This window comes from Phaseolus vulgaris, chromosome 5 (genome assembly GCF_051622355.1).
Source record: "Phaseolus vulgaris cultivar YP4 chromosome 5, ASM5162235v1, whole genome shotgun sequence".
NCBI classification, from domain to species: Eukaryota; Viridiplantae; Streptophyta; class Magnoliopsida; order Fabales; family Fabaceae; genus Phaseolus; species Phaseolus vulgaris.
This window is the reverse complement of record NC_143502.1, coordinates 12,605,158-12,677,246: the sequence shown is the minus strand read 5'-3', so window position 1 is coordinate 12,677,246 and position 72,089 is coordinate 12,605,158. Positions and strand designations below refer to the sequence as shown.

General features: G+C 37.5%; 4 protein-coding genes across 5 annotated transcripts; 2 read left to right on the top strand and 2 right to left on the bottom strand.

The window, feature by feature from the left end:
* The first annotated feature begins 92 nt into the window (after nucleotides 1-92).
* Nucleotides 93-725, top strand: LOC137834111 (uncharacterized). The gene is made up of 2 exons (XM_068642174.2): nucleotides 93-404; nucleotides 498-725. The coding sequence occupies exons 1-2, from the start codon at nucleotides 93-95 to the stop codon at nucleotides 723-725; spliced, it is 540 nt and encodes a 179-aa protein (XP_068498275.2).
* Nucleotides 726-816: 91 nt separating this feature from the next.
* Nucleotides 817-2,002, top strand: LOC150027488 (uncharacterized). Its single transcript, XM_090302867.1, has 2 exons — nucleotides 817-895; nucleotides 1,623-2,002. Exons 1-2 carry the CDS (start codon nucleotides 817-819, stop codon nucleotides 2,000-2,002), a joined length of 459 nt encoding a protein of 152 aa, XP_090158993.1.
* Nucleotides 2,003-8,606: 6,604 nt separating this feature from the next.
* On the bottom strand, nucleotides 8,607-9,597 carry LOC137835273 (uncharacterized). Its single transcript, XM_068643705.2, has one exon. The coding sequence runs from the start codon at nucleotides 9,199-9,201 to the stop codon at nucleotides 8,767-8,769; it is 435 nt and encodes a 144-aa protein (XP_068499806.1). The 5' UTR covers nucleotides 9,202-9,597; the 3' UTR covers nucleotides 8,607-8,766.
* A 37,396-nt stretch (nucleotides 9,598-46,993) lies between these two features.
* On the bottom strand, nucleotides 46,994-55,843 carry LOC137835271 (putative hexosyltransferase MUCI70). Of its 2 annotated transcripts, none has more exons than XM_068643702.2 (9): nucleotides 55,107-55,843; nucleotides 50,688-50,981; nucleotides 50,312-50,525; nucleotides 50,047-50,156; nucleotides 49,761-49,960; nucleotides 48,900-49,003; nucleotides 47,930-48,120; nucleotides 47,620-47,819; nucleotides 46,994-47,422 (listed from the first exon to the last, which is right to left on the bottom strand). In XM_068643702.2, the coding sequence occupies exons 1-9, from the start codon at nucleotides 55,342-55,344 to the stop codon at nucleotides 47,231-47,233; spliced, it is 1,743 nt and encodes a 580-aa protein (XP_068499803.1). In that variant the 5' UTR covers nucleotides 55,345-55,843; the 3' UTR covers nucleotides 46,994-47,230. The 2 variants fall into 2 exon arrangements, with proteins under 2 accessions (XP_068499803.1, XP_090158658.1); XM_090302532.1 differs by having other exon boundaries at nucleotides 55,517-55,796.
* Between the last annotated feature and the right edge of the window lie 16,246 nt (nucleotides 55,844-72,089).

The window sequence follows — 72,089 nt, the reverse complement described above, 5'->3', positions numbered from 1 at the left end:
GGGGTATAAAGGCGAGCCCCGACAAATGTGTTGCCATCATGGGAATGAGGAGCCCTACCAACGTGAAGGAGGCCCAATAGCTAACTGAACGCATGGCAGCCCTGTCTCGTTTCTTGTTAGTCGGTGGAGATGCGGGGTACCCATACTTCCAATGCCTCAAGAAGAACAATCGGTTTGTGTGGACTGAGTGTGAAAAATCCTTCACCAAGTTGAAAGAGTACTTGGCCAGTCTCCCTATTCTTGGTAAGCCGCTTCCAGGTACCCCCATTCGTCTTTATTTTGTGATCACAGATCGAGCGATCAGCTTGGTCATTGTGCAAGATCAAAATAAGGTCCAGAAGCCGATCTACTTTGTGAGTAAGGTGTTGCATGGACCAGAGACATGGTACAAGGCCATTGAGAAGGTTTCCTTAAGTATGGTATTCACAGCTTGGCGACTTCGCCACCATTTTTAGAGCTTCACCGTGATTGTGATGACTAACCTGCCCATTCGCAAGGTCCTCCAAAAGCCCGACATGGCAGGTCGGATGGTCCGCTGGGCAGTTGAATTGTCAGAGTTTGAAATACAGTATGAGCCTCGAGGGCCAATTAAGGGGCATGTGTATGTTGACTTCACGGTAGAGCTTTCATCTAAAGGTCCCCAACCTGATCCCAATGACTTCCAATGGGTCCTTTCGGTGGATGGATCCTCCAATCAACAGGGGAGTGGATTAGGGTCACTTTAGAAGGGCCAAGTGGGTTGTTAATCGAGCAAGCCTTGAGGTTCACTATCAAAGCCAACAACAACCAAGCTGAGTATGAAGCCTTGTAGCAGGGATGTTGCCAACCAAGGAGTTGGGTGCTCGGAATTTGTTTGTGAAGAGTGACTCATTGCTTGTTACTGGGCAAGTCACGGGTAAGTACTAGGCCAAGGATCCACAGTTAGCCTCATATCTCAGGTATGTCATGCTTATGAAAGCAACTTTCTCTATGTTTGAGCTCATTCATGCCCTTAGAGAGAAGAACTCCCGAGTAGACCTGTTGTCCAAACTGGCAAGCTCAGGGAAGGGAGGTTGACAGAGGTCAGTCATTCAGGAGACCTTGAAGTCACTAAAGACCGCTGAAGGGGGACCAGCCGAGATCAGTCACGTAGAGATCTTGGGGGTAGGCCTAGGAAAGGGAAGAAAGCATCGGTCGTTGACTCAGGAGACCTTAAAGGTTGCAGGTCGACACTATAGAGATGTGGATAACCCCTTACCAACGTTACCTAGCTGATTGGATGCTTCCTGCAGAACCTACAGAGGCCAAATAAGTTAAGAGGAATGCGGGGAAGTATACCTTGATAAATGGTAAGTTGTTTTGTCATGGTTATACCCACCCAATCCTCACTTGCGTAAGCAGGGATCAGTGCACCCGTATCATGGAAGAGCTTCACGAAGGCATTTGTGGAAGCCATATCAGAGGAAGGGCTCTTTCGTTGAAGGTCGTCCGAGCTGGGTATTATTGGCCGACTATAAAGAAGGATTGCGTGAAGCATGCACAACGATGTGAGTAGTGTCAGAAGCATGCTGATTGGCATCACGCACCAACTGAGGAGTTGCGGTCAATTTATAGCCTATGGTCTTTCCATACTTGGGGAATAGACATCTTAAGTCCTTTCCCTGTGGCGATACGTCAAATGAAGTGTCTCTTAGTGGCCATCGAATACTTCACCAAGTGGATTGAAGCCGAGCCAGTCACACAAATAACTACTCACAAGGTGCAGCATTTTGTGTGCAAGAATACTGTATGCCGTTTTTGGATTCCTAAACACCTAGTGTTTGACAACGGAGCCCAATTCGCTAGTCAACAATTGTGTAAGTTATGCTTGGAGCTTGGCATAAAGCAGATATTCGCCTCAGTAGAACATCCTCAAACAAATGGCCAGGTTCAGTCAGCCAATAGAGTCTTGCTGAGAGGGTTGAAGAGGAAGTTAGAGAAGGCCAAAGGAATTTGGTCAGAAGAAGTTCCTCGGATTTTGTAGGCTTATCACACCACACCTCAGTCAACAACCAAGGAGACACCTTTTAGTTTGGTATATGGGATAAATGCCATGATACCAGTAGAGATTCAAGAAAACTCTCTTCAATTCCAGACCTTCGTTATTGAAGAGTCTAACGAAGGAAGGAAGGTGAACTTGGATTTGCTAGACGAAGTACAGGAACATACCTGCATTAACTCGGAGGCTCAAAAGAGAAGGGTGGAGTTTAGGAAAAAGTCCAAGAGGAAACCTCGGCAGTTCCAGGTTGTCAGCTTGGTGATGCGAAAGGCCCACCCCTACTAGTTAGAGAACAAGTTATCTCTGAAGTGGACTGGCCCATTTTGTGTAGTCGAGGTGCTTGGGAAGGAGGCGTACAGGCTAGAAACCCTAGAGGGGGGAGCCATTCCTCGAACGTGGAACACAACAAATCTCAAGTTTTATTTCAGCTAAGATATTTTGGTTTAATGCTTTCTTTTGAACAATGTGATGATGAGGATGACACTCTTTTTCCCTTGAAGATGTTTTTTAATGAGGTCATCTAATGATAAGTTTGTTCTTGAAAGATGATGCATTAGTTTTGTTTATTTGTTTAGAGTTAGCACATGGTAGGACGATCTGTCTTGGTAAGATTATCCAAGTAAGCGCTTTGTGTGTAAATTGATTACATATTGACAGATAAGACTACCTGTCTCGATAAAATGATATGAGTAGGCGCCCTGTGTGTAAATTGATTATATATTCTTAGGTAAGACGACCTGTCTTGGTAGGGTTATCCGAGTAGGCACCCTGTGTGTAGATTGATTGACTATTGACAAATAAGATGACCTGTCTCGGTAAAATGATCCAAGAAGGCGCCCTGTGTGTGAAGTGATTATCTATCATCAGGTAAGATGACCTAACTCAGTGTGCGAGCGATCACCCGAGTTCAGGCGCTATGTGGAATGATTAAGTAATGCACAGTGGAATTGTTCGCTTATGTTTACGATAAATTGGGGTATGAGTGAGTATTCGAGTTTGGATACCCTAAGAGATTAATGAATCATTCTTAGCATAGGATGAGATAACCAAGCTTAGAAAGGTGTGGTTATCCGAGTATGTGTTATGCGAAGCAATGCTTGGCGAAGTCAAGGTATTTAACCCTTGCCCAAGTCTGTGAAATGCACTTATATTCGTCGAGAATGAACATCGGCTCGTTGCGGCTGTGGGGTATAGCTCATCAAAAGGTTAGTTCTTTGATAACCCCATGATTTCTCATGCTCAGTTTGTGCATTGAATTCTTGTTATTTTTATCACTTCGGGCTCAGAGAGTTAGCATAAGTGTTAAATTGATAAGTTAGCAGTGGTTGTTATACTTAGGCTAGTCGAAGTTTGCTAAGTTAAATAACGAGGCATGCACTAGCTTAAGCTAGAAGGAGTCTATTATGGCATGCATTTGCAAAGTTTCCAAAGCATCTATACATGACAAGGTAACTAAACGATAAAGAGTAAAAGTGTTGACAAATAAAAAAAACGTTGCATTGTTCAAAATGTTTAGAGGCTTACAAACAAATGAAGGGCAAGACTACTCATCCCTTAATTGACCATCGACCACAGTTTTACCCCAGGCCAAGTTGGGAATAGTCAATTTCAAGGTGGAGTCCTAAAGCTTGTTTGATGGCCGCCTCAAATCCTACAAGGTAGACTTGGGGAGTGTCTTGTTTGCATGCTTCAGTCTCTTTGGCAAATTCTTCATCTTTTTGAGTCAGCTCTCCTTTGAGCTTATCGACCTCAGCCAAGAGTCTGTCCCTTTCTGCAGCAGCCTCCTTGGTCGTCTCGGCCAAGTGTCGCTCAACTTCCTGTTGTGAATTTTTGGTGTGTTGGAGCTCACTTTGCAGGAGTCTCATCTCTTTGCGGAGCTCAGAGATCTCCTGGGCCTTCAAGTCCTCTACTGCCCTCCTCTCTTTCATTTTGTCCGCAACCAAGCAACTTGTGGCAAGGGCTTGGGCGAGTTGTCTTATGGCATCACGAACCAAGTTGTCTTCGTCGTGAGCCACAAGCCTTTCTTCTTCCCGAGCTCTCTGTTTCGCCTTCTCGGACAACCATCATATTTCGAGGAAGAGTCTGGCCTTCAGAGGGAGCAACATGGTGAGAGGGAGCACGCCCATCCGAGAAAGAGTGCTCGATAAGGGCAGCGACTGCCTTCCTCTTTCTTGTAAAGACCAGCCCAGAGGTGGTTTCCTCATCGTCAGTTGGAGCTTAGATGGTGGTAACAGCAAGTTTAAGCTTTTGTGTGGACACGATGGCAGAAACCCTCATCCTCTTAGCAATATCCTCTAACTCTTTCTTATTGAATTTGGACAACATTTTTCCTGCAAAGAAAAAAAAAGTTAATGGTTAGTGTTGAAGGCAAAGGTTCGTTTCACTAAGGGTAGGGAATGGGGAGTACCAGTATAAAGCCTTTAGAGCACCAAGAGTGAACTCTTTGCTTAGGAGGAAGGTGGTGTCAAGGACAATCTTCAGGCTCGACAGAAACTTGCAAACCTCTTGATCTTAGGGGGCAGGTCTTCCAGGCACTAAGCACCCTGGAATCGTGGCTCTTTGGTCCAATATAAAGGGAACCCGTCCAGAAGGTTCGGATTCCTCTTGTTACATCGAAATTTTAGAAATATACCTTTGAAGTTTTAATATGAAGATGGGAAAAGGGTGAACAAAGCCCTTCCAGACACACCATTGAAAGATACCCATAATTGGCAGCCCAAGCGTTTGGCCTCAAAAAAGTAGAGAAAAACTTCCACAATTGGCGAAACGTCGAGCTGGGAACAATGAATGGAGAAGGCACGAATAAATGCCCAGCTATTTGGGTGTAGCTGGGCAGGAGCCACATTTAGCTCGGTCAACAACTCTTTTTCAAAACTGGTTAAGGGAAGGCGTAAAAGAACTTTTTTGAAAACGGTTATGTAGAAGAAACAAAATGCACCCTTAGGGTCTGAGGATTCATCATCGCATATTGGCTCATCCTCCCTACACGGAACTATGTTCAACCTATCATCAATGACAACCACTCTTTCTTAAGGGTTACGATAAGTTCATGCGAGGTATACGAAGATGTTTCCTCTAAAAGGTTTTGGGGTGCCTAGGGATACGAGGCTTTGTAATCCATTTGCATATTATATCTAAAACACAAACATAAACAAATACAAACATCATTCAGACCAGGTAGTATGAGCAAATCAAGAACACAGATGAAAGCACATTTTAAATTCATGGAATGCAATCAGCAATAATGATCAGCAGAAAGCAGTGAATCAGGGAAATTCTCAGCTCAAGCAATATGATTAACAATATGAATGCTCGAAGATGAGCTCAGGAAGCATAATCGACGAGTTGAATGCTTGATGATGGAGAATGGTAAAGAGGAAATACATGTTATGATGAGTGGATGAGAAAAAGTTTTCTTTGCCGTAGAAGATCTTGATGGAGCAAGAGGAAGAGGAAAGCTCTGGAAAGAAGTTTTGAGAGTGCAAAGAGTTTTCTGAAGAGTGAAAGATAGCATAAGGAAGAAGACATGAGGAGAGGGTTTTAGTAATTTTTATGGAATGAAACACTAAAATGATAGTAAGTTTTCGAACGTTGGGAATGTCAAACGGCAATGCTTTCCCTCCGTTGATGGAGGTGACACATGTACACTTGGGATTGAGTGTGGTGAGATGTCACCTCAGAAATGCTTTGTGCACCGCCACACCTACTCGTGAGAAACCGTCAGGTCAACTGCCAAAGCTCTGCGCTTAGCTAAGCTCAGCTCGAGCCTGAGGAGCTTGTGTACCGGGCATGAGTGCTTGGGATCTCAGGACCTCGGTCTAGGCATGTGGGTAGATCAACTCGGTTATTGGGTCCAAAGGGTGGGTCATGAGTTTGGCCCAGTTATATTGGTAAGCCCAATGGAGAATAATTAAAATAATAAGTTTTGTCATATATTGGTTGTTAGTTAAATATATATATAAATATATTCATTTAGTGGTTAGAATAAAATATATGTCAATATATTGGTAGTTGTTAACTGAATAACATATGCATAAAGTTGTTACTTGAAAAGATAAAGTTGTAAAGCACCCGAGAATAAAAGTGCATGAGATTCTCTTCTATTGTAGCACCGTGAGTGAAGGTTCCCATGAACAAAATGTTTTTCTGTTACGTATGCTTTCGGTTGAGATTAGATTCTCGTGGGTGAAAGTTGTTAAACGAATAAGCTATAAAAGGGGCTTGAGACCCCAGGTGGAGGTACGATGTTTCTGAATACTAAACTAAAACTGAATACTTATCTTATTTCCGTAAACTCTCACTGACTTGATCGTTGGAGTGTGATCAACAAGTAGAGCCCCCTCTGTCCCAACAAAGCCACGTTCCAGTACTACGAGAAGACACATAATAGAATCTAGAGGAGACAGGTTAAGAGCAGAGCTTTCCACTCAAGTCAACTGACGTGAAAGTCAATTGGCGAGAACAAATATCACAATCAAAGTTATAAGTTTTATTCCCATGAGAGTAATTGTTGGAGAAAAATTGTTGTAGATAATATTAATTGTCCAATGGTGACAGAGGCCAATAACCAATGATGTGTGAATTAGAAGAAAAAAAATATGTATTGGTAGGACCCACACGACCGAGCCTATGATTCGGCACTCGGTCCAACCCGACCGACACTACAAAGATCAGCGATCAAGAGCTAGGTAATGCACTTCTAAACATGACCAAACTCCCTAATCTAGCCTAATAAGAAAAAAACTCATGATAATCATATAAATAGACACAAATTTCAAGAATCAGATACATCAATATACAATGTTAAGGGTACCGAGTGCCGAATACTAAATTCTTACTTGAACGTCGGAGTGTCTTTTGCAGGTACCATCTAAGCCTGAATTTTGCAGAGACCGAGAGGTAAAGAGACGAAAGGAGAGCATGAAATTCGTTTGGAGAAGAAGGGAAAGTTGACCGACCGACCGAGAAGGAGTCCCAATAATTCTCTTTGTTCCAACTCCATTCGGGAATAAAATATATCTATAATGATCGTGGGTTGTGAATTGCCATAAGAATGATGAACTAAGGACATTGGTATACTAATAAGTGATGCGAACTCATTGTTTAATTTTTTATTGTTAACTTTTAATTTTTATTGTTTATTTATTTCCTAACTTTTACTTTACTCTAAAAAATAATTTGTTTTTCTAAGAAACATGTTTATGTATTTTTTTTTTCGTATAAAAATATTTTTTTATTATTTTATATTATTCTATAAAACCAATTTTTCATTATAACAAGTGCATAATGAATATATATATATATATATATATATATATAATTATATTATTACGATATAATAAATAGACCGAATTAAAATAAAATTCACATTAAAATAAAATATTGTAATTAAAACGCAAATACATTGATAAGTGGTCGGAATTATAATATGCTTTCTATTCTTTAGTAACCATATATAACATTTGCAGAAAAACTAGTAACCAAAGTTTCAGTAACACTGGAAAAGAGACTCTACTTGCACTTTAAGTGTAGAAATAATTTATTGATCAAGTAAAAAAAAACTAAAGCAATAAAAGATATTAAAAAAATTATGGTATTAATTAACCACAAGAATTTAGAAATGCAAGAAAAGAAGAGGAAAAAAGGAGTGTGCAACTGTCTTCTCTTTCATTTGGCTGATCAACCAGAAAGAAAAATAGGAGTATGGAAAAGTATCACGTAAATATAAATGGCTAATGTGATAGTATTTTTGTTAAATATTAAACTTTAGATTATCTAGTATATCAAAATTCTAAAATATTAAAATATTAAAATAATTGGAATCATACAAAAATAGCAGAACTAAAATCAATTTTTGACGTTTAAAAATATAAGTAAGCAAATTATAAACTTTTGAGTCAGACACCCATATAAGAAAACAAATATTTGCAAGGAAGCTTGGGTTTTGAGAGAAAGAAATGAGCATCCTTCTCTTTTACACAAGTGGTTCAACATTGAGTAAGAGTTGTTTATCATCATAATACTTTATAAAGAGAGAAAAAAAGTTAAACAAAAACAAGTTGTGGAATCTTTAAAATTGTCTTTCTCAGTAGCCATATTGACTTGAGATGAGTGGAGGAGAGGTTGCCACTTGCCATGCCCCATTATTTGGATTCCTTTTGTAAAACCATGATAACTTTCTACAACCATGTGCTTCTCACACAAGTTCATAGCAAAATATTCTTCTACAACTACTATAGTCAGGAATCAAGCAGACAATTAATCATGCTCTTTGATCTTTTAAGCATCAATTTCCTGTAATTAGTAGTTTAGGTATTCTCACTAACATTATAATTACTCTCAACTGATTAATCCTAGTTATTCATTAAAAAAAACTCCATGGACATGTTTACATGAATAACTCACATCATATATATGTCTTTGTTTTCCTTATGCATATCTTACTTTCAAAAAGACAATCTTATTTAAAGTACTGTCCAGATATATGCATATATTGATGAAAATTTATCCAAATCTTAATTTACTATGTTCTGAAAGAGTGAATAACTTCTTTCACTAAACCTAAGCTTAGTTGAAATGTGTTAAAATGTCAATCAAACTAAACTTATGTGCTTTTCTATTAATTTAGAGTGTGAAATATGGATAAATTTACATTGGAAGTATAAACATACACACAGATAAATCCAACAAACACTTACAAGACAAAAATCTAAGATTTTTCTTGGGATGTTACACTTTACAACAGCAAATTAATCATACTTCTCCCTCCACAAGTACACAAGAAAGAAGAGCCAGGAGGTGGCCAATGCAATGTCCCCAACAGCATGTCTAGGCCAGTCATGGGCAAGATCTTCAAGCTTCCTCCCAAAGTAGAATCTCCACACTGCCATAGATATGTGAAGAAACACGCACCCTTTGGCAAAGAAAGTTTGGAACTCCCAGTCCTTAACACATGCTACCATGAACACAAGGAACCCAATTGTGAACAACAGCAAGCCAGAGAAGGAATCTGAGGTTTGAATCAGTAACTGATCATATGGTGTTGACCCTTGAAGCTTGCTTGCAGTCTTTGGTCCATGCCCCAGCACACAAATCTCTTTGGAGTAAAACACCATCAGGGCCCCACAAGTCAAAGCTATTGCAGAATGCAGAACACATATTAGGAAAAAGCAAGAAGAACCCATTGCTCCAAATTCCAAAAACCTTACTTTTTTTCACACTCAATTCAGCTTCTTCCCCAGTAAAGGCAGTTGAAACTTCAAGCTCTAGTTACTTCACTTACCACAACTATAGTAATAGTAATAACAACAATAGAACCAAACCTGATTCCAGTTTGAAGCATGCTAACTTTTATGGAATCACCCTTTAGAATTTCAACCATAACAAACCAGAAGATACAATAGATCACGGCTTAGTCCACTCAACTTTTCAGACATAGTATCAAAAGGAAGCTGAAGTTCACCTTGATCACAATTTGTTGACAGATTTCAACTAACCAAGTTCAATTTGGAACATAAAGTGTGTTCATCTTCAGTGTAAAGGCTGAGAGGACTTACATAGAGAAGGAGAGAGGAATAGAGGAATTGAGTATACAAAGATCTGGATGAACCAAAGTTGATTGTTATGTTACCATAAAGGCCTCATAAATTGGATCCATATTTCATGCAGATATTGCCATGATTTTCTGGTAGCCTCCTTTCTTGTTTGTTCCACTAAGCAATTAATCGAATGCTTGGTGGGTCATAGAAATGGGTCTACATGAGATTATTCAGAAAATCTTGTCGTTATATTTGGCCTTTTCAAACTTGTAGGCCACATTTTGTATATTTGTCAAAATACTAAAGGGGCTTTCATGTGTAGACATCATTCATAATTTTGTGCTTATTTAATCTTAGGGATAAGTATGCCAGAAATCTATGATCTGCCACACGAATTCTAATTATCTTCTTTTGTTTTATTGTGTGTGTGGCCGTGTGTAGAAATTCTACTCCTATACATTTTTATATCTTTTATAATTGGGAGAAATAAAAATGAAAGACGTGTCGGAGAAAGATAAACAGGGGAAAAAATTAACAAAAAATTATAAAAATATACTGTGGGAGTAATTAATATAACTCTTGTATTCTCTTAAATTGTTCAAAAAAATATATATTTGTGAGAAATCGTTGTATATTCTTAGAATAGTTATCAATAATTACATAAAAAGGACAGTTATATGTAGATATTCTGATAAGATATGATCACCGTTAATTAAACTAACTTCGTACGGATATTTTCTCTCATTTTTTTTTCTTTAGAACATTGATTAGTTTTGAACGAAAGTAAAGATTTTGTTTCCCAATTCTAAACCTCTTTTATTAATCTTGTTAAAATTGAACGGAAGTTCACTCATTGGTAAGGAATTTTACAATTTTCAATTGATATTTAAAAATTATAGAATTGATTTATGGTTTAGGATTTAGAATTAATAATAAGATATTGAATGTAACATCTCTAAAATTGTTGTACCATTAGTTTAATATATAAATAAAGTTTACATTATCATACTATTATATAAATAAACTGACACAAGACACAAATTAATCATGAAGTTAAAAAGATTACATGCAAAACATATATAAAAAATAAATTTAAAAAATTTAAAATTAACTTAAAGAAAAATGAACAAAATTAATTTATTCTAATTAAATTTTTGATCGGACAGTTTTGTAGTATTCGTTATTAGAAATCTAATAGTGAACCCTGATGGTTAGTCTAATGAAATATGGGCTCAAAAAATTAGAGAGAAGGCACAGGAAGGAAAAAAAGAGAAAGTTTTAAAGAAATGGTGATAAAATCTAAAAAACTTATTTTTTTATTTATATGCATTTTTTACTTTAATAATAAAATATTCAAGTGTCATTTTAATTATATCACTTTCACTCTAAAGTTATTTCTGGGTCCTTATATTCTTCCCAACAAGAAAAATTTTCGTCCCCAAAAATTGACTTACCCAAAAAGAGATAGGGATAGGTTTCTCTCATTGTTTCTTCCATTTTATAAGTTGAATTACCAAACTTAGCATCCCACAACACTTTTATCATACTGATAGTCTTGCCTATGAGTTGTTTTCTTTGATGATCTTCAGTTCTAGTTGGTTTAGCCACAAAAGATAAGTTTTCATTGATTTGTACATCATCTACCTCCAACACATGATTATGATATAGTATGTCCTTCTTGAACTAGGATACATGAAATACATTATATAGGTTTGCTAAATGAGAAAGTTCGAATTTGATAACGTCCAACAAACTTAGGGGATAAATTCCTCAATTTGATAGCTCGTCTTACACCCTTAGTAGGTCCTACTTTCATGAATACATGGTCTTCTGCTGCAAACTCCAAAGGCTTTCTTCTCTTATATGCATAATATTTTTGCCTACTTTGAGAAGCTTTCATCCTCTCTTGAATTTGCTTCACCTTCTCAATGGTTTGCTTAAGTAACTTTGGTCCAACCAAGGGTGCCTCACCTCCTGATACCAGCATAAAGGAGTTCTGCACTTCCTCCCATACAAAGCTTCATATGATTCCATCCAAATACTAGCATGATAACTATTGTTATATGTAAACTCCACCTGAGGTGACATTTCATCCCAGCTACCCAAATGATCTAATATGCATGTTCTCAACAGATCTTTTAAAGATTGAAATATTCTCTCTGACTACCCATATGTTTAAGGATGATAAGCACAACTCATTCTCAACCTAGTTCCCAATGCATCTTGAAAAGTTTGCCAAAACCAAGAAGTAAATTTGGGATCTCTATCAAATACAATGTTGGAAAGTCTCACAATCTCCTTAATATACAATTGTGTCAACTTGGCCATAGATATTCTCAAACTAACTGGAAGGAATTGAGCACTCTTGTCATTTGGTCAACTATTACCCAAACTGCATCATGACCTCTTATCGGTCTTGGCAAAAGGTTATCAATCATCCATATAGTAATGTTATCACATTTCTACTCATGAATATCAATTGTTGTAGCAATCCACCAGACCTTTAATGCTTTACTTTTCCTTATTGACATGTTAAGCATGCACCAACATATTGAGCTATCTCTTTCATCTTGTCTGACCACCAAAAGAACTTCTTCAGATCTTGGTACATTTTATTCATACCTAGGTGTAAACCAAGTTGACTTTGATGACTCCCATCCAAGATCATTCTTTTCATATTTTCGCCTATAAGTATACATATTTTGCCCTTGAATCTCAACATCTCATCATATCATAAATTCTTTAGTCTAATATGTACCTAATAATTCAACAGTATGTTTCAGCTTAGGATTCTCTAACTTCTTTTTCTTAATCATTCCAAGGAAATCATTAGTTATGGTTAACTTACTACAACTAATATGATCAACATGACTTTTGCCCATAATTTCATATCTCTAAACTGCTCAATCAGCTTCTATTCTTCAATCATCATTGCTAACACTTGAACTGACTTTCTACATAGAGCATTTGCAACTACATTGGCTTTCCCTAAATGATACATCAAATGAAAATCATAATCCGTCAAAAACTCCATCCATCTTCTTTCTCATGTTCAACTCCTTTTTATCAAACTGATATTTCAGGCTTTTATTATCATTGAACACCTAAAACTGAGCTTCATACAAATAGTATCTCCATATCTTCAAAGCAAACACCCCAGTTGTCAACTTCAAGTCATGAGTAGGATAATTTCTCTCATGAACATTGAGTTGCCTTGAAGCATAGGCCACTGTTTTCTTCTCCTACATTAAAACACAATTAAATCTTTGATGTGAGGCATCACAAAAAATCTCAAAAGGTTTCCCTGTATAAGGAATCACTAACAATCGAGCACCGGTCAACCTTCTCTTCAATTATATGAAACTCTGCTTACACATGCTAGTCCAAGCAAAAGGATGATCCTTGCGAGTTAGTTGTGTCAAAGGTGCATTATCCTGGAAAAAAAATGTAATGAACCTTTGAAATAGCCAACTAAACCCACAAAACTCTTCTTCTTAGTAACTATCTTTGGGTTCCCAATGAAGCAATGCTTCCACCTTAACTGGATCCACTGAAATCTCCTGAGTTGATATCACACGTCCTAAGAAGTTCACTTCTTTAAATCAAAACTCACATTTAGATCACTTAGCATAAAAAAATTTCTCCTCAAAATCTCCAACATTGTCCTTAGATGTTCCTCATGAGTCCTTAAATATATAAGTATGTCATCTATAAAGACTATGACAAACTTATCCAAGAAAGGACAAAAAAATTATATTCATGTAATCCATGAATAGAGTTGGAGCCTTTGTCACTTCGAATGGCATCACCGCATATTCGTAGTGTCCATTTCTAAATCTAAAGGTTGTCTTCACCAAAATCTGATGGTACCTAGATCTCATATCAATATTTTAGAACATTGTTGCTCCATGTAATTGATCCATCAAATCATCAATCCTTGGTAGAGGATACTTGTTCTTGATTGTCATTTTATTTAATTGTTTGTAGTCCACACACACCTGAGACCCTCCATCTATCTTTATAACCAATGGCACTAGTGTTCCCCATAAATATATACTAGGTCCAGTAAATTGTTTCTCTAACAACTCCTCAACTTGTTTCTTCAGTGCAATCAACTCAACTAGACCCATTCTGTAAGGTGTCATTGATACTGATCAAATTCCAAACACTATATCAATGGAGAACTTTACTTATCTTTTAGGAGATAATCCTACAACTTCATCTAGAAACACATCCATAACTTCCCCCACTACTAATATATTTCTCATTCATTTTTTTTCATATGAGTTAAGATTACAAAATATCCTCCTCCCTTTTTTAACTCACTTCAAACATGTTGAGTAGACACCAACTTTAGTTTGGAAGCACTACCTTCTGTTGACCACAGTTCATGAGAATGTGATTGACAGATAGTCAATCCATCCCTAAAATAATATCCAACTCATCCACATACATACTTGACACAAAGGAGTGTGTTGATCCTGAATCATACAATGTTTTCATATTTCTATCAATTGTACAACATCCATCTTGCACTAAACCTTTACTTTTATCCAATAAATTTTTATGTTTGTTGCCTTTCAACAATTTTATTTACTTAACTATAATCCATGCACAATTTAAATATCTCATCTTTCTTCTTTACCAATATTATTGATCCTTATCATAATGACATACTTGACCTGGTAAACTATTTTCTCTATCAAATCTCCAATTTCCTTTAAAGTTTTATTGTTCAACTAGAGTCATCTTGATGGGGGATCATCCTTGCTAAATCTACCATCTTTCTCAACTAAGAGCAAAGATCAAACTTAGAGAATACAAGAAGAAAATGTCTACCTTAGCTTGTATAAAATTGTAAATAATAGAATAGTATTCTGGGCCTTGTATTTTGGGCCAAGTTAGTGTAGGTTTTGGGCCTTGAAAGGCTAAATAGAAAGCATCCACATGGCACCACTTCAAAGCCTCCAAATAGGCTCCATGTGTCTCTCTTACAAAGGTCACTTTTCATGCTTCTCCACTCCTTGGGCGCTACACTGCAAATGCTTTTTCAACCTCCTTTTTGCCACATGTCAACTTGTTAATGGAGGGTTTTTTAAGACATGATTGTCACATGCCAACTCACCAATCGAGAGTTTTTAAGGTGTCACATGTCACTCCATGAATGGAGAGTTTTTTAGAGCTCTAATAGTAACTTTTGTTCTATAAGTAGAGAGCTTCTCTCTTGTAATTTCTACACTTGATTGATATATGAATTTGTGTTTCTGAATTTCTCAACACATTTCTCCAAGTCTCTCTTCTATGATGCTCATTTTCATTTTAGAATCTCAAAGAAGTTAGCCTAACTTCATTGACCTTTGCACTAAGAAAACTCACACCCAAATCCATAAACCTTCATAGCCATTCGATGGTTCCTCCACAAATTTACAATTCTTTCGCTGCCTTCCATCAATTCCACCTAAAAATCAATAAGAATTGTGATGGAAGACCATCCACCAACATACATATAGGCCCCTTGAATTGAGATATGACTAGAAGAAAAGAGAAAGGAGGCACTAGCTAGTAGACTCTTCTTATGTGCTCCATTATTTTTCTAGAAATACAAATGTATAAAGAGTACAATACACAAAGTATAAGTATTTTCTAGAAGGCAATTGTACCGACCAGTCCTCGAGCGTAGTTTAACCGCTAGTAATGGTGGGCTCGCATAAGGTGGGTCCCACGAGTGGCGTGGGCCAGTGTCTCGCGAGGCACGTGAGCCAAGGTGCCGAAGAGTGGCCAGACACCGATCACTAGGATATACTGAAGTGTCCTCAGCAATATCATGAGGTCGATGAGAAGTCGGACATCAGTGACTCGAACAGCAGAGCTGGCCACGAGTGGTGGATCCCATACCACACACCAGTTATCAGTTAGGGAGAAGCCTAGGTCACGAGAGTCCATGTGTGTGGTGTGGATGACGCGTTCAGGCATAACACAAGTAAAGAGCCACTGGAAAAGATACGACCTATAAGGGCCACGTTCCAGGGGTGAAACTGCACGCATGGCACGTGAGCAGCTAGGGCACTCCCAGGACGGGTAACCCCAGAGACCAGGTGCACGAGGTGGTACCCAGGTGGTCATCCCGTCAGAGGTTGCACTCCAGTAAAGGAGCCTCACGCACTAGATTGCCCTAAGAATGGGTAATAGCAACGCTAGGGCCCACCCTCAGAAAGCCTATTTTGGGTAACGGAAATAGTGGAAACCCTAGACTATATAAAGGGTAGTAACAAACCTAGTAAGGTACGCTATTCATTTGCGTCGCTTCACACACACAGTTTACACAGAGCTTTTACGCTTAACAGTTTTGGTGTTTCCTAGCCCTAAGATTGACTTGAGCATCGCAGTGCAAACAGCCTCTAGGGCGCCCCTTGTCTTTGTGATTTCAGGTGTTTGATTGAAAGAAAGGCACGAACGAAGGCACAGAGAATCGGGCGTGGGAGTATCGTGAGACGTACGAAGGCCCTCGAGTCAACCGGCAGGAACATTTAGGGTCCATCGTGGGGCACGATCTAAAACATTGTCCCACCATCAAGAACAAGAAAGATTAAGAAAGATGAGGAATACGAGGCAAGGATCTGTTGCACCAAACGGGGGCGAAAGCCTCACCCTGCAACATATTATGGAAACGATGCAGGCCCTCCAAGAAGAAGTGGTTGCGTCAAGAGCGAATTAAGAATGCACCCAGGATGATTTGGCTGCGTCGCGAGCAACAAACGAAGAACTACCCGATTGAATGAGGAATTTCGCAAGGATCTGCAAAATCAGGCAGGGGAACGTGAGATGGAAGATCAAGAACCTGCGACGCCACCCAGGGAATTCCTGATGCCGTTCTCGCAAGTGATCATGGATGCGGTGATACCAGCCACGTTCGTAGGGCCCAAAGTCACCTTCACCGGTATGGAGGACCTAGAGGCTCATCTCACGGCTTTCCATACGCAAATGATGTTGGTTGGAGGCTCTGACGTGGTGCGATGCAAGCTGTTCATGAGCACATTGGTGGGAACAACGATGGATTGGTTCATCAGCCTCCCTGATGGCCACGTGACATCGTTCCCACAACTCACTAAGTTGTTCAGAGAACAGTACATCGCGAATCGGGATCCCCCGTCCATCTCTTACGATCTTTTTTACGTAAGGCAGTATCAAGGAGAGTCCCTGGAGGAGTTCCTCAACTGTTTTGGAGCACAGGTGGTGAGGCTGAACATTAAGGATGAAACGATGATGGTGCATGCGTTTAGAAAGGGCATCGTGCCAGGACCTTTCAGCGAATCACTCATCAGGAACCACCCCAAAACTGTCGTCGAGATAAGGCGTCGTGCGGTGGCTCACATTGCAGCAGAGGGAGAAGTTAATGAGAAGCGCACGTGCGTTGTTCCCGCGCCCACATGCACCAGGTCGACCTCAACCCCTAAGGGTACATGAGGCAACGACAAAGAAGAAGACCCCGGCAAAGCACAGCCCTACCAACCTAGGAAACACCAAACCAGGGGGTGTGCAAGGGGGAACGTGCCACCAAGGCACAATTTCATGGTATAATTAAAGGACCTCATCGCTATCCCCAACATAGCAGAGAGACTGTAGATACCTGCCAAGACCAACAAGAAGCTGGAGCCCAACAAGAACGCCTGGTGTGAGTTCTACCAAGCGTTCGGCCACCCCATTCGCAACTGTTTGGCGCTGGGTCACCAGCTAGACGAATTGGTGAAGAACGAATTCTTGAGGGATTACTTGCAGGAAACACAAGATGTTGCGGACGTGGCGGTGACAGGGGGCGACCAGGGGCATGAAATCCCCGTGCATGGTGAAATCCACACCATTTCGGCAGGTTTTTCAGGAGGAGGGTGCACCGAGCGAAAGAAGTATGCACGGGCAGTGATGTCGGTAGAAGCACAAAGGGCAGACGATGCCCTTAATGTTGACCTTGTCTTCACCAAGGCCGACCTTCGAGATGTCATCCCCCACGACAATGATCTGGTAGTGATCTCAGTAGTAACCGCTGGGAGGAAGGTGCATCATGTACTGGTGGATCAAGGAAGCTCGGTGGACGTGATGTTCTGGACGACTTTCAACAAGCTGCAGTTGTCCCTTGACATGTTAATGCCTTATACTGGCTGCATGTACGGTTTCACGGAAGACCAGATGGAGGTGCGTGGGCACTTAAAGCTGAGGACCACCTTCACAGATGGTACCGCATCTCGTACGGAGAACATCAGCTACCTCGTCGTCAATGCCCCCTCCGCTTATAACATACTACTAGGTAGACCTACGTTGAACAGGCTGGGGGCGGTATCGTCGACAAGGCACATAAAGATGAAGTTGTCTGACTTGGGGGGAAAGGTGATTACCATCAAGTCATATCAGAAGGAGGCCAAGAGATGTTACGAGAACGGCCTCAAAACGAAGAGAGGGGTGTTCATGGTCACTACACGTGCACCACACGCAGGAGAGGTCGCCCGGCCCGCGATCATCCACACAGAGATCGCCCGGGAGGGGCGAGTGCAGAGAGGGGTACCCACTATCACCACACGGGAACCAAGTGAAGAACAGGCCGCCAAAGCAGAGATCACCCGCGTAGAGATCGCCTGTGAGAGGCGACCTGAGCCGACCGATGATGTGAGGGAAAGAGAGATTGGAGGAAAAGTTTTGAAGCTTGGCAGCGCTCTCGACCAAACGGTGCAAGATCAGATTGTCGAGGTCATAGCACGACACCCGAATGCCTTCGCATGGTCTGCCTCGAACATGCCTGACATAGACCCAGACTTCCTATGCCACCGCCTGATCATGGACCCCAAGGTTCGACCTGTCAACCAGAGACGAAGGAAGTTTAATGAAGACAGACGTCAGTTCATCAGGGAAGAGACGCAGAAGCTACTGAGTGTTGGCCACATTAGGGAGATCCAGTACCCAGAGTGGTTGGCAAACGTGGTCTTGGTGAAAAAGGCCAATGGGAAGTGGAGAATGTAAGTTGACTTCACAGACCTCAACAAGGCGTGCCCAAATGACTCTTACCCTCTGCCATGCATTGACGCGTTGGTAGACAGCGCCTCGGGATGCAAGATGCTCAACTTCCTGGATGTCTTTTTTGGGTATAACCAGATTAAGATGCATCCCAGGGACGAATGCAAGACAGCGTTCATGACTGAGCTATCTTGCTACTGTTACACGGTAATGCCCTTCGGGTTGAAGAACGCAGGCACCACCTACCAGAGGCTGATGGACAGAGTGCTCGCGCTCATGATAGGGCAAAACGTGCAAGCCTACGTGGATGACATGGTGGTGACCTCGCAGGTGAAAGAACAACACGTCGCTGACTTGGAAGAGCTATTTAAGACAATAGCTAAGTACAGACTGAAGCTGAACCCTGAGACGTGCGTGTTCGGGGTAGAAGCAGGGAAGTTTCTAGTTTTCTTGCTCACCGAGCGAGGGATAGAAGCGAACCCGGAGAAGTGCACTACAATCTTGGCAATGAGAAGCCCAAGTTCAGTGAAGGAAGTACAGTAGTTGACAGGGCGGATGGTCGCCCTATCCATATTCGTATCAGCTGGAGGAGACAAGGGCTAATTCCAATGCCTAAGGAGGAACAACAGGTTCGAATGGACCCAAGAGTATAAATAGGCGTCCCTCAAGTTGAAGGAGTACCGCAGCCAAGCACACCACTTCGTCTGTATTTTGCGGTGACTGACCAGGCGATCAGTTCAGTCCTTGTTCAGGAACAGAACCAGGTTCAGAAAACCATATACTTTGTGAGCAAAGTATTGCAAGGGCCTAGGTAAGATACCAGGCACTGGAGAAGGCGGCCTTGGCGGTGGTGTTCTCGGTGAGAAGGTTTCGTCACTACTTCTAGAGTTTCATTGTGGTGGTGATGACATATATGCCCATCCGCAAGGTCCTATAGAAGCCGGATGTGGCAGGTAGAATGGTGCGTTGGGCGGTGGAACTATCTGAGTTCGATATTCAATATGAGCCTAGAGGCCCTATCAAAGGCCAGGTCTACGCAGACTTCGTGGTGGAGCTCTCCTTAGCAGATGCACACCAAGAGGAATCCAACTTCCGGTGAGTGCTTTCTGTAGATAGGTCCTCTAACCAACACGGCAATGGAGCTGGCATCATCTTGGAGGGACCAAACGGGTTGTTGATCGAGCAGGCCTTACGGTTCGCCTTCAAGGCAAGCAATAATCAGGCGGAGTACGAAGCCCTGATCGCAGGCATGTTGTTGGCAAAGGAGATGGGCGCGCAGAGTTTGTGGCAAAGAGTGACTCTTTGCTAGTCACGGTTCAGGTGACGAGAGAATACCAAGCTAAGGACCATCAGATGGTCGTGTACCTAGGGTACGTCCGAGTTTTGAAGGGATCATTCGCGGTGTTTGAGCTAGTGCACGTCCCTAAAGATCAGAATGCCAGAGCTGACTTGCTAGCTAAGCTCGCCAGCTCAGGCAAGGGGGGCAGGCAGAGAACTGTCATACAAGAGACCCTGAAGACACCGCGAACCTTCACGGTAGATAATATGGTGGGGGTTCATCAGGTCAGCACTTCGAGCGGGAGGGCAAGGAGTCATCAGTCATTGACTCAGGAGACGCTGAGGGTGAGTATATACCCAACTCTGGGGGAAGAGGAAGTAATGCAAGTCTGCCAGGTCGGACTAGGAGAGACTTGGATGATGCCTTGCAAATGCTACCTGGCTGATGGGATGCTCCCATTGGAACCCACGGAGGCCAGAAAGATAAAGAAGAATTCCACCAAGTATACCCTCATAGATGGACAACTGTTCAAACATAGGTTCACACATCCAATCCTGGAATGTGTGAGTGGTGACCAGTGCGCACGTATAATGGCAGAGCTCCACGAAGGGATATATGGGAGTCATATTGGAGGTCGAGCCCTGGCGTCGAAGACCATTCGTGCAGGATATTATTGGCCAACCATAAGGGAAGACTGCACAAGGTACGCACAGCAGTGCAAGCAATGTCAGCAACATGCAGACTGGCACAAGGCACCGCCAGAAGAGCTTGATCTACAGCCCCTGGCCATTCCACACTTGGGGAATCGACATTTTGGGACCCTTTCCCTTGGCGATACGGCAGATGAAGTACCTCATGGTTGCCATAGAGTACTTCACGAAGTGGATAGAGGCTGCACTAGTGGCGCAGATCACGGCCCACAAAGTCCAGCACATCGTGTGGAAGAACATAGTGTGCCGCTTCGGAGTTCCCAAGCGTTTGGTGTCTGATAATGGCACCCAATTTGCAAGCCAGCATTTGGGTAAGTTGTGCACAAAGCTCGGGATAAAGCAGGTGTTTGCCTCAGTCGAACACCCCCAGACGAATGGACAAGTTGAGTCTGCCAATCGAGTCATGCTCAGAGGTTTGAAGAGAAGGATTGAAAAGGCCAAAGGGACTTGTTGGGCGAAAGAGGTCCCCAGAATCGTGTGGGCTTACCACACCACTCCCCAGTCCACCACCAAAGAAACACTCTTCAGCTTGGTGTATGGGTCGGACGCGATGATCCCTGTAGAAATCCAGGAGAGTTTGTCGCGTTTTCAAAACTTTGTGGCGGAGGAGTCCAACGAGGAGAGAACGGTGAACCTGGACCTACTGGATGAAGTCAAGGAGGAGGCGAGAATTAAAGTTGAGGCCTTGAAGAAAATGGGTGGAGTATAAGCACAGCTCGAAGTTGAACTCTCGCCAGTTCCAGGTTGCCGACCTAGTGATGCAGAATGCCCACCCATATCAGCTAGAGAACAAGTTGTCCCCCAAGTGAACTGGTCCTTTCAGATTGACAAAGGCCCTTGGGAATGGGGCATACAAACTTGAGACGCTAGAGGGAGGCGTGATTCCTCGTACATGGAATGCAGCCAACCTCAAGTTTTATTTCAGCTAAGTTTGTAGTGTTGTACATAACAGTTCATAGGGGACGCTCTTTTTCCCTTATAAGGGTTTTTTAATGAGGTCACCCAATAAAATTCAATTGAAGTATCTTCTCGATTGTTGTACAATGTAGTTTCGAACTAGTTCGCCTAGCGTTAGAGGTCTTGAGAGAGGGAAAGGTATGTTCGTAGAGAACACCTTCCCCCCTCGAGTGAGAACACCAAGGTCGAACAAAATAGTTCCCTAGTGAAATCCTCATTTGCCTTTGGGTGAAGACGAGGTTAGTTTCGAACTGGTTCCCTTGTGTTAGAGGTCTCAGAAGAGGGAAAGGTATGTTCGTAGAGAATACCTTCCCCCCTCGAGTGAGAACGCCAAGGTCGAACAAAATAGTTCACCAGTGAAATCCTCATTTGCTTTTGGGCGAAGACGAGGTTAGTTTCGAACTAGTTCCCTTGCGTTAGAGGTTTCAGGAGTGGGACAGGTATAATCGCATAGAACACCCCTCCCCCCCCCCCCTCGAGTGAGAACGCCAAGGTCGAACGAGACAATTCACCAAAGAAATCCTTCTTTGCCTTTGAGCGAAGAGGAGGTCAGACACGAACTGTTCCCTTGCGTTAGAGGTCTCGGGAGCAGGAAAGGTGTGTTCACAGATAACACCTCCCTTTTGAGTGAGAGCGCCAAGGTCGAACGAAACAGTTCACCAGATAAATCCTCTTCCGCCTTTGAGCGGAAATGAGGTCAGTTATAAGTTGTCCCTTGGGTTAGAAGTCTTGAGAGTGGGAAAGGTAGGTTCGCAGAGAACATATCTGATGAAAACCAAGTAGAGAATGCTCAAGCCCAACAAGGGGCCCAAACCCAACGAATCACTAGGAGCATGGCAAGAGCTTTGGGACAAGAGTATCAAAAGATGGCTCTTCTTCTTTCTTTTGTAGAGTAGGGGTGCGGATGTAATAAATAGGTGTGTAAGTAGTGCTAGGGGGAGTGTAGATAGGAGTTAGGAGGTGCCAAACTAGGAAGGAAAGTCACACTTCCTTCATGCACTAGTTGGCGCCGAATTTGAGTCTCATTTGAGGCACATTTGGCTTTGCATTTCAGCACCTTATAGGCTATAAATAAAGGTGCTGCCCTTGTACAATTCAGATTTGGAATTTAGAGTAGAGAGACTATACTCAAATTTAGAGAGAAATTGTGAGTCTTGTGTCTTCTTCTTCCTTTGCCTTATCTTGTGTGCCAATGGTGAGCTTCAAGTGGCGGCAACCTTGCACTTATCTTGGAACAAGGCTCCAAGTGGCGTGACTGAACTTCCAAAGTCTCAAATCCAGCAAGCTTCATTCCATAAGTGTTCCTTCCTTCATTCCTTTCATTTTATTCGGTAGCTTCCATGCTTAGGTGTTTCCATTCATTTCCACCGATTGTATTTGTGTTTTCCAGCTTTGTTTTCATTTCTGTTCGGTGCAGTAGCTTTTCCTTTCAATTTTGTTCGGTTGTTTTAATTATGTTCTTCATTCTTTGTTGTTGATTCCATTTGACAATATATGGACTTCCATATGAGCTTTGGTTTGGTGCAAAGTCTTGGTGAGTTCTTGAATTAGAACATTGATTCAATTCTAAGTAAAGTGTCATTTCATGACCAACTCAAGTTGCTCCTAAGAATGTCAAAGAATCATGTATTCTTGTTATTGCATTCACATCATGTGGTATCTAGAGTCTAGGCTTGTTGTTGCTTAAATTTTGAGTTGTATTGCACTTTACCTTCAAGAGCTCTTTAATTCAAGTTGTTTACCATTCTGTTTTAGGATTTATTTTGAGTTTTTTTGCTGTTTTTCTTTTGTTACACCAAGTGTTTGTGAAAAGGATTATGGCACTCATTGTTCATATGAGTATGGCTGCTCTTTTGGAATGGCACTCTCCTTCCTAGAGCTGACCTTAAGCTTCCTTTCACTTGTTGTTATATCTTATGATATGTCTTTTAATTTTGTAATCATGTCAAGTTTTGTCTTAGTCATGTTATTCCATAAATGTCATTACTTCTTGTAGTACTTTATTGTTTTGCTTGTTTCTTGCTTTGGTTTACTTTCTGTTTTTGAGTTTATTGCTTGATCCTTTGTGCATTTTCATTTTTAGATTTGAGTTCATGCTTGTATTCTCATTCTATACAAGTTTCTTTACATACTTTCCATTATGTCTTTGTTAGTTCATCATACTGTTTTTCATTCCTAAATAGGCTCCTCTGTTTTCTTACAAACGTGCTACTGTTTTCAATTTACTGAAATTAATTGGCTCATGGGAAATTTGTGAAAATTTGGATTTATATTCTTCAAAGTGTTACAAAATCATAGAAAAAAGAATTACTCAAAAATTCCAAGTACACAAAAAATGATAAATAAAATACGGAAAGTGTACAATACTGCCGAAAAGAATACGGTAATTGGGCAGCAATTTTGAAAAATTTATTTCTCTCAATTGGCTTACTGTTTTTACCTCATTCCAGTGCCATTATTGAGTTAAGACATTGAAGTTTCAGTGGTTAATTTTTCACATTTCAGTTATCTTTCAATCATTCCAGTTAAATCTGTAAACATAGCACAGTTTGCATTTAAAAAAAAATTTCCAGTAGCTGTTTTCTGTTTTCTTCAATCTACTCTAGCACTTTTCTTTAGGACTCTTTTGGTGTGCCTTCTTTATTCATTGAGTTCTTTATTTTCTTGTTTGTCTTTCATTCATATTCTTTTCCAGTTTGTCATACATTGCTTTCTGTTTTTGGTTTAGCTTTTCTTGTTTATACCTTTTCTTGCTTGTCTTTTTGGTTCTTCTAAAAGTTTTGTGGAGACTTGTTCTTAAGTAAGTTGGTTTGCTGTGACATTGTTTCATTTGAAGCTCCTCCATTCCACAAGAAAGGCTTGGTTGAGGACAGAATACTTTCTTGGAGTGGCTTGAGTACTTTCTTGGGCATTTTTTTTTCCAGCAACCTCTATCTCACTTTATTTGTCTAACAAGTTTTTTTCACTGTTTTGTTTCTGTTTTTTGTATTTTTTGATCATGGCTCATTTTTCTAGTGGAGAATCCTCCAAACCTTGCTCACCTCAAAAGGCAGCCCTTTTTGAAGACTTAAAGAATGCCAAGCAATCCAATGCTCACTATCTTGATGTGATAAGACAAATGGAGGCAAGGCTCCAAAGTTTGGAGTTAAGCCGTGAAGAAATCCATCAAAACCGGGAGAGAAGACCTCCTCCTCCTCTTCGGCATTCTTCAAGGCATTCCCATTCTTCTCATGGTTATTATGAAGACAATGCACGGCCAAGGCATCATCACCATGAAGAGAGGCGCCAACATGTGGCTGGCCCTTGTTCTCCTAATGTAAAACTTCCTAGTTTTAGTGGTGAAAGTGATCCCAATGTATACTTAGGATGGGAGGCTAAGGTTGACCAAATCTTTGATGTAAATGGGGTTAGAAATGAGCATAGGGTTAGATTAGCTTCTTTAGAATTTTTGGACTATGCCATGCAATGGTGGCATCAATATCTCATGGACATTGACCTACACAAGAGGTCGCCCGTGGTCTCTTGGAACGATTTGAAAGCATGTTTACGCGCTAGATTCGTACCCCCACACTTTAGGAAAGACCTAATGTTGAAACTCCAAAGGTTTCATCAAGGCACGCTAAGTGTGGATGATTACTTTAAACAACTAGACTCGCTTTTAATTCGAATTAATATGGATGAGAGTGAGGAAGCTAAGATAGCTAGGTTTGTGAGTGGCCTTCGAAGGGACATTCAAGACGTGGTAGAGTTACAAGAATATTCTTCTTTGGAAAATGTGGTGCACCTTGCTAGTAAAATTGAAAATCAACTTGCAAGGAAAAATGCTTTCAAAAATTCTTCTAAGGATAACTACTACCACTCTTCTTGGAAAAATAAAAATAACTCTTTTTCAAATATCCCTTCTAAGGACTCTACTTTCAAACCTAGAGAGTCTAAGCCTTCCACTTCCAATTCTAGGCCTAAATCACCACCTAAATCATCTAGTAAGAAGTGTTTTAAATGCTTAAGCTATGGACATATTGCTTCTAATTGCCCTACTAAATGAACTATGTATATGCATGATGGGGTAGGTGGTAGTGAGCATGAGTCTGAATCTTCTAAACATTCCTCACCTTCTAGATCCCCAAGTGAGAGTGAGAGTGAAAGCCCACATGAGGGTGACCTATTAGTAATAAGACGCATGCTTGGCCAAGTTTTAAAACCTTTTGATGAAACTCAAAGAGAAAATATTTTTCATTCAAGGTGTCTTATTAATGATAGGGTATGCTCTTTAATTGTGGATGGGGGGAGTTGTGCTAATGTGGCAAGCACAAGAGTGGTAGACAAACTTGGATTGCCTACCCTCTCTCATGCCAAGCCCTACAAGTTACAATGGTTGAGTGAGGTGGGTGAGTTAGTGGTGAACAATCAAGTCCTCATTACATTTTCCATTGGAAAATATAAAGATGAGGTCTTGTGTGATGTTGTTCCAATGGAAGCTACTCATATACTTTTAGGTAGGACATGGCAATTTGATAGAAAAAAATTTCATGATGGCTTTACCAACAAAATTTCTTTTAACTTCCATGGGCACAAAGTCATTCTTAAGTCTCTCTCTCCCAAGGAAGTGCATGAGGACCAAGTCAAAATGAGAGAAAAGAGAGAGAAAGAAAATGATAAACAAAGTTCCAAGAGAAGCCTTCTCATATCTACCCAACAAGTCAAAAAGGTAATAGTTACTCACAAGCCTATTTTTTAGCTATTCCTAGACCTATTGACTGTGAGTCGGCTAAGGATAGTCCTACATGTTTGGACCATTTGGTAAAGGAATATGAAGATGTGTTTCAAGATCCTCCTAAAGGTTTACCACCTCTAAGAGGGATTGAACACCAAATAGACTTCATGCCCGGGGTTTCTTTACCAAATTGCCCTACATATAGGACCAATCCCCAAGAGACCAAAGAAATTCAAACACAAGTTGAGGATTTATTAGCTAAGGGGTGAGTACAAGATAGCATGAGCCCATGTGCTATGCCTGTCATACTTGTCCCAAAAAAAGATGGGACATGGAGGATGTGTACGGATTGTCGCGCTATAAATAACATTACCATCAAATATAGGCATCCCATTCCTAGGTTAGATGACTTGTTGGATGAATTACATGGGTCTAAAATATTTTCCAAAATTGATCTTAAGAGTGGTTACAATCAAATTCGAATTAAACATGGTGATGAATGGAAAACCGCTTTTAAGACCAAATTTGGTTTATATGAGTGGTTGGTCATACCTTTTGGCTTGACTAATGCTCCTAGTACCTTCATGCGACTCATGCATCATGTATTAAGAGCTTTCCTTGGCAAGTTTGTTGTGGTTTATTTTGATGATATTCTTATATATAGCTTGTCTTTAGAAGATCATGAGTCACATGTTAGACAAGTATTAGAAACCCTTAGGAAGGAGAAATTGTATGCTAATCATGCTAAATGTTTCTTTGCATTAGATCATATAGACTTCTTAGGGTTTGTGGTAAGTCATAAAGGGGTGCATGTAGATCAAACAAAAGTTGCAGCAATTCAACATTGGCCTACACCCACCAATGTCAATGAAGTACGAAGTTTTCATGGACTTGCTAGTTTTTATAGGCGGTTTGTGAAAGACTTTAGTACAATTGTCGCACCTTTAAATGCCATAGTAAAGAAGGATGTGGTTTTTAAGTGGGGACAAGAACAAGAAAACGCTTTTCAAACTTTGAAGGATAAATTAACTAAAGCCCCCATTTTAGCCCTTCCTAACTTTGCTAAGACATTTGAAATAGAGTGTGATGCCTCTAATGTAGGAATTGGGGTCGTTCTCCTTCAAGAAGGACACCCCATTGCTTATTTTAGTGAGAAACTCAAAGGGAGTCATCTCAATTACTCCACTTATGATAAAGAACTTTATGCTCTTGTTAGAGCTTTGCAAAATTGGCAACACTATCTTTTTCCAAAGGAATTTGTGATCCATAGTGATCATGAGTCCCTTAAATATTTGAAAAGCCAAAGCAAGCTTAATAAGAGACATGCTAAGTGGGTGGAGTTTATTGAGCAATTTCCTTATGTGATCAAACATAAACAAGGTAAAACTAATGTGGTTGTCAATGCTCTTTCAAGAAGATATACCTTGTTAAATGTTTTAAATGTTCAATATTTAGGATTTGATCACATAAAGGAACTTTATCATGATGACTTAGATTTCTCTCTAATCTATCAAGAGTGTTCCAAGGGAGGTCACAAAGACTTTTTCTTACATAATGGTTTTCTTTTCAAAGGAAAAAGGCTTTGTGTTCCCCAAGGATCCATAAGACAATCTCTTGTTAGAGAGGCTCATGAGGGTGGGCTTATGGGACATTTTGGGGTAGCTAAGACTTTAGAAACATTACATGAACATTTCTTTTGGCCTCACATGCGCAAATTCATACATACCTTCTGTGATAAATGTATAGCATGTAGGAAGGCTAAATCTAAGGTCCAACCCCATGGTTTATATACCCCTCTTCCTATCCCTACAATGCCTTGGGTTGATATTTCTATGGATTTTATCTTAGGACTACCCAAGACATCGAAGGATAAGGATTCCATCTTTGTGGTAGTGGACCGTTTTTCTAAAATGGCTCATTTTATTCCATGCCACAAAGTGGATGATGCATGCCATATTGCAAATCTCTTCTTCAAGGAAGTTGTTCGTTTACATGGACTTCCTAGAAGTATAGTATCCGATATGGATTTTAAGTTCTTAAGTCACTTTTGGAGGACCTTATGGGGGGAAACTTGGCACAAAACTTCTGTTTTCTACTACTTGCCACCCCCAAACTGATGGTCAAACTAAAGTGGTTAATAGAACTTTGGGTCAATTATTGCGAGGATTTACTACCTCATGTTGAGTTTGCTTATAATAGGGTAGTAAATTCCACCACTAACCATTCTCCTTTTAAGGTTGTTTATGGTTTTAATCCCCTCACACCTCTAGATCTTCTTCCCATTCCTGTACTTGATGAGGTTCTATGCAAGGACGGTTTTGAAAAGGCTTCTTTTATTAAGGATTTGCATAACCGCATCAAGTTACAAATTGAGAATAAAGTTGGTAAGTATGCTGACACTGCCAACCAAAGGAGAAAGGCATTAATCTTTGAGCCCGACGATTGGGTTTGGCTTCATTTGAGAAAGGATAGATTTCCTTCTCTAAGGAAGTCCAAACTTATGCCTCGTGGTGATGGCCCTTTCCAAGTCATCAAGAGGATTAATGATAATGCCTATGAGTTAGATATGCCTACTACTTATCTTGGAAGTAATTCTTTCAATATTACTGATCTCACTCCTTTTACTGCAGGTTTCCCAAATTCGTGGACAAATTCTCTCCAACCCGGGGAGTATGATGGAAACCAAGTAGAGGATGCTCAAGCCCATGAAGCCCAAGCCCAACAAGGGGCCCAAACCCAACGAATCACTAGGAGCATGGCAAGAGCTTTGGGACAAGAGTATCAAAAGATGGCTCTTCTTATTTCTTTTGTAGAGTAGGGGTGCGGATGTAATAAATAGGTGTGTAAGTAGTGCTAGGGGGAGTGTAGATAGGAGTTAGGAGGTGCCAAACTAGGAAGGAAAGTCACACTTCCTTCATGCACTAGTTGGCGCCGAATTTGAGTCTCATTTGAGGCACATTTGGCTTTGCATTTCAGCACCTTATAGGCTATAAATAAAGGTGCTGCCCTTGTACAATTCAGATTTGGAATTTAGAGTAGAGAGACTATACTCAAATTTAGAGAGAAATTGTGAGTCTTGTGTCTTCTTCTTCCTTTGCCTTATCTTGTGTGCCAATGGTGAGCTTCAAATGGCGGCAACCTTGCACTTATCTTGGAACAAGGCTCCAAGTGGCGTGACTGAACTTCCAAAGTCTCAAATCCAGCAAGCTTCATTCCATAAGTTTTCTTTCCTTCATTCCTTTCATTTTATTCGGTAGCTTCCATGCTTAGGTGTTTCCATTCATTTCCACCGATTGTATTTGTGTTTTCCAGCTTTGTTTTCATTTCTGTTCGGTGCAGTAGCTTTTCCTTTCAATTTTGTTCGGTTGTTTTAATTCTGTTCTTCATTCTTTGTTGTTGATTCCATTTGACAATATATGGACTTCCATATGAGCTTTGGTTTGGTGCAAAGTCTTGGTGAGTTCTTGAATTAGAACATTGATCCAATTCTAAGTAAAGTGCCATTTCATGACCAACTCAAGTTGCTCCTAAGAATGTCAAAGAATCATGTATTCTTGTTATTGCATTCACATCAATATCCCTCCCTCAAGTGAGAACGCCAAGGTTGAATAGCCCAGTTCATAGTTAAACCCTCCGTTGGCTTTATACAGCAAGGGCGGGGTCATTCAGGTTAGTGTGCGAACCCCCACTACCTAACGGAGTATACGGTAGGATGAGGCGGGAAAACGTGCTACCTAAGGCTCAAGCGTTGTTGAAGGTGTTGGTAGAAGCATCAGCATGAAGTACAACAATTAATGATCAGAAATGAAGAACGCAAGTTAAGTGGAATAAAGGAACAGCATTCAGACGTATCGAGGCCAAACGAGTTATGCGCGGAGTTCGAACAGGTCAAGTTTGAGAAAGATAAAGCAATTTAAAGCAGGAAAACAACTCAGATAATTGAAAGAAAATGATGCATTCATGTATAAAGAATAATTGTTCGTCGGGGGACCAAATACAGCTTATGACGGTGGTACCCTGGGAACGATCTGCCCATCCACCACACGATTCGATGTGGCGAAGGGTGAGGTATCCATCTCAAGGTGCACGCAAGCAACCTGAGCAAGGGCTTCCTCGAACCCCGCAGCATATGCATCGGCAGCATCCTCGATCAGCTCAGCCTCGACTTTCTTGAAGTTTTCATCCTGTTTAGTGAACTCAGCCTCCACGTGACCAAGCTGCACTTTCTGATTAGTAGCTCTCTCTTCAAGTTTGGCTATCTTGGCTTTAGCCACCTCGACCTCTTTCTCCAGCTCCACCCCCTGATGCGCAAGGGCCAGACCTTTGATTCGAGATCAGTGTACTCCTGACCTTTGTCGAAGAGCCATTTCTTGATCTCTTTCTCAGTTTGGCGGAGATTGCTTATCTCTTGGTCCAAGGCGGTTTCCCGATTGGTGAAGATAAGGACCAGTTGGGCCAGTTCTTCCTTCTTCTTTTCTTCTGCCAGAACCAAGTCTTTTTTGGCCTTCGCCTCCACCAGGGCTAGTTGCTCCCTCAGCGCCTCAGCCTTGTCTATGTAAGCATTAGCTTGGGAAAGGAGCCCGCCGAAGCCAAGTCCCAAGCGTTCCCTGGCCACTGCCTCGATCACCTCCACCGCTGCCTCTCGTTGGAAACTTTGAAGGGCATGCTGGAGAACAGCAGGGAGCTTAGGAGCAGGTGGAGTGTGCCCATGCTCGGAGGCGCTCTCGCCGCCACCTTGAATAGCAAGTGGGCCGCGAGGTGAGGGGGCGCTTGGAGGGTGCTCCCTGAAAGAAGCAGGGCGACCCTCGGTTGTGGAATGGGAGGTTGCAGTTACCATTGCCTTGCGTCTCTTGAAGACGGGCCCCTCGGTGAAATCCTCGTCAGACGCAATCTCCACCACTCCCTAGACTTTCTCAAGGGGAATTGGAGCGGGAGACACCTGGACAGCGGCAAGGGGCACCACGGCAATGGGGGCAGATGGAGTGGGGGAAGTCGCAGCGGTGGCAGGAATGGGGGTGGGAGAAGCAGAGACACTCGCGGCGCCAGACGCCCCTAGGCGACAAGAAAGGGCATTAGCAAGCCTTGCCCACTTTTCCTCGTTCAGCACCATACCTGCACCAAGGTCAAAATTCAAGAGGTCAGCAAAGCAATGCAGAATTCAAGAGGTCAGCAAAGCAATACAGAATACAAGGGTAAGCGTATAAGCACGAAGGGGTAGAATATGCAAGTATAGCAGTATGCTAATAGGCGTGATGAGAAGCAAGGACAAAACTTAAGATATGCAAGCTAACCAAAAACATGCAAGGTGGGGTGAGAAAGGTATGGAGACAAGTACCGATATAGCGTTTGAGATCAGAAGGGTTGAACTCATGCTTAATCAGTTGGGCAGTGTTGAACACCGCCCCTAGGCTTGCGAAGACCTGGGAGAGCTCGCGATCCTGAGGTGTCAGTTCCTCAAGAGTCCTCGGCTTCTTGAACTCTAGCTTCTTCACCCAGTAGAGTGGGAAGCCATCCAGAAGAGTGCAATTGTAGTCGTTACAACACACTTTGAAGAACTTCCCCTTGAAGCCCTTATACATAAGCATCGCATTCTCGCCCAAACACACGAAGCATGTGAGCGGCCTCATCCTCCCTATGTTTCATCACGTCCTTACTAGAGGTGAGAGCAGAGGTCTCAGCAAGGAGATCCTCGAAGACCCAGGGGTAGAGGGCTCTGTAATCTACTTGGGAGGAGGGTTTGAAGTTGTTTTGGTTCTAGCCATCTAAAAGGGAGTCGAAGAGGGAGAGGAAAAAGAAGGAAGAAACGAAGGTTCAGTGGAAGATGTAAGAAAAACCCAGAAAAACCTAAACAGGGGCGCAACACAAACGGGGAAAACGTAAAGTGCAAAAACCTAAATGCAAGAATTTAAACAGTCCCAGACAGTTATTCAAGCTGCGAAAGCAAAAGATAAGGGTGATCAATGGGTAAAAATCATACATTTTGATTGATGAAGGTTGAAGGCTCTGGTTTTTTGGGAGAAAGAGAAATGAGAGCGCTCGAAGGAAGAAGATGAAGCGTGTAAATGAGTTTCAGAGTGATTGGAACGCGCGTTTTTAAATGCTTAACGTAAACTAAGAAGCGCAAGCGACATTAAGTCGTGACTGTTGGTCAAGACAAGTGTGTGCAGATTAAAACAGGCTCAGAGAAGCGTCACTTCGGTGCACTGTTCACGTCCTGTCACACAGAGCCACGTAGGTTGCCAGGGTGAGGACTTAGTCTCTTTGCTGAACAAGTTACAGCTCGAGACTTGGGGGCTAGTGTATCGACCAGTCCTCGAACGTAGTTTGACCGCTAGTAATGGTGGGCCCACATAAGGTGGGTCCCACGAGTGGCGTGGGCCAGTGTCTCGCGAGCCACGTGAGCCAAGGTGCCGAAGAGTGGTCAGACGCCGATCACGACGATGTACTTATGTGTCTTCAGCAATATCATGAGGTCCATGAGAAGTCGGACATCGGTGACTCGAACAGCAAAGCTGGGCCACGAGAGGTGGATCCCAGACTGCACACCAGTTATCAGTTAGGGAGAAGCCTAGGTCACGACAGTCCATGCGTGTGGTGTGGATGACGCGTTCAGGCGTAACACAAGTAAAGAGCCACTGGAAAATATACGACCTATAAGGGCCACGTTCCAGGGGTGAAACTGCACGCATGGCACGTGAGCAGCTAGGGCACTCCCAGGACATGTAACCCCAAAGACCAGGTGCACGAGGTGGTACCCAGGTGGTCATCTCGTCAGAGGTTGCACTCCAGTAAGGGAGCCTCACGCGCTAGATTGCCCTAAGAGTGGGTAATAGCGACGCTAGGGCTCACCCTCAGAAAGCCTATTTTGGGTAATGGAAACAGTGGAAACCCTAGACTATATAAAGGGTAGTAACAAACCTAGTAAGGTACGCTATTCATTTGAGTCGCTTCACACACACAGTTTACACAGAGCTTTTACGCTTAACAGTTTTGGTGTTTCCTAGCCCTAAGATTGACTTGAGCATCGGAGTGCAAACAGCCTCTAGCGCCCCTTGTCTTTGTGATTTCAGGTTTTTGATTGAAAGAAAGGCACGAACGAAGGCACAGAGAATCGGGCGTGGGAGTATTGTGAGACGTACGAAGGCCCTCGAGTCAACCGGCAGGAATAACAATTAAAAGATATTCTAAGATATCCTCACTTGTCACACAAGCAAGGATCTCGAGAGCATCTTAAATGGATATAAGCCACTCCTTAAGCCACCAAACCTACCATGGTTAAGCAAGCTTACCTAGGGTTAGAGTAGCTTCAAAAGCAAGCTACCTCATTCCCTTATCATCTTTAAATACTTTGCCTAAACACTTTGTACTTAGATTTGACATAAATGTGAATGAAGCATTCTAAATTCAGAAATCATTCTCTCTCAAATCTCCCCTTCCTTGCAAGCCTACACGGCCTAAGTGAGCTCCTTGGAAGGTTGGCCTCACCAACTTCCTCTTCAAAGCAACACCATCACCTTCACTGACACTCCAACCATTCGGTTGCTTCCTTTCATCCAAGTCTTCCGCTGCCTCTTCATCCACAATTCCACAAGCAAGAACTTTGACCTACATCAGATTGCATCACACCTTATAATTTTTATCTTGGAAATTAACTCTGGTACTCCCTCTAGAAACAAGTGTTTAATTCTTTAAACTACCAACATACCACTACAAGAAAAATTCATTTTAGCTGCCAACAAAACACGGGGGCTATAAAAAAGATGTCATTAGCATGGGTGAATCTACTCAAGTTGGACACAAAATAAATGACAAATATTGTATCCACAATGGAGACCTTTAACTCACACTAAAAGTTATTAAAATAACAATAATAAGTTAAAGTCTAGAATGGGGACACAAAGTAGATGCAATGAAAAAAATTAAGTGAAAAAATACTAGACTCTAGAATGGAGACACAAAGTGGATGCAAGTTAATATTTTATTACATTTAGCGTAGGTCTAAGCGACACTAAGGTGACGTGGATGTTTATTGTCACCTTAGCCCACGCTAAGTTATTTTGTGAGAAAAAAAATAAAACATTAAAATATTTTTGTCTCACATTTTCATTTTCTCACACTTTCAATTTCTGATTTATATCTCACACTTTCAAACTCATAATCCTGAAATTCCTCCTAAAAACCCTATATCTTCTTCGTGGTCATTTCGCTCTTCTTAATTTCGTTTTCCTCTTTTGTCTTCATGGCCATTTCGCTCTCCTTAAGTGCATTTTACTCATATTTATTTCTCAAGTAGTGTCCCCAATGGCGGCAATTTACTCACATTTGTTTTCTCACGTAGTGTCCCCAACAGTGTCACTAAGTTTAATTATTGTTGGAGATCTCACATCGACTAGAGATTAGGACATTTCATAGTATATAAGTGGGTGCAATCCTCACCTTATAAGCCGGTTTTATGAGGTTAAGTTATGCTTAAAGTTTACTTCTTAATATGGTACCAGAGTTATTTCGAGCCTATCCTAGCGATTGTTTGTTGGGTTTATCACGCCACCCACTATCGAGTCGCTATCGGACCACCCATAATATATAGTTTCACGCACAAGTTGGTAGCCTTAACGTGAGGGGGTGTGTTGGAGATCCCACATCAACTAGAGATTAGAACATTTCACAGTATATAAGTGGGTGCAAACCTCACTTTATAAGCCTGCTTTATGAGGTTGAGTTAGGCTTAAAGTCCACTTATTAATAATTATTTAATTTTATATCCATTTTAGTGTCTCCCAAACCTACGGCATAGTTAAATAATAAATTTTTATTTATGTAGGCTTAGCCAACACTATCTTGTAAAGTTGTGTCCCATTTGAAGTCGACTTTAATGTATAGTCACCAAAAGATTAGCTTTCATTTCTATTGGGACGCTAAGTCCACACTAGCCCCATGTGTTGATCAAGAGTGATTAAAGGCTTTGAAGAATCCAAATCCAAGTGTTTGATGCAAGGCTGGAATTGTTGTTGTGTTTAGGATAGGATTTGGGTAGTTTATATGTGTAATCAACTCTTTGTTGAATCTAAAGCTAAAGTGTTTTAAAAATCTTTTAAGATTAAAGTGTTTTTCAAACTAAGTGAAAAACAACCTGTTGTTTTGTCGAAACAACCGATTGTTTTACTCTTAGGTGTTTTTGAAAAGGTTGAAAACAGTTTTGGTTGTTTGACTTGCTGTCAAACCAAAACAATCGATTGTTTCATGATTTCAATCGATTGTTTGTTTGAAAATCCTAACAGAATTCTGTTTTTTTAGTTGAGTGTGCTTTAAATGTTTTTCAAATGAATACGCTCCTGTATTAAATGCTTTGACCAATCTTTGAAAGCTATAAATAGTTTGTTAATGTTTTATAACAAACAAGAAAAACATAATTGAGTTTTTCAGTTGTGAAAGATTGCTTTCATGTTTTGAACATTCTCTTTTCAACTTTGGTTTTCTCAAGAGAGAGTGGAATAGGATTACATCTGTATTGATTTCAGTTTGTTCTGTAAACAAGTGTAATTCGTTCTGAATACTTTGTAATTTCTGGTGTTGTAAGCCAAAGAGTGTTGTGTGCTCTTGAGGTTGTCAAGATCAACATTCTTGGTGTGTGTTGTGCCAAAGGAAGTGTGTTTCTTGAAGGGTTCAATGTCACTTCTTTGATGGTTTTGTGTGTAATCTGTATTGATTGCTTAGTGGATTGCCCAGTGGCTTCTGCGGACTATATGTAGCTCTTGGTTTAAGAGTGCATCAGTATAAACTGTTTGTGTATCTCTTTCTTCCCTTAAACTCATTTAAATTCAGTTGTTATTGCTTTGCTGGTATAAACAACCAACCGATTGTTTTTCTGGTGCTTTGCTGTTTTGCGTTTAATATCTTGGCAAACTGAATTTCTGATTGAGTTTCATACAAAGGATTTTGTTCTAACTGAAAAAGTTTTTGAAAACCCCCTTTAAACAATTCACCCTCCCCCCCTCTCGTTTAAGGCCATATGTTTTAACACCATGTAACGTCTCTCTTTTGCTCTTTGTGTCGCTCTTTTGGGAACTCTACCATCATTATTTCTCTTAGTCTACTACTTATCTACTCTCACAATTTATATCTATCTAAAAATGAATCATAGCACAACTAAATCTAACTTGCAACTTGTTGCATACTCGTTCGGAAACTATTCATTTCATGTTCATGTGACCTTGAAAATATTTCTTTCTATTTATAAGAATAAAATTGATAAAGAATTAATTCATTCAAGAGATGATATTTAGATCCTTCAAAGAAAAATGTCTCAAATTATGATACAACCCAAGTAACTACGAAGATGACCAAGGAAGCAAAAGACAAAGCACATGGTGAACTGTCATCTCAGCGTTCAATTCATAAATCCACCAAGGATCAGATGGACCTCACCAGAGGAGATGAGCATAAACCATCACACCAACTATTCTTCCTTTTGGTCTTCTTATAAGATACAAATATGTTGTAAATAATTGGGCTCACTTTGGGGTTCCAAATAGCAAATATAGGCTAGAATAAGGTACCTTTAGCATAATAGGGGGTGTGGGTAACATTTTAGCTTGTTCCTAACCCTTTTGGAAGGCATTTTGACCTAGTTTCTAGAAGGACAAGCCTAGGATGCGGGTTTGACTTAGTCAAACCCTAAGGCTGCCCATTTTTTCCCTTTTCCCATCCAACCCCCTTTTGCTTGTTCTCCAAGGCTCCTTCACCTATAAATAGGAGGCCTACCTAGTGTATTTTAAAAAGTTGAAATTAATAGAAGAAGAGTTACTCTGCATAAATTGTGTGAGGTGTTAGTGAGGTTTGAATTCCTCTTAGCATTTAGGTCTTATCTTGTGAGTATTGAGAGCTCTCAAGTGGCGCCTATCTTCACTTATCTTGGAGGCCAATCACATTCCAAGTGGCGTGTTCCACTTCTCAAATCCATCACATAAGCTTTCTCATTCCTTCATCTATTCTTCCATTGTCATTCCAATTTTACTCTTTGTATCATGCTTTTGTTTGGTTTTCCTTGTTTCCATTCGGCAATTCTATTGTGGTTTCTTTTCCTTGTTCTTTAATTCCGCACCTTCTAGCATCATTTTCACCTTATAATTGTCTTTTCCTTTTGCCTTTGTGAAATGAACCTTCATATCTACTTAACCACTTGATTAAGTTAATGTCTAGTGGGGATTTTCCTAAGTTCTTCACTCTTAAATTCCTAAAATCTCAATCTAAGTAAAGTGTCACACCATAAAATGAACAATCCTAAAATCAACTCACATCAAATTCATTTATAATTTGAGTCCATCAATAATAACAAAACTCCTATAACATATAAAGGTACTACAATGAAACCATTTTTTTTATTTAAAATTTTTAATCTAAGAGACAACTTCCAAATCTATAAACAAACACTTTAATAAAATGAAACATATCGCACTAGAATTAAACATATGCTCAACATCAAACTTTCAAAATTAAGATAGAAAATCATCTTAATTTAATTATGAGTGTGCACCATCACCACTTAATCAAGATTCTTTCATTCTTAATACTTTTTTTTTATTCATAACATACATTTAATTCAAGTTCAAACATTGTTTCAAAAACCATTTTTAAACATTCAATCAGAAACTTTTCACTATATCTTTAATTTGTCTCAAACAAATATCTATAAGTAGAAGAAATCCACTAACATAGTTCATTACCACTCTCGTCAAAAATCCACTGATATCCACCCACAGACACTTGTCTCTACTTCTGGAAGACTCGTTCATTGACTTAGACTTAGAGATTTGCACCTATCATACTACCTCACTATCAAATCCACACAGCTATGCGCATAATAATTCCAATATCAAATCACCTTATATGACATGGTTAACTTATATGACCTGCCAACCGGATTGTTTTTCAAACCGCAGACAAAGTCATATGAACCTCCATCGACTCTTATCTCCTTCTAGACGAATCACTAGTCAATTCACATCCTAACAATCTCAACATGGTACTTCCTTTCCTGAAAATACTATGTCTCGATCTCATTCCACATTATTCATATTTCATCTCATTCATCAACATACCATCCAATCACACAAAAGTCTATACTCTTACAATTGTTAGAAAATATCAACAATGATCGTATAACATACAACTTTCACAAATCAATTTAATGAATTATTTTAAACACTTATGTTACATAAATTAAATCAAATATAGGTCTTTTAAAGTTGTAATCATTTCTAATTTACGAAATGATAAATTTTCAAAATATTTAATTCAGTTTCATGACCAATGGAAAAGAAACAAAAACAAAAATCACAAATGTTGTCAAAATGACTTGAGTCAATTAAGATTGGCCTGAGCCCAGGAAAAATTGGCTAAGCGAATTTGAGACAGAAAACACCTAAAAATTACATCTCAAATTCGCTTAGCACATGGAATTTAGCTGGGTAGATTTGAGGTCGAGAGCACCTCAAAACTGCAACTTAAATTCGCTAAGTGCAAGGAAAATTCACTGAGCGGATTTGAGATTGAGATCTCCCCTAACTCTGCATGTAAAATCCGCTTGAAGCACAAGAAAAATCTCTGAGTGGATTTGGGGTCGAGCGCACCCCAAACTCTACATCTCCATATCCAGTGAGCCCAGGAAAAATCTACTGAGTGGATGTTAGAATGAGAGCATGTATACCTCATTTTAAAACCAAATTTGTCAAGTAAAACTAAGATTTTACTTCATAATGCATACCACAATCAATTTAAATCATCGACCACTTATTCAATTATTCAAAACTTCAAGTCCTTTTCATAAATCAACATTTAAATCAAAAAACAAATATTCATCAATATCTACATTTCAAATTATTCATAACACCATTCAAACACATTCAAGAATCTTTTTCACATCACAATCAACTTGTAATTTTCCAAATCAGCAAAATCTCAATCTAACACTCTAATTTACTCCAAAACCAACAACTCTACAAACAAATTTGAAATTGCCAAGTGTTGGAATATACTTGAACAATGAAATAGAGAATTATATCTTTTTCTAAAATTAGTTACAAGCTATTTTGGAAGACCCACTTATCAAGATAGATAAATAGTTAATTTTAAACGATTGTACTATTAATGTATATGTATATTTTATTACGACCATAAGAGAGAGAAAAAACTATAAATAGCGAACCATCCTAGTTTGTTTCCTTGGTTAAAATTCTTTGAACAAATACAACATTTCTCACTTATCCCTTTATGCAATCTCTCTTTGTTCTTGCCAATGATCATTAATTCTAATTTACCACTTTTTATTTATCTTTCTGAATATTTTCTTTATCAGATATACATTTGAGTTATTTCTTCTTAAAAATCAATATTTTTGTCTTAACATAGACTTTTCCAAGTTTAATAAATCAAATCCTGATCTAATACTATGATTTTCACTAATACAGTAACCTTTTAACATTAACAGTCCACACGAATTTATCAAACATAAATCATCCCTTCAACTTTTGAGAACATAATTACTCTTTTCTAAAATTGATATATTTACTGCAATTTTAATCTATTTCACTAATCCAAAGATAATTAATTATATATAATTATAATTTCTTATAACTACACTATTTGATATTTTCAATTTTAAACATACTTGTAAATAAAGATATTAATTTTAATGAATGGAGTATAACTTGATCTATATGAACGTCTAGTTGAAAACTATATACACTATTCATCTTAATGCATGTTCAGTTTCACTTATTTTCGGGAGAGAAAAAAACAAACATTTATAAATATTTATAGTACATTTTAGAGAATATTTTCTTCTAGAAAACTAATCTTTCAAAAACTATTAAAATATTAATTAAAAAAATTTATAAAAAATAAATCTAACCATACAGACGGCTTTTATTGAGTTTTGTGAGATTCTGTTTCTGTTTTCCTGTTTTAACAGAGCTTATATATACTTTGTATTCCTTTCTCATTATAACATATGAATATAATACAATTTTTCCTTCCATCTTATTATTTACCCTTTTTCTCTATTCCACCGCATAATCTAATGCGTCCACCGCACAATCATAATTCAATACATGTGTCATCTCTCACGCACGATTAAGCAACAAGGAAGATCACTATGCTGCATAGTGTGGGTCATGGAGACCATATTTCAATATGGTATCAGAGAGAGTTAAAGTCTCGCTCTGCTTCCGTTATTTCTTTTGTTCTTGTTTCTGGTTCTTGTGTTTTCTTTACATTTTTCTTCTATTTTTTGTTTGTGATTCGTGATGGAAGCTACACTAGCCGCAGTAAAGATCCCACCCAGAATCCAAGCATTAGTCAAGATCCCGCTCAGAATCCAGGCAGTCCTTACTATCTGCATGCTGGAGAAAACCCAGGAACCGTTTTGATCAATCTTCAGCTTGACGGCAATAATTATCATCCATGGAGTAGGGTTATGCGTCGTGCCCTTCTTTCAAAGAACAAACACAAATTCATTAATGGCACTCTGCCCGCTCCAAAAACAGGTACTTCTCTTCAAGAAACGTGGGAACAGTGCAACATGATGGTTATATCATGGGTAACACGAACCCTTAGTGAACAGATTGCGCAGAGTGTGGTTTACGTAGAGGATGCGAGGGAACTCTAGGAAGATTTACGTGAACATTTTTCAAAAGGAGATCTTTTCAGGATTTTGGATCTTCTTCAAGAGATACATTCCATGAGGCAAGGTGAACGAACAGTGACTGAATTCTACACTAATTTGAAAATCTTATGGGAAGAGCTTGAAGCACTATGACCAACTCCTGATTGCGAGTGCAAGATCAAATGCAGTTGTGCGTTAACCAAACACATCCAAAGGTATAAAGAGTTTGAGTACGCCTTGTGTTTGTTAAAAGGTCTAAACGATACTTATCTTTTTGTTAAGACACAAATCTTGCTAATGGAGCCTTTACCCATTATAAATCGTATTTTTTCCCTCGTCATCCATTAAGAACGGCAACTGGCAAGCAATGAGATGGTGAATAAAGGTAGTGTGATGTTGAATAGCAAAGCTCTGTTTAATTCTTCAGGCAATCAAGGAAATTGGAAGACGTTTCGCAGCAGCACTGGCAGATCTCAAGGAAGAGGAAAATCATGTATCAAAACAATGGTAAGCAGTGTACACATTGTCACAGACTGAATCATACCATAGATGAATGCTATTTCAAGTAGGGGTTTCCCCCTTGGTATAAACAAAAAGGTGAAAAGAATGAAAGAGTTACAAACAGTGTTGTGATGGATAAGAATATGAAAGTTGAAGAGAAGTGTACCGACCAGTCCTCGGTCATCGACTCCAGTGACAGACCTTAGACATTGCACACCGGGGCCTGATAGTAAAGATGGGTCACGTAAGGTGGACCCCAGAATTGCACTAGTTATTAGTTAAACATCAGATATGGGAGGAAGCCCTAAGACAATAGGGATCCATGCAAGTGGTGTGTATAGCGCATTCAGGCGCGACACGAGCAAATAGTCCTTGGAGGCGCTAAGGCTCGTTACGGTTAGGGTTTCCAAGGAAGCTGCATGCATGGCACGTGAATACTTAGGGAACCCACAGAACAGATGGCGCCAGAAATTTGGTGCACAAGTTGGTACCCAGGCCCCATTCTATTAGTCGTTGCACTCCAGTTAAGGGAAGTCTTATGTGCCAGATTATGCTAAGATTGTGTAATAGCGCGCAGGGACATTCTCCAAGGAACCCTAGACACGGGTAACGGAACAAAGGTAAAACCTAGTTTCAACCTATATAAAGGGTGCTAAGAGCCCTAGCAAGATACAAGGCTTCTAAGACTAAAACTACTTTATACAGTTAGTGTTTCTTTGCCCTAATACTGACTTGAGCGTCAGAGTGCAAACGGCTGTCAAGGCGCCCTTTGTCTTTGCAGGTGAGAGATTCTTCAACCAAGGAAGTTCAATTCTCAAGCGGAAATAGGAGGGTCAGAGGTTGTCGTTCGAGTCAACCGGTAGGAGCAAGAAAATAAGTCAAACACAAATAACAGGAATCAGTTCACACAAGGTCACATATATCAAATCATGCAACTTTGTTGATCAAGTGTGATCAAAGGCTTTGAAGAATCCAAATCCATGTGTTTGATGCAAGGCTGAAGTTGCTATTGTGTTTAGGATAGGATATGGGTAGTTTAAATGTGTAATCCACTCTTTGTTGAATCTAAAGCTAATGTTTTTTAAAACCTTTTTAAGTTTAAAGTGTTTTTCAAACTAAGAGAAAAACAACCTGTTGTTTTGTCGAAACAATCGATTGTTTTATTCTTAGGTGTTTTTGAAAAGGTTGAAAATTGTTTTGGTTGGTTGACTTGTTGTCACACCAAAACAATCGATTGTTTCGTGATTTCAATCGATTGTTTCTTTGAAAATCCTAACAGAATTATGTTTTGTTAGTTGAATGTGCTTTAAATGATTTCCAACTAAATACGCTCCTGTATTAAATGCTTTGACCAATCTTTGAAAGGTATAAATGGTTTGTTTATGTTTTATAACAAACAAGAAAAACAGATTTGAGTTTTTCAGTTGTGAAATATTGCTTTCAAGTTTTGAACATTCTCTTTTCAACTTTGGTTTTCTCAAGAGAGAGTGGAATAGGATTACATCTGTATTGATTTTAGATTGTTCTGTAAACAACGTTCTGAATATTCTGTAAATTTTGGTGTTGTTGCCAAGGAGTGTTGTGTGCTCTTGAGGTCGTCAAGATCAACATTCTTGGAGTGTGTTGTGCCAAAGAGAGTGTGTTTCTTGAAGGGTTTAAGGTCACTTCTTTGGTGGTTTGTGTGTAATCTGTATTGATTCCTTAGTGGATTGCCCAGTGGCTTCTGGGGACTGGATGTAGCTCTTGGTTTAAGAGTGAACCAGTATAAACTGTTTGTGTATCTCTTTCTTCCCTTAAACTCATTTAAATTCAGTTGTTATTGCTTTACTGGTATAAACAACCAATTGTTTTTCTGGTGCTTTGCTGTTTTGTGCTTAATATCTTGGCTAACTGAATTTCTGATTGAGTTTCGTACAAAGGATTTTGTTCTAACTGAAAAAGTTTTCAAAAACCCCTCTTAAACAATTCAACCCCCCCCCCCCCCCCCTCTCGTTTAAGGCCATATATTCTAACAAACTTATCCAAGAAATAAAAAAAGATTATGCGCATAAGGTGAACAATTTTTTGAATGATTCTTCAGATGAGAACACTGCGAAAGGTAAGAACAATGAAAAATCTTAAGTTTTAGATACAGGTGCCACAGATCATGTGAATTATTCTATAAATAATTTTTTGACTTTTCGCAGAATAAATCCTATTCGTATTAGTTTGCCAAATGGTTCACATGTTGTTGCTTACTATGATGGAACAGTAGCATTATTTGAAAAACAATTCCTATATAACATATTATATGTACCAGAATTTGCTTTTAATCTTGTTTTTGTGCAAAAACTAGTTAAAAATCATAATTGTAAACTCACTATTACTTCTGAGTTTTGTCATATTCAAAATGTGTAATCATTAAAGATGATTGGATGTGTTAGGTTGGACAAAGGATTATATCTTATAGATACATCAAAGCATGAAGTCAGTATCAATACTGCAGGAAATTTGAACCATCCAGACCAAAGTGTTACGAAGAATATTTGGCATCACAGGCTGGGACATCCATCTGATAGAGTTTTACAGCATATGAGTAACATTTTTTCTTATATCAGTTTCTATGAAAATAAATCGTGTGATGTATGTCATTATGCTAAGCAGCACAAACTTTCTTTCACTCATAATAGTACTCGTACTAAAAACATATTTGATATGATTCATGTGGATATATGGGGCCCTTTTGGACTGCTTCTATGCACGGTCACAAGTTTTTTCTTACCATAGTGGATGACCACAGTAGGTTCACTTGGGTTTATCCTATGATAGCAAAATCTGAAACTAGGGATGCCTTAAGTAGATTCATTACTCTTATATATAATTAGTTTAATACTGTCATAAAGGCCATCCGTTCTGATAATGGAAATGAGTTTGCTTGTGCCACATTGTATGAAAGTTTGGGTATCTTACATCAAACTAGTTGTGTGGAAACACCACAACAAAACTCTGTTGTTGAGAGAAAACATCAGCACATTTTGAATGTTACACGTAGTCTTTTACTTCAGTCTAATTTGCCTGTTATTTTTTGGTCCTATGTTGTGACTTATGCCACACATCTAATAAACAGAATACCTACTAATGTTCTCGAGATGCAAACACCTTATGATTTGTTATATAAAGAACAACCCAATGTTCAAAATTTAAAGGTTTTTGGTTCTTTATGTTCTGCTTCAAGTTTGCAAAGAAATAGATCTAAGTTAGATCCGAGAGCAAGAAAATGTATTTTTCTTAGATATAAAACTGGTATGAAGGGTTATGTTGTGTTTGATGTTCATAATAAGGAGATTTTTGTGTCAAGAAATGTAAACTTCTATGAATCTGTTTTTCCCTATACTGAAAATAACAATTGTAACAAAGAAAAGGGTAATCAGCAAATTGATGCTTTTGATTTTAATTTTGAACCTGTTGACACGAATGAGAGTTATCATATTGATCAAACCGAGGAGAATACTACTGAAGAAAACATCTTGTGAAGGTCTGATAGACACAGGAGATCTCCTAGCTATCTCAAGGACTATCATTGCCAACTTTCTAGTCACATTGACACCAAACGACTAAATCATTATGGTAAAGTCCTTCATTCCCAATCTACATATCTTGATTATGGCAATCTAACTACTAAACACCTTAACTATGTTTTAGCTATATCTTCTAATGAAAAGCCACATAATTACAATGAAGCTATACGAAAACTTGAATGGTGTGAAGCCATGAAAAAGGAAATTAAAGCCTTGGAAGAAAATGAAACATTCTCACTGACCTTCCCCACAGTAAGCAACCCATTGGATGTAAGTGGGTGTACAAGATAAAATACAATGCGAAGGGTGATATAGAAAGGTACAAGGCAAGACTTGTCGTGAAAGTATACACAACTAGAAGGAATAGATTACCTGGATACTTTTTCTCCTGTGGTCAAACTTACAACTATAAGAATGCTACTTGCCATTGCTGCCACAAAGAACTGGCACCTTAAACAACTAGATGTGAACAATGCGTTTCTGCATAGGGATCTAAATGAGGAAGTCTACTTGCTACCTCCACTTGGCATCAAGGTTAAAACTGGACAGGTTTGCAAGCTAGTAAAATCATTATATGGTTTGAAACAAGCAAGACGACAATGGTTTGCTAAGCATACTTCTTCTCTTAACAAAATTGGTTTCACTAATCTGTTTATGATCATTCATTATTCATAAGAAACTCTGAAAACAGTTTTACTATATTACTAGTATATGTGGATGACATTATTCTTGCAGGAAAATCTATATCAGACATAGAACAAGTTACACGACACCTAGACAAAGTTTTTAAAGTAAAAGACTTAGGCGATTTGAAGTTCTTTCTTGGTCTCGAGATAGCCAGATCTAATAAGGGCATTCATGTTTCCCAAAGGAAATATGCTCTAAACATCATCAACGAAGTTGGTCTACTTGCTGCTAAACCTTGTGCCACACCTATGAAGAAGGATACAAAGAACATGTTTCTAAAAGGAATTTCCATAAAAGATGTTACTGCTTATCAAAGACTCATTGGAAGGCTACTATATCTTACAAATACCATGCCCGACATAAGCTATTGTGTCCAGTTTCTAAGTCAATTCCTGCAAGCACCAACTTCAGAACATCACAATGCTGAACACCGAGTTCTACGTTACATTAAAGGAACTCCTGGACAAGGACTTTTCTTCTCTGACAATTCGGATCTCCAGCTTAAAGGTTTCTGTGATTCAGATTGGGCAAGTTGTCCACAAACTAGGCGATCAACAACCGGTTTTTGTGTTTTTGAGGGCTCTTCGCTGATTAGCTGGAAATCCAAGAAGTAGTCTACTGTGTCGCGATCATCATCCGAAGCAGAATATCGTGCCCTCGTTACTTTAACCTGTGAGATTCAATGGTTGAAGTATTTGATCGATGAGGTCAAGATAAAGGTCCAGACCTCAGCTGTTGTCTATTGTGATAATCAATATGCAAGGTATATAGCTCACAATCCAAGCTTCCAGGAAAGAACGAAGCACGTAGAGATAGATTGACATGTTGTACGTGAAAAACTACAATCCAAACTCTTCCAGCAGTTGTCAATCTCCTCCAACCATCAAACTGCTGATGTTCTCACAAAACCACTTGAACGTGGTGATTTTATTTCTGCTATTTCCAAGCTTGGGTTGGTCAACATCTATCTCTAAACTTGAGGGGGATATTGAGTTTTGTGAGATTCTATTACTCTGTTTTAACATAACCTATATATACCTTGTATTCATTTCTCATTATAACATATGAATATAATACAATTTTTCCTTCCATCTTATCCTTTACCCCTTTCTCTTTTCTACCGCAAAATTTAATGCATCCACCGCACAATCATAATTCAATACATGTGCCATCTGTCACACACGATTAAGCAACAAGGAAGATTACTGTACTGCATAGTCTCGGTCATGATACCATATTTCAATAGTTTTCTCCACACGCCAATTTTTATTTATGTAATTTTTCCAACACTATTACGAACATCCAACGGAAACACAAATTAACAGCAGGCAAACACGATCTACAACTATATAGCAACGGTAGGCCAGAGGAGAAAAAAATGAGTAATAATTCAAGTGTCCAGAATGCACTACTGAGAACCCCTTTTTTTTCTTTCCTTTTGGAAAAAGGTGGTAAAGATCTAATCAGTTATATCAAAGATATTTACAATTCATTAAGCAACAGCTTCAAAATTGCTGGGAGCTCTTCGAAGTATAAATTTGCAACAAAGAATGTATGCATTTACACTTAATAAAAAGAAAACAAAAAGCCTCGTGGAAGAAGATAACACTAAATCAAAATGTGGTTCATAACAGTGCCGAATACTCTGTGATGATGATTTGAACCTGATCTCCTTTCTCCTCTGCCACGTCTGGGATGATTCCTCAAATGAAACTTGTTATAATAAGAAGCAGGTACACTAGGACGCCGGGTTACAACAGCTGGTGGAGGCATCTGTTCCAATATGTCTCTATGGTAACCCTAATAGAATTCATCACAAATCACCAATATCAAAATCCAAAACCATTGAAGAGGAAATAAAGCAAATGCTAAAAGACCTTCAGTTACTTTTCATAAGAAATGGAAGTACAAACATTTGGAAGTGCATGTTGACTTCAAAAACTAGTAGGCTTTTCTAACAACTAAACACAAGTACAAGGCAAGACACAAATACAAACCTGTATCACAAAGTTACGTCTTTCACAATCCATAAACATGTTAATACTCCAACCAGTTTTTGCCATTATTTTGTCTCTTACTGTGGAAAAGCTTAATTGATCCCTGGAAGTAAAGCGATCAACTTCGTTGAACCATAAGCAAGTAAATAGATTTGTAATTGGAATGTGCTCTCTTATGATAACACACCCTTCAGGAACATCTGCAGAAACTCAGCCATAAGCAAGACTTCAGATTTTTAAGATGTAGGAACCAGTTATATACACGCACAGGCACACATGCAGGCATGAATATATAAAAAAAAAATCCTACCACTAGTTATAGGAAGCTTGTCTCTGGAATAATGAGTTAAACCATCGTAGACTTTATAAAATTGAATTTGGTTATCAATGGAACCATTTTCATATTTTCCAGCAACTTTATTAGCCTCAGCTTCAACAAATACATCAAAGCGTCTATAGTGTCTTGAAATCGCAAAAGTAGCATTTGGGCGCCACAAGAACCTGGAGGATATGAAAGGCAATGATAATGAAGATATTAGAAAAATACCCTTACAATTTATGGTTGACATATATCCTCTTCATATATTGTGCTATAAAATAAAGCCAAATGACCAAGATATTAAATTAAATACTATCAGCTTCCATTTAATACTATATGTTTAAACTCCTTAACCATTGTCCTAAAGATAACTATTAACGATGCTCAAGTCACCTCTGGTTCACCAAAAGTAAAGATAATAAGAGTCATTTGATCAGAGATCAGAGTCCTTATCGTGTAATAAGAAGATTCAATTTAGAAAATTGGATATGTGGATTGATAGCTATTTATAAAAGATTTAACAAAATATTCAATTCTTCTTAGAAAATATCAAGAGAACTATTTGAAATTTCCCTTTACTATATATAATATAGATGATAGCATAGGTGCTAGATTCTGACTGTACCATATCAAATGGTAAAAAATATGCACAAGTATTATTGAAGTTGGAAATAGTGAATAAAATTCACAACCTGGTAAGTAAATCCTTTAAATATATAGTTATTATTATAATATCTAAAACTTGCCAAATCAAAATCAATAATATACAACTAAATGAATAAACAAAATCATATATTTTCATTAGAACATAATTTGAAAGCAAACAATGTCATGTTTATTCTCAAATCTAAATGATGGTAAATAGAATAAATAATGGCAAATAAAAATTTATCCCACTAAATAAAAACAAATAAAAACCAAATTAATTTTTAATAAAATAGAGAGCAGAGATGACTTTTACCTCTCAAGAACTTGATATGGGTCCACAACGAGCTGAAGTTTCCCATCAATCCATATAGAATATCGGGCATTAGGGAAGATCCTGTGTAAAAGAAGCTTTGGAACCTGCAATAAGTTTAGCGGCATCGTGAGACCATATAAAGTAAGTTCCAGAAAGGGGGGAATGTATAAAAAAAATCTTAATTCAACTTCAGTAGAATATATATCTAATTATTTTGTTAATACTTCATAAAAAAGCAATAATTCAGAACTCCTTCTCACCATATTTTTCAACCAATTCATTTCCCTTTCCTTTTCAGCTTTCCTAACAAGTTTCTATGAGATTTAAGAAATCATAACACTAATTACTCTGGTACAAAACAGTATACATACATTATGAAATCAAATGCTACATATATTTAAATTTATAAAAAATAAATTCCTCAAGTTTAGGGCGTGGAAGCCTCAACTCTTTACTTATGTAATGAAGTTCTGTATACGTGCTCTAGAACAAAAAACCATTTCATAGTACACACAGAGGTAGGTAGAACCGAAAACCAACTTCTGCAATTAGTTTGGACTTTAGAGTAAGAGAGTCGTAAGCTCAAGCTACCAACTAACTACAATTCTATACACTCTGATTGTGTTATTAATACTGTATCAACAAGTAAAATCATTTCCCCAATCATAAAACATGTTGAAATGTGGAAGAAGATGGAAATAAACAAAAATAGGGCTGAGGGCCAGAAATCAGAAGCTTCAATTGAAAGGGGGGACTGTGTCTGGAAAACACAGAATATCTGCTGAAAATGGTACAACTTTCAAGAATGCGAATGATAGATTTTACAATAAAATAGTGAGAAGCAAAAAGTAAGCAATCAACCTTTCCGTTACGCCGAGAATCAGCGTAAGGAATATTATGGACAACAATGATTCTCCATAATCCAACTCTCCTGCTGCTACTCAAAATGCTGGCATTCTTCATATACATTTCTGTTTCTTCATCAATGAACATATAGAAAGGAATGTTTCTCTTTGCTTCTGAACTGATGTTCCTGGGCTGCTGTATAACATCATAGTTTCCTGGCAAAGATTGAAGGGAGATATGTGAAGAAGAAAACAAACAACAAGATGTATCTCTGTAGGACATTAGTCATAATAAGCCATACCAAATATGGCAGATGCAACAATGACATCATGGTACTTATCCAACTCTAAGAGATCAGCCTCGTCAAAATCAAATCCAGTCAGGCGACCAGGTCTGCTTCCTTTGACAAATCTGATAAGAATTTATGCCAATGCAGGAAAGGGAAGAAAAATACATTCAGTAAACAAAGCACTAATACTAATGTGGGTAGCCTTTAAAAATTCTTCCATGAATATTAATCTCCAGATTGTGAGAAAATTAAATACAACTAACAAAAATGAACTAACCCGCAGTGCACTGTCATCGTCTCTTTGATATCAAAAGCAGCATCCCTTTCTTCCAGAGAAGGGTATCCACCAAAATCAGAGCCACCATGTCGTTCACTTTTAATTGAATTTTCATCATGCACATATGTCAGACTACGAAGTATAGGAGATTTTGATGGGGAAATTGGCATACTAGCTACAGCTTGCTTCACTGGAATATAACACACAGGGCATGCTGAAAAAGAAGAGAGCAAGAACCCGATTAAAAGAATTCTACAGGGACAATAACTAAATATGCAGTGTGTGTACTCGAAAATAAGATGCTATTACCTATATTCGAGATATAATTTTTGAGTTAAGAAATGAAAAAAAGGCCAAATGGAAAAATAAGGCTTACGGCGTGGTCCAGTTCGTCTTCTATCAACTGGTGGAGGAGGAGGAAATGCAAAACGGTCACAACGATGCCGCCAAGTAGGAAAATATACCCTTTTGCCTTTAGACTTGGACAAGGACAATGAATTAGGAGCAGGAGGTGGCCTAGATGTGCTTCTGTATCTACTTGTCAATGACAACAGTCTAGAAGAATTACTATCCTGGGACTTATCTTCTACTACTCCTCTGGGTCTTAAAATTTCATACCTAGTAATGGCATAAGATCTCGTATCTTCAATTTCACTCGTGATACTTCCACCTAGTTCATCACAATACCAAATACATAATAAAACATACAGATTTTTAATTGTAGATAATTGAAACGTTGAAGACAAACTCATGTACAAGACCAGGGAAAGTCCTAAATCAAAACACTATATCTCAAATGATGTCTTAAATCTTAACCAATATTCAACTTCAACAAACAAGACATGAACTAACAGTGCCAGAAAGTTCAAAACAGAAACTCATTATACTATCACTTATTTATCTTACAAATTTATAAGATGCAAAGTATCATTGGAATGATAGCAAATGAAATTCTGTGGTACACCATATTACTTCCTCCGTCCTACAATGACTGGCAGATTTAGCCTTCTAAAAAATTCAAAAATAGATTGTGTTCCCACCTTTCAAACATTACTTTTTTTTACTAATTTCTCTTAAAGTTAATTATTTTCTCTATTTCAATAAAAGTAATGCATTTATTGGAAGAGTGATAGTGAGTTTGGATGAAAAATTTTAATACAGTAATTTCATTTTATAGAGAATTTTAAATGTTTTGTGATAAAATATGTTGTTTGAAAGGAAAATTTTAAAAAAAAATGAAATTATAAAAATATGAGAATAATTTAATTACTTAAAATTACAAATTTCACACAAAAAGTAAAAATTTAAAAATGGCCATAATCTCTTTTTGTCAAATTTATGTTTCTTTTCTTTATACTCTCTTATCGACTCGGCCTCGGTCACGACATCATGACTCCTCAGATTGGGACATCATCAATTCAACTAAGACAAGAAATTTGTCAATTCGGCTGAGAAAAGAGTTAGCTTGGCATTCTTTCTTTCAACTGTCATCGACAAGTTTCTCTCAGGCTGAAGTTAATCGTAGTTTTTGTTTTACCAACATTTGTCAGTTTTTCTGTTGCCGATATAGGATTTCTCAGTCTGGTTAGAGTTTTTTTAGTTAACATCAGTAATGTTTTTCCACTGATGTCAACCACACATTTTTTTCAATTAATGACAATCGAGTTGCCTTACAGTAAATGCTGATCAAAGATATTGTTCGACTAACAAGTCAGTTATTTCTCAATTGGCATTAGTCTGAACAGACTATTTCTCAGCAATGTCAAAGACACTGTTATTCAATCAATTTAAGTCAGATTTTTAATCTATGTTAACAGAGGTTATTTTTCAATTGATATTGTTGGAATAAGTTTTCCACTAAGGCTTAGGCTAGGATTATTTCTCAATTGACATAAGTTAAGGTTTTATTTTTCAGTGGATGTTATCTAGATTTTTTTTATTAATGTGTTGTAGCTATTTTTTGGTCGATGTTTGCAAGACTGTTTCTGAATTCACGTCACTAATGTTATATTTTGTCCATGGTCAAGGTTTCTTCTAATGTCGACTTGATAATCTTTTGACTAACCTTGACTGTAACTGTTTTCAGCAACTATCAATTGGGGATATTTTGAACCTACATAAGTGAAGAGGTTGACGAAAAAACCTAATTAATGATAGTCAAGATAGTTATATATGACATCAACTAAAAATAGCATCTACCGATGTCACTTAAAATAAATCTGGTCCATGTGAATTGAAAAAATTTGACCGGTTTGGTAATATTTTGAATTATTAAGTATTGTTTAATATTGTAATAAGCCTTTTATATTGGGTGATAATTCAAAAACTTTAACCAAACAGAAAATTAAAAATTCAATAAATTTAATTGTTTTAATTATACCTATATATAAATAGTATTTTTTTACTAACCGCTTTTTAGTGTACACATTTACTTTTCTATTTTATCCTTATTTTAATATGTTATTTTATTATTTTAGAAATATATAATAATTATTGTTATCTTGGACAATAATTATTGTTATGTTTTGGTGTACACATTCTCTTATAACCAAACTTATCTTCCTTAATAACTTCTCACTTCTCTCTGTCAACAACTTTCCACTTCCCACATTATCAACAACTTCCCACTTCTCTCTCTATAAAAAAAAACTTCTCACTTTTTTTCTTTTCTCTTTTCTTATCCTCATTTTTTTTTCTCTTTTTTTCATATGACACTACAACTAGAAAATTAACCATGTTTTTGTGTTTTGTGTTACAGATTTGCAACGATTTGGAGAGGAATTTAAGCTTATTTACATGTCTTTTGTTTTGTTTCCAGACTTCTTTTGGATACGAAGGTGTAGAAGTCATTAATCAAGAGGGGTAAAGAAGACATAGAGGAAGAAGCACAAAGACAAAGATGGAAACAAGATATGTTTTATGAAGTAATTACTCAAATTTTAACATTAAACATAACTATATATAAATATAAAAATAAAAAAATGCAGATACACAAACGTTTTTATGTTGTGTTTCCGCTAGTGTAAATAAAGCATTTAAAAATTAAGAAAATAATTCAAAATGCAATCTATTATAATTTTCTTGAAATTGAAGACAGTCCAAGACTATTTTAGTAAAACTGTTTCAAGAAACGACAATTTTTTGGTGTTCTTAGTACGTGTGAAAGAAACTTAAATTGGTGTGATGGTAGGATGGAATGAGTATATTACACAGATGCAAAGCAAAGTGTTTCAAGGTTTAAAACTGTATTCCCAAAAATGTGAACTTGAGAATGCAATATTTCAATGTTCTTCATTAGCTTTGAAAAATTATTCCTAGACTGTTTGTTTCAAGGAATAAAGTGTTTTTTGCTGCACAAGGAATGAAAATTTATTCCAGGGGATATAGTTTCCATGTTTGTATTGTAATGAGTTTTAAAAATTTATTCCCATGTACCGTTCATGTCTGAGAAAGTAACAATACTTTGTTTTGCTTCATTTTTAATATGATGAGGAGTGAGAAAGTTATATTCCAGAGGAAATATGGGAATTATTTTCTAATCTAATTATATTTCCATTTATATTCTTAGTTTTTATTCTAATATTTCAAAGTTTGAAAATAATTCTGGGAATATTAAAACTTAACCGATCATAGTCTTAAAATGTTTTTAGTAATATTATCCCCATATATAATATTCTTATAAATGTGGTTCTAGGAAATGTATTATTATACCTATAATCAAACACCCCTTGAGTATTGATCATGTCCTAAAAGTAGATATGTTGCATTACCCTTCATGTTTATTTCCATGGTGAAGGCTGAACCTATTCTTGAATTTACTCAAAATAAAATTAAGGACAAGTAGATATATAAGTGTTGTTGTCAGTAATATTTTCTAATCAAAATTGGAATTTGACTTTGTAGTTGAGAATTTCAGTAAATGTCTGATTCAAATACCGCACCAAGTTTTCTCCTAAAACTTAATTAATGGTTCTAATATTCATAGAAATGTCATGGGCATAAATCCAACATAATTATATCTTGAAACGGATGTCAAGAATTCTAACAATAGACAAAGAGTATCTACAATAAGTAATTTCAATCTAGAGTGAACATACTTAGAACTATAATGGTCTCATCCAATTTTTGAAGTATCATTAATTATTTCTTGTAAATTGAAAAAAAAAAATGAGTCTGCCTCTATCATAAACATGTGTGGTTTCAAACCATCTAATCATTAATTATTTGTAACTCCTTCCATTTACTTAATGTTTTCTCACACGAAAGCAATAAATCAATAAAATATCTCCTATAGAAACAATTCCTATGAATGGTTTTCTACATTAAAAAATATTATTTGTCATCTTCATGGTATCATATCATCATTAATTAATTTACACTCAATTTTACTTTAATAAAAAAAAATCTAAACAATTTATAATTTTGTATTTTCTTAATTTAAAGGAATAGTTGCTTGTAGAAGCAACTCTAGTGGACGATGTATTTCAAGCAACAATTGATTATCCTAAACATACGCTAAACAACTTCTAACCATTGAGATGTTTTAATGATTAAAAGTTTTACTAAAATTTTATTACACTCTTCTTTATTTTATTCTTACTCGTTACTTACATAATATATACGATAATATTAAAAAAATTAGATAAGTGTGGTATTTATTAAAATAAACTTGGAATCATAACATCAGAAATTTAAAAATGATCAAATTACAGAAAGTGAAATGGTGGGAGTAATATCTAGGAGGCAATGATAGGGTGAAAAAGAAAACAGAAAATATGAAGAGGAAGTAACTAACCTTTGTAAACAGTAAAACAGCCAAAAACGAAAACACAAAGGCCAAGGGCAAACATGAGGAGCATTGCGACCCTGCCTCGCCCAAGGAGCCGGCAAATAAAAAAGAAACCCCTCTCTTTCTCTCTGGGGTTGTAGAGGAGCGTCTTTGAAGGTCTACGCACAAGCATGGGCACAGAAACGTTGCCGTTTTGTAGCGCACCATAGCTCCCCGTGCGCACACCCAATGACACCCCACTCATCGTTCTTCTCCCTTCAATACCATCACCTTCCACAACTCCCCTCTCTCTGCTACTATTTCCCAATTCCCCCAACCCCTTTTCTCCACAATATCAAATTATTTAACACTAACAATAATAACCAACAATGGATGATAATTAAAAATAGTTAAAACACCCGCGAAGTGCCAACAACCTTAATCTCTTCACATCACGTTGTTTCCCACCCGTTCCAGGGTTCGCGATTCGTTCGGGGAGCTGCATTCGCCAGGGCGTGCGCGGGGTATCAGAAACGGCACACTGATCGGAGGAGGTCGGGGACGACGGGCACCGGTGGAAACAACGACGTCGGGGGCGCCGTCGGCGTTGTGGCGGTGGCGAGGTGGAATTGGAGATCGGAAGTGGAAATGTGAAATTGTGGAATGTGATTAGGGAGCGAGAAGAGGATTGGAGATGGATTGAGGCGTAGCGTGAATGGAGGGAAGATGCAATAGCCACTTTTACAAGAGGAGATGCAAGCACCATTTTTCATGGGCCCCAAGGCCCAAATTAACATTCCTCCGAACGCTGTTTCTCCCTGCACTTGTCAGAATTCTTCCTGTACCCCCATCAATTTTCAAAAACGATTGTTTTACTCTTTCTTTAAATGAGTTCCGGATTATGTTTTTTTGAAAGCTTTCCAAAAAATACTTTCAGAAATTCAATAATGTATTTCCAAAAATAAAATTCCAGAAAAATATTTTTTGAAATAAACTTTTCATAACATATATAATACGTTCTGGAATGTATAATTCAAAATAACTCTTCTAAATTGTATTTTGGAAAAAACTTTAGTAGTATAGGATACTATAAATTTTTTCATTAATGATATAATGATCATTTCGATGACTGTATAGAGATGCAGGAAGAAGTATGGAGGTGCAGAAAGAATGGACTTTTTCACTCATATGAATGGCCCATTCATTCATGCAAACCAAAGTTTGATTTTGGTATTAGAATGAAGTATTTATTTCAAATTTTAAAATGAGATGTTTAAAAAAAGGTATTAAAATTAGTTTCATTGAATTAATAGAAGGAAATAACATAAGGCAAAAAGTTGTAAAAACTTATTGAACCACTATTTTGATTTACTTCAATAATATATAATAAAAATATAATTATTGAAAACTATAAAATAAAAATACTAATATATCTGTAACCACTAATGCAATACTAATAGTAAATAATTTAATATTAATAAAATCTGAATTAATAATCAATATTATCAAGATATTTTTATAATTTATAAATTACTTTAATAGATTACATTTACCATATTTTTTGTTGTGTAATTAACACTTTTTTGAAGAAAATAAAAAGTAAGATCAGAATTGAAAAATGTTCTCAGCCAAACTAGTTTAGGTAGGTTGAACTGAAAATGTATAGGTAAACTCAATAACTCAATAATTGATATACTTTGCGTGTAAATTGGTTAAGAGAACAGTAATCTATTTGAAAGTGATTGAAAAAGTACTAGAATGGTGCAATTATGTATGAATAATTTGTAGTAAACCCTAGTATTTGAAAATTGGTTCGTTATAAAAAACACTGGTATAAGAACAGTGTAGACTTTTTTTGCGTAAGACTAAAAAAGGGGTGTTAAAGTTTACCAAATGTGAATGCAAAGTTAAGTGCTACTACCAACCATAGTAATTGCTAGTTAGCTCAATAAAACCTTTGTCGCTTTTCAAAAGGCAAACCTAACTTATTTTCAGTTTTCTTCTCCATTCTTGCAACTATCTCAACTTTCTTTTCTGCCATCTTAAAAATGTCTACAGTGCACTAAGATTTTTATTTTAGTAATGAAAAAAAAAATCGAATGCATGAAAATTTGAGAATAAAATCCGTAATAGATAAAAAAATATATAAATAAGTAGTTGTGAGTAATTTCAACCCTTTTTTGTACTTATATTAGAGGTAATGTTGATTCATATAATTGAGATAATAATTATACAGAAAGTTGTGATACAACATACTAAAGTACTTGCAAGTTGAAGCGTAGAAGTGTAGAATGAAAAGATAAAAAGTCGAGAGAGTACTTTGTGTTGTGACCAAGAAAGAGAGAAAACTTTTTTGGGGCACTTGATAAAAATCTTCAGCTTGGTCCAAATCATTTGGGCATGAGAAGTGGTAAAAAGGGTTAGACATTTTTGTTATGAATGCAAGGTTTTGAGGAGTGTGAAGTGAGAGAGACCACTTGGCTGAATTGGTAATCATAAGCTTAGTTGAAAAACATGTTTACCCAACACAACTACACCATTTCCAACGATATATAAATGCCAAACATGATTCGTATCAACCATTAGTCTTGGAAGCTAATGATGCTCTTTTAAGACCCACCTAATTGAAATTCCTTTTTATACTTTCAAATGCTCTTTCTTTTCTATCTCAACTTTTAGCCACTCTATTGGTGTAAGTATAAATGCGTCAGTACTGTTAATTAGAGTGGTTGCAATTTGATCTGGAAGCAATCAAAGCATGGTCTTTTCATCATTTTATATGCATATTTTGCAGACAGGTTAAAAATGATAAAGACAATGAGATGCACACAAAGTTGGAGGTAGAAAAGCTAATGACAGAAGCAAGGCAGAATGTGGCTTTTTGTGTGAGCATTTGACTTTGTGTGTGCATTATGAAAACAAAATTGGGGTTGTCCATTGGGTAATTAGAAAGCAAAAGTTTATGATTGTTAAGAGTTTGATGTTATGTTGGAGGGCATGAAGACAGAAAAATGCAGAAAGGCAACACAGTGGACCCCTTAGTAACCGTGGCCATAACTTGAAAAAGGGACCCCACATACTTCTTACATGTCTCAATGGCACAAGGCAGGGACATAACTTTCACCCATGAATGAGTTATTTGGAAAACTGTTGGATATTAAATGGCCCTGGACAGGTGTTGTGTGAGGTGGGTCATGCCAAAGGCAAAGGGTAAGCTCACATTCACCATGCACTTCTTCCTCTTCTTTGTGTTCCTTATTGGATTCTCACCATTTTTAACTTCATCTTCTTCTGTCACTTCTTCCTCATTCTCTTGTCTACTCACTCATATATTCCTATCCACTCAACACCATCAACTTTATTCCATCCTCAGGTAAATATCAACTTCAATCAAATCCTCAACATTTTAATCTTCACACTTCCTAATATTTTCAATTTTTTTTTATTAAATTATGTATTTTTCGTATAGGTTATGGCATGGCCAATTTCACCATTTCATGCATTTCTAACAATGTTTTTGCTTTAGGTTGAGAATTTTAGAGTCTGCCGGTAAAACGCAAAAAAAAAAAAGCTACGCTGGAGGGTAATATTTTACAATTTTATCTTTAATATCGATGTGATAATTAATAATGTTGTATAACATAATATACAGTGTAAACATATTATTATCTTTTCACATAATCAATTATCTTATATAATAATAATATAGTATAATATAATGATAAAAATCAATAATAAAATAAATTTATATAATTTAACGATGCAAACGAATAGATTTATATAATATTATTAATAAAAAAATTATAGAAAAATTATATTGTAAATTAATATTATTGGTAATAAAAATAAAAAAATGTATATAATAATAATATACATAAATAAATAATAAAATTAAAACTAAAACTAAGTAGTAATAATAAGGATAATGTTTAATTAAAATTTCTCTCTTGTTTTGGTGTACCGATGTATGTTTAATTTTAATTATTTATTTAAAATGTGACACTAATTTAAGCACATATTATTTTAAGATTTATGTAATCTAAAATTTTGTTTTAACTTTTTACAATTATTTATATTCAAAATTTATTTTATTTTCAATTTTATTTTATAAAGTTTTATTTTTTACACTTTTACATATATAATTGTGTTAGATAATTTGTAGTTATTTTTCAACTGGGTTTTTTTAATTGTAACACTAATAATATTTTAACCAAGTGCATGTAATATGTATAAAGAATTTATTGTCAATTCTAAATTCTAAATTGATTTTAAACACAAAGGTAAAATATTAATCTTATAAATTTATTAAATATTTTTTTTATCTATCATTTCAATAGAATCACTCATAAACTTTTACTTAAGTTTTCCTCTCCATCTAAACAATTTTATTTTCTATTATTTCCTCCAATTTATATCTTTTTCACTATTTTAATCTGTTTTCTAATTGAAAGAAAGTCTAAATGGAGGAAAGAAATATTATATATATTTTGACTTTTAAGTCTATCGAGAAGATATCAATAGGGTCAATCATTACATGTGAGTTATTTTAATTTTAGAACTCAGAATTTCGTCTACTGAACAATATGTGACTATTTGGTGTACCGGAACAAGTTCCCTAGTTAAGGGTTAAGAGAATGAAAGTTCATAATTGAAACTACTTTTTCATTCTAACAGATGAAGTCAATGTTTCGATCTCAAATTTGTTAAGATAACAACACTAGGATCAATTACAATATCTAAAATATTGTTCATTTTCAAACTTAAAACTCTACTATAATTTTTTTCTTTAAAAAAAGTAAAAAAATAAGGGAGAAAGATATATTTAATTATTATATTTGAACTCGATTCTTAAATAATATGTAATCTTATTTGATGTATTGTAAGAGATGATTAATGAATAATAACGTGAAAACAAAATTTGGTTAAAAAGGGACAATAATTCTTGCACAACCATCATTATATGATTTTGTACTTCTCAAATTTCACCTCGGTAAGATTCATAGTGTGTGCAAGGACATTCATTGGTTAGAAATTTAGGATTCATATTTTGAAGTCCTAAAATTTATTTACAGACATGAATATTAAGTAGTGTGAACTTTATATATTATAATGCTATAGATAAATACAACATCATGCGTAGACAAATATGAAATATGAAATAAGAAACAAATTTATACGGTAGTGGGAGTTTTTCAGAATGCATGTGATGTGCTGTGTACTTCTTTTTATTTTATTTTATTTTGAATAATAGAAAACCAAAATAAATAGTAAAAAGAGGAAACAAGTTCTATAGGTAGGGCGTGATGCCCCAAAACTGAAAACGACATTTCAAGAGAATTTGTTAAGCCAAAACGATCGAAGAATATTTTGTGTTTTTTTTTTATCTTATTTGGTAAAAATTTCTGAGAATACGATTGGACGATGGATTTTAACCGTTGGATGATACAGAAATCCAACGGATAAACGCGTTAAGAGGAAGAAGTGGGGCCCTTGATATTACTCACTCAAGCGTTGGATTTTACTTACGGTGTGGATGCTGTAACGGCGTCAACCCTACCAATTTTACAAAACACTTTTTTTTGTTATTAAGAGTACAATACAAATATACATATTTAATATACTTTAAACTATGCATCAAAATTTATAAAAACATATTAGTTTCGGACGAAGTTTACTCAATAAGAATGAAAACCCTCGGATTTTTATATATTCTTTAAAAATAATCTAAATGATGTAAAATAGAAAGAAAAAATAACTTATATATCTCAAATACATTGAAATTCACACTCAAAATGAAAAATTTAAATAATCAAAGTCAATCTATAATTAAATTTTAAATGTATTTTAATGGATTGATTTCACAATGTTTTTTATTTCAAATTTAATCAATTTAATTAAATGTGGATTGAATATTATTTCCACTTTAAAAATTTAAAATTAATGTTAATCTAAAATGATTGTTTTTTATATACATTTAGCTTGGCTTTGTTAATGCTGCTTTAATTTGTTCTAGATAGAAAAATTAATGAAATTACTTTTATTAGGTATATTTATATAAAACTCTTTTTATATTTATCCTAAACCTTGATGCAAGATCCTACCCTTCCGTAAAATAAAAATAAAAAAAACAATTATTCTTCTTCTTTTTTCTTTCTTTCATTTTTTCTTTCTATCTCATTTATTCTAACATTGGATCCACCGTTCAGAGGGATTAGGATATATTTCAATCCGATCATATTTTCAAACAAATTAAGTTTATTTCTATTCTAAATATTGTTTATTCTTTATTTATTTTTCTTAAGATTTAACCATCAATTTTGATGGGATACTTAAAAAAGTGTTTCTTTCAACTTGTTTTACCTTATACTAAAACTTTGTGATGTTTTTAATAACATGCTTTAGGTCTTACATTTTGGACTAAACTTTGGTGATGTTTTGGATAACATGTTTTAAGTCCTTAGATTCTGAGTGGTTTCCATGATAGAGTTGAGTTTCCACTGAAATAAAGAATTTCAAGTAAGGGAAACTAACTTCACCTTTTTAATAGTACCCTAAAGTAGAAGATCTAGATGTTGAGAGGACGTGGTCTCAAGCTTAAAATTTTCTTGTAGGGTTGTTGTTTGATTATATGTTGTTTGACCTTATAGAAATATTAGATTTTGATAGTTTGATATTTAAGTGTTGTTATTTTTATGTTAGATAGGTTCTTTAATGTTGTGAATTGTGTTATAAATTATTTGAAGGGTTGATTTTGGATAAAGGTTTATAATAAAGTATGTTACACTGCTTAAGTTATGGTATTTTTGTACGATCGAGACCATGTCTCGAACCCGGTCATTAAACCGACCGACACCACACAACCAAATACACTTAAGCAGAATTAGTGAGACTAATCAGCAATCAAGAGTTAGGTAATACACTTCTAAACATGACCCAACTCTCTAATTTGGCCCAATAAGAAAGGCCCACCAAAGAACCAGGTACGTCATTATACAGTACTCAGAATATCGAGTGTCGAATACTAAATATGACTTGAGCGTCAAAGTGCCTTCTGTAGGTACCATCCGAGTCTGGACTACGTGAAGATCGAGGACTAAGGTGAACAGAGGAGAGGAAGGAGCTTGTTTGGAGAGGAAATGAAGTGCAAACTGACCGACCGACCAAGGAAGCAAAGGAGCAACTCGAATCGTTCTCTAGGCCCCAACCCCATTCGAGAATAATATGCACCCACCGTGGGGCCGAGAGAGAAGTTGCATGAAGAAGAAAGTAAATGGTATCAACCTGAAGCATGACTAGCGAAAGGATGTTCGAAGTTGAGCAGATGGCATTGTTGATGTCTCTATAGAGAGATGGTTGAGATTAAGAGAAGGAATGAAAAGATCACTCGAAAGAACGAGGATAAAATCCTAGCTCTTCGAAAGGAGAACAAAGAGATGAACATGAAGTTTGTGGAGGGGGGACCATCTGATGGACCAACCAATCTTGTTGGTAGGTCATTCACCACCCCCACCAGCCCCAAGACTGTTGAGGAGCCAAAGGAAAAGATCCACACCCAAGAGGTAGACGACGAGTCCTACCCGAACAAGTCAGCCCCTACGACCGGTACCCTAGACTTGGTCCGTCAACACCCTTTTACCAATTCCATAATCAGAATACCACTGCCAGACAAGTGGAAAAACTTCAATAGAGATCGTTATGACGACACGACTGACCCGGATGAGTATATGGATGCGTACACTACACACATGAGCTTGTATACCTCGGATGACGTGGTCCTATGCCGAGTTTTCCCCAGATCGCTAAAGGGGGGAACTTTGAGTTGGTTTACAAAGTTCCCTCACAACTTTGTCGACTGTTTCGACACACTGATGTCTAAGTTTGAGATATAATTAACCACCACCTGACCGCACCACCTGATTTCCATTGCTCTGGTCAACATTCGGCAGGAGAAGGGGAGAATCCTTAAGGAAGTTTGTGGACATGTTTGGCAAAGTGGCCATGAGCATCCATACTTTGAGCCCGAACGTAACAATGCGTCTCATATTAACGACTTTGTGCCCAGGACCTTTTGCTAATAGCTTGTGCATGTAGCCGACCGCAAGCTTAGACAAACTTAAATGGAGGGCCACCAAGTTCATGCAGCTAGAGGAGCTGAGGGAGTTCAGAAATCAAGCCTGAGCAGAGGCTAGTGGAGAAAAGGGCAAGGACGAGAAAGAGCGTCAAAGCCGACCTGTTGCTGGTCGAGGAGATAGACGCGGAGACAACCGAGGGAGCCGATTCACAAGGTATACCTCCTGACTGTCGATAGGGGGAGGATCTTAGACGAAGCTCTAAGCGTCGAGCTCATTCCACCACCGAGGAAGGGTGCGAGCTCTGAAAATGTCAACCATACTCGCAGGTGTTAGTACCATAGAAACAGTGGGCATACCACTGAGGAATGTCAGGCCTTGAAGGATAAGATTGAAGAACTTATCCAAGTGGAACATCTCCGCTAGTCTGTCTAAGGGAGTCGAGGTGCAAAGTGATCCCCCCAAAGGGAAGAACTAGCAAGACGGAGGGCTACTCCCCTCCGAGGTCATGAGAAGACGATCGTCGACCCGAACGTCGGCCACAAAGGGAATAACCTCCCGAAAAGGGGTGACTGAGAGGTCATTAACACAATAGCTAAGGGAGGCAGCTCCAACAATGCTCGGAAGAAGCACCTGAGGGCGGTGCAGCAGGTTAACATGGTATCATTTCGGCCACGCATCACCTTTACTGACAAAGAATTCAACGGTGTCGACCCTTCAAAGGATGATCCCATGGTGATATCGGGCGACATCGACAAGTTCACTATCATGAAGACGTTGGTAGAGTAGGAGAGTTCAATGGACATCCTCTACTAGAAAACGTTCAAGCAGATGAGGAAACCCGAGTGCCTCGCCGTGACCGAGGCCGATACTTGGATGACTCCAATCATTCAATACCTCGAACTCGGCACTCGTAAGCCAGGAGAAGAGAAGACTATGAAACAACAGTGCACGAGGTATATCATGATCAGTGCTCTACCGAAGAGGATTCTCCAGGCCACTATTAAAATGCATCATAAAGGAGCTCACAAAGTATGCCATATGGGAAATCCACGAGGGAGTATGCGGAAGCCATTCAGAAGGAAGAATGATGACCGCCAAAGTGCTTAAGGTTGGATACTATTGGCCGACTGTCCAAAGCGACTGCGCAAAGTACGTGAAGAAATGCACCAAGTGTCAAGAATTCGGTCCCTTGTCCCATCTCAAGCCCGAAGCACTCCACAACATGATATCGCATGGTCGTTCGCCATATGGGAAATGGACATCATTAGTCCTTTCAGTTTGGAAAAAGGACAAACCAAGTTCCTTCTGCTCGGGGTTGACTACTTCACCAAGTGGATCGAGGTCGAGCCTCTTGCCTCCTTCTCAACCAAGAATGTGCAGAACTTCGTATGGAGAAGCATTGTGTGTCGATTCAGAGTCGCGCACACTATCACCACCGACAATAGTCGACAGTTTATTGACCGAGGACTCCAGTCTTTTTACAAGGACTTCGGCATAAAATCAATAACAAGCTCGGTCGAGTACCCTACCGAAACCTTAAAGACTTGGTTTGGTTAAGGATGTAGCCTTAATCGGCATACCCTACCGACACCTAAAGACTTTGTTTAATCAAGGGCATAACCTTAATTGACATACCCTACTGAAACCTTAAAGACTTGGTTCGGTGAAGGACGTAACCTTAACCGGCATACCCTACCGAAACCTTAAAGACTTGGTTTGGTCAAGGAAGTATGCTTAACTGACATACCCTACCAAAACCTCAAAGACTCAGATTGGTCAAGGATATAGTCTTAACCGACATTTCTTGCCGATATCTTAAAGACTTAGAATAAATTAACACATGAAACACATTGGTCATACTAGCCGACATCAAACACTTAACAAGATAATTATCATTTCAAGTTACTTCGACTGTCTAGCTATTAAAATCCCTTTTATTAACTTAGGCATTATAAAGAACAAGTATGAAAGAATATATGACCGATCCATTGTTTGATAAAGAAAGAAGGTGGAGGCCACACCCCGACCTCGGAGGATAAAAGAAGAAAGAGCCACATCCTGACCAAAGGAAACAAAAAGCTAATGTCTAAGCATATTGGTCTTCGTCTTCCTCGGCAGGAGGCGGTCGGGCTGCATTCCTTAAGGTTTGTTGCTCTCCAACAGGCACCCATTCGGGTCATGACGATACCCCGACAAAGCAATTTGATGCCGCCCTGGAGCAAGTCCTCCTCAGGAACGACACTAAGCAACTATTGAGCACCAGGGGACAGACCAACCTAGACTCCCTTTGAAAATTGTAAGTCACCCCCTAAAAGAGATAGGGGGACTTCGAAACCTCAGGGGCAGGCACAATGACAGCGGATGGATGGACAACATCATCGGCTGACGGAGGCGAATCAAGGTTGATCGGAGAAGGACGAGTTGGAGGGATCAATATGCTGCCCGGAGAGCGTATGGTGGTGGGTATGTTGCTCGCCTCCCTCGCCCTCTTCCTATTCCTGCCTGCATCGGTCGAGGTATGAGCGTCAGCGGCTAAGGGGTTCCCAGCACCAACGGTATCAATGTTGCCCCTACCTCGGCCCCTTTCCAGAGCCCTCGCACGGAAGGCATTCACAAGATTCTCCACTTGAGGCACCTTGTTGTTCATGGTTTCTGCATCAAGAAAAAAGAAAACGCATTAGTTCAAAACCAGATAACCGACCGAGACGAAAGACAACACAAACATACCCTGGAAAGCCGCCCATCGATGAAACGACTTGTACACGACAAACAACTTCTGTGTAGGGAGCCTTTGGGGGAGCTTATCAAAAAGAGAAAAAATCTCTTGCTCCTCGGCACTCGGAGTCAGACAGGTTCACTCTTTAAACTTGGTAGGATTCCTAGTCCAAAACATGGGAAACCTAAATCAACCGATTCCATCGAAAAAGAACTTCGTGCCCTTTGTCAATGAAAACCTTGAAGAACTTACTCTAAAGTTTTTATAGGAGGTGGTGAAAGGGTTAAAAAGAATATTTCCCGACTGACTGATGAGGAAATGTCAGATAACGGGTTCGACCGGATGAGAGGTGTAATAACTAAGAAAAGTAGAGAGAGTAGGAGACAAACGAAATGCATCACGTATCAAACGAAAAGTTTGAAGGGAATCCCAAGTATTTAGGTGAAGCTGAGAGGGAGCCACATTGAGCGCCTGAAGAACGCCCATCGTGAAATTGTTGAAGGGAAGGGCGACGTGCAAATCAAAGAAAAGACAAGAGTTCAAAAAGAAAAATGGACCCTCTGAGGAAGACTGATCCATACATATGGTATCGGTCGGTCGACAATGTTCAACTGCCAAAATACCATCACTGGCATCTGACTTCAAAATCGGGTACCTCCTTAAGAAAGTGGAAATGGAAGTTCCGTCCAAAAAAGAAGAGGTAAAACCCAATCACTTTACGGTTTACCCAATCAAGCCCTGAGAGGGGAGATGACTGCTTAGGGGAATCTGACCAGTCGACAACACCTTCCAGATCGTCCCCCCGGACAACATTCTCTAAAAGGGCAATGTTTGAATAGCCCCGACCGATAAGGTCTCAATCGTGTAGGAATTGGAAGAAGAAAAAGAAGATGAAGAAGAGGAAGACATGACTAACCTTTCAGAATGTAGGGTAAGCAACACACTAGAACGATTGATGATTTCGGATATCGGAGCAAACAGAAGCAGTGACTCGACACTGTAGGAGACCACTATTTATAGCCTTGGAGGGCTCGGGAGACGAAGTGTCACATCTATCTCAACCGTTAGATCTTCCTCGATCCAATAGTCCTCATCAAATGGCATGAGAAAACCCCTCATTAATGCACATCATGTCACGCGTTCAAGCACCGCCCAACGTCACGTCAGATCTCGGGAAACCCAATTATCACATCAGTCTCGGACAAAAACCCTTCGAATTAACCATCCTTGAGCCTGGGGGCAAGTGTACCGCTAGGTTCCGCACGACCGAGACCATGTCTCGGACCCGATCATTAAACTGACCAATACCACACAACCAATTACGCTTAAGCAAAATTAGTGAGGCTAATCAACAATTGAGAGCTAGGTCACTTCTAAACATGATCCAGATTTCTAATCTGACCCAATAAGAAAGGCCCACCAAAATAATATAAATAACACAGATTCCAAGAACTAGGTACGTCATTATACAATACTCAGAATACCGAGTCTAAATCTGACTTGAGCATCAGAGTGTTTTCTATAGGTACCATATGAGTCTGAGCTACGTGAAGACCAAGGAGTAAGGTGAATATAAAAGAGGAAGGAGCTTGTTTGGAGAGGAACTAAACTGTAAACTAGTCGATCGACCAAATAGGAGCAGCTCGAATCCTTCTATAGACCCAAAAGCCCGTTTGAGAATATCTAGTAATTTTTTACGATATAATTTTAATTTTTCTTATTTTGAAAGCGATAACAGTTTTTTTTTTGATGGGATAACATTCTTAAAATAGTTCAATGTTACATGTTAAGTTTAATATCTATAATTATCTACATCATCCAAAGCTATAATATGTAATACACTATAAGAGTTTTTAACAATATAAGAGTTGCATTTGTCACCTCTTCACGATGTAAATAATTGATATACACAAGATGGTGATGAATTGAGTATTGAAAATTCTAAAAACATTTTCACATCATATGTCAGCCATTTGGTTAATCTGAAATTACAACATTTTGAAATTAAAAAAATAAAAACAAAAAGTACATATAATATATAATATAATAATTTTTAAGAAATATAAATATCATAATTATATAAACTATAATACAAGGACAACGATGAACGATAGCCATGCTTTTGCTGCAAATAGTTATAACTTCATTTCTGAATCAAAACTCGATTTATGAACCTTAACATCCATTTAACTCTTTAAAATAAAGTTAAGGTTTATAAACGCAAACAGTAAATTGAGGATTAAATTGCATAAGAAAATCTCTAAATCTTAATTAATTACCAAAAGAATTTCTTATTAATTATTTTCAAAAGACTCTGAATTTTTTTTTTATATATGATAAATTAATAAAGAAAAATATGATAGATTGGATGGATGAGAAATAAATTTGTTGCCAATTCTATGATTCTGTTCCAATATTTATAAGAAATATTTGAATGGATCGGACATTAATATTACTATTATTAGAATTTTTAAAATAAATCTATAGGAGACAAATAAGTATCTATATATATATTCATTCCATTTTTGTTTACATATTAATTTTTATTTTAAATTATTAAAACAATTTTAATTTAATTAATACTCTATTTTGAAATTTATATAATTGTAATTTATTCATTTTCATTTAATATTAAAGAAAAAACATGTTATTTTAATATTAAATTATTAATAATATTATGTTTTCATTGTTTTATTTTTAATTTATATAAAAATATATTTAATAAATATCTGGATAGTTACTATAGTATATCTATTATTACTCCGATATAGATTATGATGAAAATAAGATAAACATTTCAAATAATGACAACATTACACTATATTTTTAAAAAATAATATATATAGAATATTTGTTTACCCAAATATCTCCATTGGAATAATAACATATTTTCCATTTCTTTTAAAAATACAAGGAGAAATTAGTTACCTAACCACCAATTTCTCAACATTTTTAAAATTCAATAAAATTTTTGTTAACAATTTTAAATAATTAAAATCAACTGAAAAATATTAAAATAAAATTAATATTTGTGAATAAGTTTTTATTTATATTTTTTGTTCTCGTCGGTTGACTCGCTTTGCCAGTTGACTCCAACGGTAGCCTTGAGCCTTTCGATCTCCGCCTGAGAATCGTGCCTTCTTGATTAAGAAACCTCCCACCTGCAAAGACAAAGGAGCACCCTAGCGGCCGTTTGCACTCCGACGCTCAAATCAGTATTAGGGCAAAGAAACACCAAGAGTGTATATTAGCTTCAGTCTTAGAAACTGTGTATCTTACTAGGGTTTTGGCACCCTTTATATAGGCTGAAACTAGGGTTTACCTTTGCGTCGTTACTCTTGACTAGGGTTCCTTGATGAATGTTTTTGCGCCGCTATTCATAGAATCTTAGCGTATCTGACACATGATCTTCCCTTAACTGGAGTGCAACGAATGACAGAGTGGTCGTTTGGGTACCAACTTGTGCACCTGATCTCTAGCGCCATCTGCTTCGTGGGTGCCCTAAGTATTCACATGTCATGCATGCAGCCTTCCCTAGAAACCCTAATGGGCCTTAACACCTCCTAGGATTATCCACACGTGTTGCGCCTTCATGTGTCATACACACCACGTGCATGGATCCCTTGTGACTTAGACTTCCCACATATCTCTTGTCTTTAACTATTATCTTAACAAAACTCTAGGGCCTACCTTACGTGGCCCTCTACAACGTCCTGATGACCGATGTCCGACCTCTTCCCTCTACTGGTGAGGATCATCGGGCTTAGAATACCAATGTCCAGGGACTAACCAATCCCCTGGCGGGTACGTATGGGGTCCACCTCGTGACTCCCTTCCATTGCCAAACATCGGTGCGCGAGGATTGGTCGAGACATTTTTTTTTCATAAATTCAAATAATGTTAATAATTAATAAATATATTTGTATGATTATTTAATTTTGTGTAATTTCTTTTAGTAAATGTAAAAAATTAAATAACTTATTTATATTAGCTAATATTTAAGTCAAATACGAAATTACGTTTTGTAAATTATATATTGTTCATAACCACATTGTTACTTTGATTTGTTAAGAATTGTACACCTTTAAACAATCGACTTAAATAAGGCCATATGCTTTCATAAATTTTAGTTATCATAAAAACATAAAAACTCTTCCTGAAAAAGGTGTTATTTATACTATTTTGGTTGTATTGTGTTTGTTTAATCTTTCACTTTTTAATATTCAATAAACTTAAACCAAATCGTATCTACTTTGTTAGAATTCTTATAACTTTTCAACTCTATTACACTTTAAGAAAATAATCTCATATCTAAAATAGTACATTAATTGATTAATAAGAGCAATCTATGTAACACCCTACAATATACAAAATTATTTACAAAAGGGAATGAATGAAAATCATCTTCTTCACTCTTTTCTCAAAGTCCCTCATTCACTTGCACTTATATCTGCTCCATTCATGTACATAGTACAATCATGACAGTTCATACACAAACAACACATGCAAGGATAAGTTATCGAAAATAAAATTCTAATATATGAAAATCTGCTTTGCTCATGTATGTAGTACAATCATCATAGTTTATACACAAACAACACATGCAAGGATAAGTTATTGAAAATAAGATTCTAAATATGAAAATATAAGTAAATAGAAACAATTAGATTAATCATTCATTTATATAATTTCATTTTATTTTTCCATCAACTATTCTCATTTAATAATCAATGCAATCACCACAACCCAACTTCATTCCAAAACCATTCATCAACAATCATATGGACCACACATGGATCCATAGACCACAAGTATCCAACATACGTCTTCGAGAAGACTCGTATTAAGCAGGCTCTACCAGAGACTAACATTTGATCCAATACCCAAGATTTAGATTTACAAGCAAATTTAAGAGAAAGAATCGGGGTAAGTTCAAACATTCAATACCGAGTGACTGCATTGGGACTCGTGTATGAACTCCCTCATCAGCTTCTCACCACTTGATATCTTAGTCTATGTGACTTATATCATCAGTGAAGGTAGATGATCTCTGTTAAACACATGTGACAGTACTTAATACCAAACCAATTAATAACTCATACATTATCCCAAATGTATGATCTCAATCTCATATAATTTCATTATCCTTACACAATGCATATCATTCACATGCAATGCACATCAATCACTCATACATTATTTAAGATTTCTCAAATCAATTACATATATATCTCAAATTCATACTCATTCCATTAGTCACACCAATCCATATCATTTAGAAATTTCACAATTCAATTGAATATATTAACTAATATTCATTTTATATTTATAAAAAGAAATAATATATAATCAAATTATTGAAGATATAAGAAGAAAAGAAAGAGAAAGAAAAAAAATTAATTAATAAATATTTTTTAAAGATCATTTCAAGAACAATCCAATCATATAAATCTAAATCGTTCAAAAAGATTAGTTCGGCCTAAAATTCGTTCAAACATCATTTTTCAATTATTTCAATACAATCTCAACCTCAACTATTCAAACTCATAGACTCATCAACCCATAATCAAATTCAGTTTAATCAACTTTATACTCTAACATACACAATTCAATTACTATATATATCAACTTATTATCTAAATTAGCTATACAAAAGTTTTATCTAAAACATAGATCGCTTCCCTTACCTGAAATTCTTTATTCCAATGGAAACTTCAACTCCAATTGGGAAACCACTCCAGAATCTAAAGACCTAAATCATGTTATACAAACATCACCAAAATTCATTATGTGGTAAAACAAGTCGAGAGAAATACTTTTTTCAACTATAACCGTAAAGATTAATGATTAAATCCTAAAAAACAAAACAAAGAATAAATGATTTTTAAATTAAAAAATGAACTTACTTTATTTAAAAATTTGATCCGATATAAATGTAACATGTCTCCTTAACTAGTGTAAGGTGTAATTATATTTTGAATAGATGAATTATGACAGAAAAATTGAAGAAAGATGGGAAAGGAAAAAAGAAAAAGAAAGAAAGAAAAGAAGGTAGGGAGGGCTTCACAACCTAACTATAAACAATATTATGTTTGGTAATTGCTTAATTTTATATATTTACTAAAAAAAACGTAAAATCAGATTTTACAGTGATTTTTATATATAAAAAAATGAGATAATTTTTAAGTTGATGGATGAAATTACTATTATGTTTGGTCTGTT

Bases quoted from the DNA above. Each gene is read 5' to 3' on its own strand.
- LOC137834111 (XM_068642174.2), top strand. From the start codon at position 93: ATGGCAGCCCTGTCTCGTTTCTTGTTAGTCGGTGGAGATGCGGGGTAC. The intron at 405-497 runs GTTTCCTTAAGT...CCCATTCGCAAG, and splicing joins GGTACAAGGCCATTGAGAAG to GTCCTCCAAAAGCCCGACAT.
- LOC150027488 (XM_090302867.1), top strand. From the start codon at position 817: ATGTTGCCAACCAAGGAGTTGGGTGCTCGGAATTTGTTTGTGAAGAGT. The intron at 896-1,622 runs GTAAGTACTAGG...CTTGGGGAATAG, and splicing joins TGTTACTGGGCAAGTCACGG to ACATCTTAAGTCCTTTCCCT.
- LOC137835273 (XM_068643705.2), bottom strand. From the start codon at position 9,201: ATGGGTTCTTCTTGCTTTTTCCTAATATGTGTTCTGCATTCTGCAATA.
- LOC137835271 (XM_068643702.2), bottom strand. From the start codon at position 55,344: ATGAGTGGGGTGTCATTGGGTGTGCGCACGGGGAGCTATGGTGCGCTA. The intron at 50,982-55,106 runs GTTAGTTACTTC...GTGATGAACTAG, and splicing joins CTGTTTTACTGTTTACAAAG to GTGGAAGTATCACGAGTGAA. The intron at 47,423-47,619 runs GTTTGTATTTGT...GAATTCTATTAG, and splicing joins GACGTAACTTTGTGATACAG to GGTTACCATAGAGACATATT.